General features: G+C 33.4%; 6 protein-coding genes across 8 annotated transcripts; 4 read left to right on the forward strand and 2 right to left on the reverse strand.

Annotated features, from left to right (window-relative positions):
- Positions 1 to 20,320: 20,320 nt before the first annotated feature.
- sim (bHLH transcription factor single-minded) lies at positions 20,321 to 29,168 on the forward strand. The gene is made up of 7 exons (XM_077427051.1): positions 20,321 to 20,495; positions 20,907 to 21,082; positions 21,165 to 21,422; positions 23,489 to 23,670; positions 27,231 to 27,337; positions 27,420 to 27,567; positions 28,565 to 29,168. Exons 1-7 carry the CDS (start codon positions 20,321 to 20,323, stop codon positions 29,166 to 29,168), a joined length of 1,650 nt encoding a protein of 549 aa, XP_077283177.1.
- A 10,976-nt stretch (positions 29,169 to 40,144) lies between these two features.
- On the forward strand, positions 40,145 to 43,213 carry Fdx2 (Adrenodoxin-like protein 2, mitochondrial Ferredoxin 2). Its single transcript, XM_077446661.1, has 3 exons — positions 40,145 to 40,485; positions 42,203 to 42,382; positions 42,453 to 43,213. The coding sequence occupies exons 1-3, from the start codon at positions 40,331 to 40,333 to the stop codon at positions 42,607 to 42,609; spliced, it is 492 nt and encodes a 163-aa protein (XP_077302787.1). The 5' UTR covers positions 40,145 to 40,330; the 3' UTR covers positions 42,610 to 43,213.
- A 1,364-nt stretch (positions 43,214 to 44,577) lies between these two features.
- Positions 44,578 to 51,094, reverse strand: DNAlig1 (DNA ligase 1). Of its 2 annotated transcripts, XM_077446514.1 has the most exons (14): positions 50,938 to 51,083; positions 50,692 to 50,863; positions 49,542 to 49,794; positions 49,005 to 49,445; positions 48,464 to 48,667; positions 48,084 to 48,168; positions 47,850 to 47,997; positions 47,590 to 47,780; positions 47,229 to 47,496; positions 46,987 to 47,149; positions 46,364 to 46,527; positions 45,914 to 46,155; positions 45,561 to 45,707; positions 44,578 to 45,486 (listed from the first exon to the last, which is right to left on the reverse strand). In XM_077446514.1, exons 2-14 carry the CDS (start codon positions 50,839 to 50,841, stop codon positions 45,351 to 45,353), a joined length of 2,592 nt encoding a protein of 863 aa, XP_077302640.1. In that variant the 5' UTR covers positions 50,842 to 50,863; positions 50,938 to 51,083; the 3' UTR covers positions 44,578 to 45,350. The 2 variants fall into 2 exon arrangements, with proteins under 2 accessions (XP_077302640.1, XP_077302639.1); XM_077446513.1 differs by having other exon boundaries at positions 49,005 to 49,794; positions 50,938 to 51,094.
- A 1,438-nt stretch (positions 51,095 to 52,532) lies between these two features.
- On the forward strand, positions 52,533 to 58,559 carry LOC143923137 (terminal nucleotidyltransferase 4B-like). Of its 2 annotated transcripts, XM_077446663.1 has the most exons (5): positions 52,609 to 52,960; positions 54,165 to 54,358; positions 54,430 to 55,280; positions 55,740 to 56,220; positions 56,290 to 58,558. In XM_077446663.1, exons 1-5 carry the CDS (start codon positions 52,734 to 52,736, stop codon positions 56,373 to 56,375), a joined length of 1,839 nt encoding a protein of 612 aa, XP_077302789.1. In that variant the 5' UTR covers positions 52,609 to 52,733; the 3' UTR covers positions 56,376 to 58,558. The 2 variants fall into 2 exon arrangements, with proteins under 2 accessions (XP_077302788.1, XP_077302789.1); XM_077446662.1 differs by having other exon boundaries at positions 52,533 to 52,960; positions 55,740 to 58,559.
- Positions 58,560 to 62,346: 3,787 nt separating this feature from the next.
- Positions 62,347 to 66,033, reverse strand: IntS14 (integrator complex subunit 14). Its single transcript, XM_077427174.1, has 10 exons — positions 65,717 to 66,033; positions 65,494 to 65,648; positions 65,295 to 65,409; positions 65,117 to 65,217; positions 64,810 to 65,008; positions 64,643 to 64,734; positions 63,782 to 63,877; positions 63,533 to 63,710; positions 63,188 to 63,354; positions 62,347 to 63,101 (listed from the first exon to the last, which is right to left on the reverse strand). Exons 1-10 carry the CDS (start codon positions 65,898 to 65,900, stop codon positions 62,919 to 62,921), a joined length of 1,470 nt encoding a protein of 489 aa, XP_077283300.1. The 5' UTR covers positions 65,901 to 66,033; the 3' UTR covers positions 62,347 to 62,918.
- A 2,991-nt stretch (positions 66,034 to 69,024) lies between these two features.
- SmD1 (small ribonucleoprotein particle protein SmD1) lies at positions 69,025 to 69,466 on the forward strand. Its single transcript, XM_077427052.1, has one exon. It carries the CDS (start codon positions 69,080 to 69,082, stop codon positions 69,464 to 69,466), a length of 387 nt encoding a protein of 128 aa, XP_077283178.1. The 5' UTR covers positions 69,025 to 69,079.
- Positions 69,467 to 72,089: the final 2,623 nt, after the last annotated feature.

Raw genomic sequence — 72,089 nt, forward strand, 5'->3', positions numbered from 1 at the left:
ATCACCGAGACTCTTCACAAGTATGTTAGTATGGTTATTAGTGATTCTCTCATAGAATCTACTGGCTTGTTTGTTATTAATGTCTGTAACAAACGGAATATTATTTATGGCATGCAGTTTTTTCAAGTTAGTATATATGGGTGTATTATAAATTATTTTTAAGGATTTATTTTGTATTACTTGGAGCTTGGAAAGGTTAGTATTCGAGGCGTTATTCCATACAGGTGAAGCATAGGTAATGGTAATATGAGCGCGCGATATAATTTTATTTTATTTTGAATTGATAAAGAACTATGACGATTAAATATTGGGTATATTGAGGATATGCCCCGCAATTGTCACAAAATAAAATGCGTCATGTATAGACAAGTATGCAAGTCGCACTTCAGTACGTAACGAAGAGTGTCGAGTCATCGATTTTGATTTTGATTTTTAAATGCTTTTTATTATTACGAAATTATGTTCACAATACATCTTATATCTATTTTAATAGCTACTGATCTACTGATCATTTTCTATTTTACAATTTAATTTAATTTGGTTATTAATCACAGTATTATGAAAATTTTCTTGGGATGACTTATCAAATCGAGATGAATTTTATGAAATAATCCTTTTAGAAGCCTCTGACTAATAAGGGAATGTACCCAATATTATTGTTTACGTTTTCTTCCGGTTTAAGCGCAACAAGAGCCACAAAAAAACACGTTTCTGTAAAATCCATTTTGAAACTGATAAAGTTGCGACTGTTTAGTCGCAAGTGCTTGCACCGTAATATTTTTGTGCGATGTTGCAGTCGCGCAAAATAACGATCGCGCGACAGAAAATTGCAATTATGTTTGGGGCCTTAGTTGTTAATAAAATGTTGAGCAGGATATCTAAAGCTTCGGTACATATTTTGAAATTATCTGAGTACTTGAAATCTTTTAAGATTGCCTTAACTTGTTGGGCTTTGGTTCATCAGAAACAAATGACATAGCATTTGACAATTTTTGCTGCAGTTTTGGACTTGATGAATTTTCACATATTTCTATGATTACTGAATCCTGAGAGGAATCTTGACTTGAAGCATCATCATATAAAAATATCCAAGCTTCGAGCTAAAAATAAAATTTACACTTAAAAATTTCACATTTATAAAATACTAGTTGTTTTACCCGGCTTCGCTCAGTATTTATAATATAAACAGCGCAAACATGGCGAATCTAATAGTAAATATTCATTTTTTTTTTATTAAATTTATTTGCATTGGAAAAAATATAATATTCAACCAATTGAATTATCGTCATAGACAATTTGTTTTGCTTACGAAGTTCCCAACCAAAGATACAAACTTACAAAGTTTCTTTCAAAATTATTTACATATTAGATTTTACACAAAATTTTCACGAATATTATTCGAATAATTGCTCAAATTTTCAAACAACGAATAGTTGTTTAATTGGAATATTTGATTACGCCACAATATGGTGGTTCCGCGACAAATCACTCATGGATTCTACACTCAACGGTTTATAGTTTTTGATCGATGCAATGAAACATGTATCAAATCATATAGAGTTCAAATTAACGTGTAAATTATGATCACTGCCATCGTTTGTAAAAGCAGATCATGTATCAAATCATATAGAGTTCAAATTAACGTGTAAATTATGATCACTGCAATCGTTTGTAAAAGTAGATCAATTATTTTGATAAATCTGCGGATTTTCAAAAGCTTTTATTTAGTTTATAGTACCGGTAGTACCAAAAACTTGTTTTCGGTCAAATACCGATACCACCGGTTTCGGTAATTTCGGCATTGTAATCCCTAGTGACGACAACAGAGTGTATTACCCATATTCGTTTTTTTGACAATGCTTTATATTGAAAATGTTTGACAATGCTTTATATTGAATGGAAAGTCCGTGAGTGATTTGTCGTGACACCCAATATAGTTACATGTAATGAAAAAATGGTTCAAACTTTATTTCAATAAAAAAAATTTATTTTAAGCTTCATTGTACTTATTTAGATATAAATTTACAAGTTATCCACCTCAAATATATTATTGAATTAGTTGAAGAATTTGCCGTTGCGTAAATGGTTGAACATATCTGATTTTGTTGAACAATTATACTGTCATGTTTTCGTGAACCTTTTACACCATTCTCTTTCACTCGTATTAGAATTGAGTGAGTGTAGGCGAGATAGAAGCATTAACCAATGGCGAAACAGAGGTGGAGCGACAATGTACTTTTGTAAAATCAGATTACTACTTTAATACTTTAGCTTCAGTCATATTATCTATTTAAATATTATATGGAATTATGATTTAATAGTATTATGTAATATTAAAATGTAGTTTTAGAGAATATTCATAAAAGGTGGAGCTTCAACTGTAAGGCGTGACCTGGATTGTGTGACTCCTCCCTGAAATGGTGGGGAGAACGTTCCAATCTCTGGAGAAGTCCCTCACAACAGGACTCCGAGATACTTTCCAGTTGCTTTGGTGTTGTGAGGGACTCTTGATCCTCTCTCTCTCATGTGCAGTGTTTCTCAAACGTTGACGACGGGAGTCGATGCAGATTCGTAGTGAGATAGAGCCCAAGTACAAAAACCATTATCTGGATGTAAACTGAACAGGTAGCTTTTTTGTGTTGCCCAATCTAAAATACATACACACATACAAAATATCTTTCTTATCCGTATTTAAAATTGATTTACTCGTGGCTGACTACGGTTTTACAGCCGCATCAAATACATGCAGAATTATAATCCATCCAATGATTTAACTAGGTAATATACATATCTTATGTGGTAATTGGACTATTCGTCACATTGGGGTGGTCACAAAGACAATTTTTGCCATGAAAACCGCGAATACACAATATTTGGCACTCAAGTTCTCGTTACTATGATAGTTATCGTTAGTATGATGGACTTTTCGGCTGCCAGATGTTCCGTTATAGAGATTTTAGTGACTTTGTGACGAGTAATTTGTGACCAGTAATCACCGAACCATCTTATGTATGATAATAATTGACTGTGAAAACTTCTTATGCTCGTTAAAAGTTTTCACAGTCGATACTTCAAACTAAACGATAATAAAAGGGATGCAATTCCCATCATCTTTAAAAATATATAAATCTTTAGTATCATTATACCAAGTATAAATTTATTCCTAATTTATATATCTATACATAACAGATTTATCATTTTGTTTTATACTTGACCTCTCAAAATATAAGTACATACATATGTGCCTTCCTAGGAATTGATTTAACAATGAATAAAGACAAAAATAAGAATATTGAAAACAATTTTATTTGTACAACGTACAAAATCTCATAGGATGTTTATAAACGATTTTTTTTTTCGAAATATTTTTCTCAGATCATTGAAAGTTATGTTTTTTGTTGATTTTGTTGTGCTGTAATTTAAAATCCGTTTTGCGCCTTTGGCTTTAAGAGATTATAAAATAGTTCCTGTAATTTTTTTAGTCGAGATAATTATAAGATGTTTACATTTATTTAAAAATTACAGATTACATACAAACATATGTATTAGTAATTCATGTGCAGTGTCTATTTCTTAATTTCATAATTCGCAGACTAATATATTTAGATAGATCATTAGTTAGTTTCAAAACATTGACTTAATTATTATTTGTGCTTATTCACTTATATATACAATTTGATGACTTACTGTAATATATCGTAAAATTTACAAATATTACAAATAGGTACAAGTCAAGTTAATACACATATGTAATCTTCCGACTATTGGACAAAAACGACATATTCACGCCTTATAATACCAAATTGATTGCTAGAATCATTTTCACATATAATATCGTATAGTTAAATAAAACGATTTAATAAAAATATAAAAGGTGATAAGTTAGTCAAGTAACAAGAACAAATAAATTTAATCTTCGTCATTATTTAATTTTTTATTCGATAATTTATTAATCGATTGAGTTAATTTTGATATTTACGAAAAGTGCCTACTTAGATAAGTATGCGTATCTATATGTATTTACATAGTTACAGTTTTTTCCCACTGTGTATTTTATCTCTATAACACAGGAAATTTCAAAACAAAAGGTCTCCTTTAACAAAAAATCAATGACACGTCTAAAAGACCCGCATTCTGTTATGGATACCAGCGAAATGCGATATAATCTTGCACTTCCTCCTTTACTACTAAATACACTATCCGTCGGTTATTATGCGTAATTTCACATTTAAAAATTAAGTTGTATAATCTGAAATTCTATAAAATTTGTGTGAATTACTCCTATTGTAAAATGGACATTAGTACTGGTTTTATCAGTACAGTATTGTTTTTTTGGGTATTTCCCCAGGTAATTTGTGAAGAAAACCAGTACATTTTTTTCATCAAATAGTAATTTTTTATCTAACGGATTGAAATATTCAAACCCATTAGCAAAAATCATGCCTCCTACCGAACGATTTGAACGAAAAAATGCACCTACCGAATGATTTCTTTCTTTGATGAACAATATATCGTCTAGTGATAAAACGCAATTGAATTTTGAAATAAAATTAAAATGTTTGCTAATCATTAAGTATAATTTTAACCATACATACTTGTATAGAATGTTGCAAGAGCATTAAGAAAATGTATTAATTTTTCATAAATGTGCGTCCACAATTCTCTTATATTTGTTAACATTTTTTTATAATTAAAGTAATTAGAAATAATTTTAGAAAAAATGTACTGAATTTGAATTTGAAAAAAATTTTCACATTACACCATTGCTACTCAAACTTGGACTATTTTTATTTGTATTGTGATTTGTGATTATTAGAGTACGAACCCAAAACGCGCTGCTCATTGTTCAATTGTTGTAAATGCTTTCTAAAAAAGGTTCGGGAAACCTTTAACAATGCATTTACAACATTTGAACAATGAATGGCACCCCGGTTATCCGGGCTTTAGTGATTATACGTATTACTATTCTTGTAACGAATTTTCGACTCACTTACACCGAGCCAATTGACTCATAATTTTGTTAAAACAAATATGTGTTTCTGATGATATTGTAATTTTCAATCAAAATTTTATTTGACTCCCTCTCAAAAAATGATACAGCTATACTATGTACATATGTTCGAAAAAAATGGTATGTGCTAATTTTAAAATGAAATAAATATAGTTTTCATCTATTAACTTTTATCCACCCGAGCAACGCCGAGTAATCCTGTTCGTATATTATAATATATATAAATTATATTATTTATTCCTTCGTCAATGGTCCGGTCCGCAAACTACGTATTTTCAGGTGATGTAAAAATATGTATTTTAAGTTGTCCTCAAGTGATGCTAAGTGTTGATAAATTATTTACATGTCTAATAGACATATTCTCATTCTTATGAGTAGTCACCGGAGCCTGAGGGGGCCGTGTATTGTTCAAAGGTTGTAAATGCATTGTTAAAGGTTTGCCGAACAATGGATAGCACTGTGACTATCCTACCTCTACTTATGACACACAAAATGTATATGCTACATTCAAAGTATATTAGTCTAGAGGTAGGATAGTCACAGTGCTATCCATTGTTCCATTGTTGTAAATCCTTTGTAAAAAAGGTTACGCAAACCTTTAACAATGCATTTACAACCTTTGAACAATACGCGGCACCTTCTGGGTCCGGTGATTAATATTACCAATTGTAATACAATTTATCTGGCGTTTTAGATAATTCATATTTGAATACAATTTCACTAGTAGATTTCAACAGGCGAAAATACAGTTTCACCGGTGCTCGTCAGTATATAATAGCTTTGACAATTGAGTTTCGATAATTCAGATTTTTTACAGAATTCTTTAGGATTCAACAATGCATTAATATTACTCACCATAACGAAATATGGAAAAGTGTTTCATATTACGATAGCCCTAATGATAATGTGTTCAAACCAAAAAGGGACTTTTCGACTCAAATTACTAGTCAAGTGACAAGCAGTACTGTGAATAAAATACGTCGCAATCAGGTCGCATTGAAAACCTAGGTTTTGTAATAGTGGATGAAAGACTAATAGAATACATATTGACTGATTCTGATCAGCCATATTGTAAATTCATTGTGTCATTTGAAATAACTACGTGGGATAGATGAAACAAATTTTAACTAGTCAAAATATATTACAACTGGTAATACACTTTAATTGTACCGTAAAAGTGTACATATTGTTTTTCTCAATCGAAGATTGTTCTAATTTGTATTTAAGGGTTAGAACCTTATTCGACATTAGAGATATTAAAGTGCCACTACGAGTATAGATGTAGTACTTGCATATTTTGACATTAAAGTGACACGAGTAATAATCGAGACATGTCTCTTGTTGTGGTCCAGTCTATTCGTAACGGTGGTTTTATTTTGTGGTGGCCCTCATCAGATTTATCATGTCCGCCAATCTGGTGGCCCTCGTCTGATCGAAGACACGAATCGTTCACAATCGACGCGTCGCATTGACGTGCGCACAATACGTCCGTGAATGTTTGTTTATTATTTGCAAGGACAATGATCAAATGGTCCGGAAGACGAGATTCTGGACGCGATATCATTTCAATGAACTGTTCGGTACTCGTCTGTCTATCAGGGAGGGCAAAATATTATATTCACCTTTTTTGTTCTCCGTAGATATAAAAGATTGACGGAGATAAGCGTAATTCTCAATGAGCGCAGGTATACATATTTAGTTCCCCAAATTCAACGTGCTTATGAATATGTGGGCAAAATTTACGACATAAATATTTGTTTTGGGTTTAAAGTTCACAGCGGGCGAGTCGACAGTTAAGAAAACTTTTTTTTTGTATTATTGCTTCCATGCTAACTAGAGCATTCATTTCCTACACATATTTCTTTTGCAAGGAAACAGCGATTCGAAACATTTTAATTATACCTATATCTTATTCCTTACAAGAGAAATTTTCACACTAGTATTACTGCCATGAAGACTCCGTACACAAAAAATAAATAGTAAAAGAAAAACAACATAAATGTAATTAAAACTAATAGAAAACCATAGGCAGCACTCGTGTGGGCACTCCTCTTGTGGGAAATAGTCCGTTCATCCGTTATACTCAGTTATATAATATTATAATGAACAGGCAAACAAATATTGAATGTTCTCATTATGGCACATTTTAAATGCGAATATCAATATGAGAATCGAGCGAGTGTACATATGTAGATTCGTTTTTTGCTGTCGGTTTTTAATTAATACTATTATTGTGCCCGTTGATATTTCAACGGGTGATTTCGGACAAATAATTGATGCGTGCATTAGTTATATGAGCCGTTATATTTGTAAGTGGCGGAAGTCAAAAACACTATTTCTGTTTGACTTAATTCACAAATTGCTATCATTTCTTTCACTTCGATATGTCCAGAGTCTCGGAAAAGAAGAATAAATGTATTACAGGACATCAGTATTTTTAAATATTATATATATTTAATGTTTTGCGAAATATTTCTCGGGATGAAGAAAAGTGGCCACTTTTAAATATAACGGCTCATATTATATATATAAAGACGGCAATCTGTGTGTGTGTGTGTTCTAACGCTAGCCGAACATAATGAATTAATTGATAAAAAGCCTAAACTTTGTATAAATTCATTCGTCGAGACTTTGCCGTGGTATTGAACCCGTTATCTCAAAATATCCTCTTATAGGTATACCTGAGTTCAACAGTCTCAACCACGACGCCAAAGTCGATTCTTCAATTGGTCTTTTTTTTTAAACATTAATTGAATTTTTCGTTCTCGCCATATAAAATACGTAATTATAATAATTTTGTTTAGCGAGGTTTTGAACCATTTTTTTTTGTTTTCATATTAAACAATTAAATATATATTTTTAATTGAAATTGAAATTAATTTATATTTTAACGATATTTGAAAAATAAAATCAACTACAGATAGCGGAGTCGAACCTGGGCCGACTGTTCTACATATTACTCCACTATGTAGACCAATGCTCCATGGGGGCGGACAAAGGAAATGTTCTAAATTTAATATATATGTATATGTAATTTATAATATTCAAGGTTGCGAGGTCAATGACCGGGGTTTATTTATACATAGTTGTAGGTATTAGGTTTTGTAAACTAAACGTACAAAGCTCATACACCTTTTTCCGATTCCGATTTCAACTTTGATTTTGAATTCGGATTTTATAATTTTATGATTATTTTTTCATGCATAATTTAATTGGCATGACCGATTCCCGATTTCTGTTTCGGTTCCGATTCCGATTAATTATTACTATTCATATTGTAACTTTATTTTAAATCATGTATCAATCCGTAAGCACCCGTTGAAATTTCAACAGGCATAAAACTAGTGTATAATAATAATAACGAACAACAACAATTGTCAATTGTCATCTGAATATGGAACTGAAATAGGAATCGGAAATCTGAACTGAAATAGGAATCGGGAATCGGAACCGAAACCGGAACCGGAACCGGAATCGGATTCGCAGTCAAAATCAATATAATAACTCTTAATAATTCTAAAATTTGTTTTTTGAAATTTCCATACTTGTCGATGCACTCGCCACGTACAAACATCTCGTCCGTTTTTATATATGTCTGTTAAGATTTTCTCCAGAATCGGGACACTTCAAATACCATGAGCCCTGGGAATCCCCCTACCCCTACTAAAATGTTTTAGTAATGTGATGAAAAATCAAATCAGGACCATCAAACAAAAACTCGAGTTCATTGTTTGATGGCCCGCCTAAATTTTGATTCAACGCTCACGGAAAAACACGGACTCTCAATTCGCTCACTGACGAACACGGTCAATCAATGCACTCACCGACAAACACGTTCATTCACGCAAACTCAAGACCCACGAACACGGATTTTGTTAGCATCAAATGAGAATAAAATACGCAACTAGACAGCTGAGTTTTTCGTTGTATTAGTAGGAATTATATAAAAATTTGAGATTGGCACACGTGTCGACGATCAACAGTCCCTGCATTTGTTTACCTACCGCACATGTGAAAGGGCGCAATGGATCAACGCTAATCCCACTTGAGCAGACTGCCCATGTTGTTTCCGATTCACTAATCCACGTGGCACAAACACGTGTGAACTGCATCCATCAAAAAAAAATCTCGAAAAATATAGAATGCGATTTCTTTACCGTGCTTGTTACTTAAAATTGAATTAACATTTAGGTGGCCATTTCGTTAAAAGAAACATTACCTACATATTAGTAACTTCCGTGTCCGAAATTGATGAATCGGCAAGACGGAAGAATTGTCGCTTCGGTATTAAACTATACATAATATCATATCAGTGTCATTATTTGTTATTATTATATGACATAAATTTAAACAAAACATTGCCTTGGTTTAACAAAGAGTTTTCCTTACTTATTTATGATTCAGTCAGTATTGCGGTACAGTATGTTGCAGACAGTGTGTCAGTAGAAAAATCTACACTGATGTATCCACTATAATTATTGGTTGATAGTGCCAAAGTTGTTGACTTATTGAAATCACCGATGAAAATCAATCGAAATAATCGAATCGTGATGAATCGTAAGTGCGTTAATTTATTTTGTACTGTAAGTAAGTCGAAATAGGTACGGCATTTTAAGATTTTTTTTCTGAATTTCTATATAAGTTACATATGTGTAGTGTCATATTAATACAACTATACAGTGTAGTCTAGTTGTCTTATTTTGAAATTGCAATCAAATGATTAAATCTCTTTGCGTATCATTTGAAACAGTATTAAAACCTTAACGAATGTTAAGGTTCGTTTATAATATTTGATGTTCATGATGTGATTTTTTTCTGAAACTTGTTTTCCAAAAAGATATTCTCAGTTTCTTTCAATTGTTAAAATTATGTGCAAGTGAAATTTTTTATTTATTTATTTGATAAGTAATACTATTTTAATCAACAAGTACATTTCTTTAAAAGTAGAAAATGAGACAAGAAAAAAAATTAAATAGAATATAATATTTTATTTTACAGTTATTTAAGAATAATTATGATGAAAATAATAGCACGAAGTGGCTTTTTTCAGAAACATGTAGAATGAATGAATCATGTTAGAAAATATTTGAATGTTACTTTAAAATTAATATGTTGTATGTATAGTTATATAATAATATGTGCTTTTGGAAAAAAACAAATTGATCTGGAAAACAATGATGAATATTGATTTGATTTTTAAGTGCTTTTTATTACTACGAAATTATGTTGACAATGCATCTTATATCTATTTTAATAGCTACTGATCTACTGATCATTTTCTTTTTTAAAATTTTAATTTAATTTTGTTAGTAATCATAATATTATATTATTCTAATGATAATGTACGGCATAATAGGAAAAAGAGCTCAAAAACCTATTTACAATTCTTATAAATGCTCATAATACATCTAATACATAATATTAATTAAAGACTCTAAAGTCGACGATCTAAAGCAGATTGTGTTTAGGTAATCTGTGTGTAATCACCGAGACTCTTCACAAGTGTGTGATGAATATGGAAATATTCATATGTATGTATGTTTTATAAAATTATTGTGTGCGTCAGTGGACGGATAAAACGGGACAATTCAAACAATTTTACAAAAACGACGGGACGAATGCAAAGTACGTAAAAAATGCGACTGTCCCGGTTAAAAAGGGACGTACATATGGTCATACTATTGATACCAGACAGCTCAAGCCGATAGCTATACGAAAAATATTCGTTAGTACATTATATATTCACATACTAAGTGCGCAAACACACACACAGAAGCGAACATCATTTTTTTTTTTTTTAGATAGTATTGCACGTGTAAGAAAATGGTAACACGCATAATCTGTGCTATGGCACCCAGGCCAAAAATCGTTGTAAGTAGAAAAGTACATAGGACTAAAAATTAGCGTAGATAAAACTACATATGTATATTAAGTATTACTACAACAATAGGGCAGTAAAATTAGTTAATATTATTTATATCAAGGTCAAATCATAGACATTTCCGGTAATAAAGAAGAGGAAATTAAAAGATGTATGCAATTTGGATGGAGTGGATTTGGTTGAATGAATGCCGTATTCAAATCTACAATAAAATGCCACTGTGCCTGAAGAAAATGATCTTCAATCAATAAGTGATAACATATGGATGCGAAACTTAGGCATTGAACTCCAAAATGCTGCATTAATTTCACTACACTCAAAAGTGTGGAATGCTGTATGCTTGGCATAACGAGGGTAGATAGAATACGGAATAGATACTTGGGTTCGAAGTCTGAGAAAGGTGGTGGATGTAATGGTAAGAGTAAATAAATTAAAATGGCAATGGGTGGTCACGTATCTAGAAGAACGGAGGACGGATGGACGAAAGAAGTGCTCGAATGATATCTGAGGTAATGTAAATTGGTAATGGAGATGGTTGAGAGTACCTCAAATTAGAGACGAATGGAAACGTGTTGAAGAAGACTTCATCCAGCAGTGGATTACGAATGGCTGTGAATGATGATGATGCTATGGACATTTATGTGACGTATCCGAAACAGCAGCAACCGCACGATCTGTTCATATTATAGAGCAGTACACATCGCCGAAACGGATGAAGCAGAACCGGCTTTATTTGACCACTGGAAATATTCACGCACGACATGACGTCATAGTAGCGAGTGCACATGTACTAACGAAAGTGCGCATGCGTGTATGAATATTTTGGGAAACAGCATATTTGGACAGTATTGAATCGGCGATACAACTCTAAATTTCGATTCCCATTGGTCGGCGAGCATTTTTAAAAACCTCTATCAATCATACGCAAGACAACCATCCGATCCGAACCATCAATAAAGCATCATCGAGAGTTGCAATAAAATAAGCGTGTTTACGAAGCTCGGTAGTAGCCCTTACTTATGTACATATGTACATTCATAGCCAGCGGTGTGGCTTAATGGTAACGTATTTAGCACCAATTGATTAGTGGGTTCGACCCGCTATACTGCTGGTTAGATTTGGAGGTATTTGTGACTCCAAATCTATCGTTTCTTACCAAAGTTTGCCAATTTTATCTCATCATTGTTGAAACAGTTCCTCAAAATGAGCAAAATGCACAAATCTTCTGTATTTATTGTGTGTATAATTTGTACAAAATCTAAATCCATAGATGTCTCAATGGATTAATTTTGTAATTAATTAATTAATTAATTGTTATTTTGTGTTCTTTGCTTCTGGAAATACAGTGATTTATGTAATAATTAGAGGTAGGACCGGAAGCGCGCCGTCTATTGTTCCATTATTGTAAATGCTTTGTAAAAAAGGTTCGGCAAACCTTTAACAATGCATTTACAATATGTGAACAATGAAGAGCGCGCTCTGGGTCCGCTCTTTAGTAATAATAAAATGCTGCATTGTTTGTATTTAATTGTCCAGGAAGGCACATTGGGGTCTTCCTGTCAAGCCTTTATGGTATATATCTATGTAAAAATAAAATAAAATAAAAACAGCTCGGGTTGAGGCAGCTCTATAAGCGGGAATCGGGGCTTTTGCAACCCAGTATATGTAGAAGTATGCCTCGCGAGGTGATCGCGCAAAGTCCCTATGTACTCAATATAATTTATTACCATATGTCAAATTGAATAAATCAATGGCATTTCAAAAGCATAAATGGAATACGATCAAAGTTACTTGTGGCTGTTGTGTGTACATACACATGTATTTTAAAACCTGATCATTCGAGCCGATAAAAATTCGAAGCAGTGCGCATTGCTCGTTTCAAATTGAGCATAATAGGTACGTACCTATATACAATTTACATGCATAAGTACATGGCGAAAATCGTAACGAGCCGTACAGAGGGAGAGTACGTGATGTTTTTCCGTTTCCCTGGGGCTACATTGTAGTCGAATGGCAACAATGTGTCGCCGATAAACGGAGAACAATGGTGAGAGCAGTCGTTCTAAACTTCCACGCATGAAAATAACTCATGTGGATATACATATGCATATGTATGAATGTATGCATGTATTTATGTACATTTACTGCGAAATGTCGCACGCAAGCAATGAAAATGAGGCGAGAGTTGAAAATACACTAAAAATGTTTGATGCATTGACTTTTGCTCTGCATTTTAGTACAGCATATGCCTATCCAAATTTAATTACTTAGTTCGTTTATACTAGTTCAGCTCAAGCCGGCAACTGGACATAAACATCAGTATGAAAATATTATTTTTCGTACGAAATTCATGTATAATCCTCGTATCAATGTGATGAAAATAAAAATAAATAATTAAATTTAAGTAACCGGAAGTGGGATTTTTTCCTCTTAGAAAATGCAAAAATGTTATGACCACACGATTTTTTCCACACCACTGAACTCATCAAGCTGAAAATTTATATTTATATTCTTTATGTAATAACTAGTCACCGGACCCAGAAGGTGCCGCGTGTTATTCAAAGGTTGTAAATGCATTGTTAAAGGTTTGCCGAACCTTTTTTACAAAGGATTTACAACAATGGAACAATGGATAGCACTGTGACTATCCGGTGTCTAGTAATAACTAGTGAGTGGACCGGAAGCGTGCTGTTCATTGTTAATTGTTGGCCGTAAAGTTGGCCGTTTTTTGCACTCTAGCTTTGTAAAAAAACCCAAAACGCCCGATTCCTGGAAAAAGCACGCTCCCTATCCGTCCTTTAGTAATAACCTAGAGTTGATAAGGTTTTGGCTAGAATTCGTAAACCGGAAGTAGTAATTTTTTTTTAAACAATTTTTCTTTATTTTATTTTGACCTTTAAAATTATTTTTATCTTCTTGATATTTTATGTTTATACTATTTATAGTATAATAAAAAGTAATTAAAAAATTTAAACAAAATCCGACTGTGAGAATTAGAATTTTTTCCTGTGTCAGTTTCGAATTTGTATCGAAAATGGTTTCATGGCCGGTACGTGTGAACGCACATACATATGTATAAGTACTCTAATTTTGTTTTTTCATTATCTATTTTTGTTTTTTATACTTCATATATTCCCCAAATACATGGATAAAGTCATGGGTTGGTCACATCCGATTTTTTTACATACCTCCTTTACGTTTCACTTACGATTATTTAATGGGCAGTGGCTGTAGGTAACGGTAGCCCATGATTATTACTAGACACCGGATAGTCACAGTGCTATCCATTGTTCCATTGTTGGAAATCCTTTGTAAAAAAGGTTCGGCAAACATTTAACAATGCATTTACAACCTTTGAACAATACGCGGCACCTTCTGGGTCCGGTGTCTAATTATTACATTATCCTTGATTTTAACAAGCTTTTTACCATTAAAAAATCGGTTATAATTGCGAATAATCGACTAATAAGGACTACCTGCAATGCTGAATAATATAAACAGACCAATCATTTCGTGGCCGATTTCTGGGTAACGCGTGTGTGACTTGCTGGATTTAATTTTTATTTACGTTGAATTTACATAAAATATTCCTTTTTAACACAGTAACGACACATTTTTCACTCTTACCCATTTAATGATCATTTGTCAGTATTATAAATTCTCCCTAAAGTGGAAGTGTGAGCACATAAAAAATTTAATATACGGTAAATAGTGTTACACATACTTACGTGTACATATAACAACTCTCAATCGTTTATAAATGTACATATAATTTATATAATAATTATAGACTCGCGAAAATGCGAGTCATGTGTTAAGAATTCGTATATTTTCGAAACGTTTCGCGTCCATTTTAGAAGACAATTGTTTTTGCCGCGCCTTTTTAAATATTTGTCTGGCTTTTCGGTCGATCGTAAAAGCTCGTTCGCCGACCAAGAACGTCACGAACGCGCCTGTTTGGACTATCCATCAAGGGCTATATACGAAAAGCACTTTATAGGACCTATAAACGAATACCTGTGTCGGAGGAAGCACCTCACATAAACACACGTCCAAAAATAACTCAAATACTTTTAGTACCTAAAGGAATTTTAATTTCTCTAAATTACAAGAAAGAAGCCATGTCGAATAAGTTATATTGATTAAGTAAACGAAAATGTATTATCTTATCTCATTATTAAATCTTCATCCCTTTCTTTGGACATCGAATATGCACGATCCTCAATAATAATTAATTGATTGCACTTTTTATGAATACGTGTATTTTATTTTATTTTGTACTTTTGACAATATTTTAATCATAATAAGGGACTTGAATTCTAATTGTCAACAGTTTGAGTCTCAAGCTTCAGCTCCAGGCTGCTCGATTCGTGCCTGTGAATAATTCATATTTTTTTTGTCATCCACTTCTCTTTGTTTGTTTATTCTGCCGTACATCACGGCAAGTTACCACGTCGAGGAGTATCTCCTTTCGAACACCTACATATGTATGTAAGGCTTAAAATAACGAACAGGTTAAACTTTTATCGTTATTTATCTTTTTTATGTAAATAGTTTTAGCTAGACTACTAGCCGCCGCTTTTGCCTTCGGTAAAGCTTTAAAAGCTTTCCTAAATTCGTAATCTTCTTGGGAAAGACCTATTTCGTGATTCTCAGGTGTATCTACTGGGAAAATTCCCGATTTTATCGGAGAGGGTATTAAAAAAGATTTAGACGGTGCAAAGTAACTCGGAAGACATTTTTGGCCTTTTTAAATAATTAGGAAATGGATTTGTCAAAAGAACGGATATAACCAATGACGATCGTGGGAGAACGTCCAGTACATGATAATTGTCAACTCCGAGGGATTATGAATAAACTTACCTGGAAATTATTTTTCAATGCTAGCACATAAACGAACTACAGATCTTTACCGAAAGACAATTTAACGTGGATTATAAACATCACAATAATACATATTTTTATTACCGAAGCAAAAGTTACCCAGGTCAAAATCGACAATTAAATATTGCACCCTTTCAACATACCTAGAGTGATATTATATTTCTATATACATAATACATATGTATGTTTTTAAAATATATAACTGATACAAAATTGTTTTAAGGATTTGAAAAGTTTGATACTTTTATACAGTACAATGATTTATTTAAAATTTACTGAATACTTTGTATTTTCTCAATCATCCATCATCAGGGTTGGCAGCGGCGGATCAGGGTTGGACAAGGGGGTGGTGGGGGTTGCAATGATATTTATTGCAGGCGCGTGCTTCCGATAAGGTGTCAGAGCTTAAACGAGCCGAACAGAAGGTATCCTAGGTATGAAAATACAAATTACCCTTACAGGGCTGCAATAAAATATGAACAATGAATACCAAAGATTCAATGGGTGCGACAAACCGCTTCTCAAACTATTTTCAAAAAGTGTATCAACGCATTTATTCTCCTCCCTCTAAAATAAATCTATTCACAAGTAAATATAATTCACTTTTTATTTAAAAATATTTTGTAAATAAAAAAAATTTATTTACAAAATATTAAGCCAAATCAATAAAACACATATTTTAATTATAGTTTAAAATAGTGAGAAATTAAATTCATTGCAATGCAATGGGAGCTTTAATTATTTGCTCTTGAGATTCGATGTACATATGAATGTGTACAATTTGTGAAATCATATAGCGCCCCACAGTTTAATGTTCGTTTACAACGTTCATTCATGGCATGGAAGTATAGTATGCTTATAGTAATATTGAAAATTTCGCATATTTTCACGTAGTGACTCCAATAAATACACCTGGGTTTCAAGAAATGCCAGCAAAAAATAGAAAGAAAAATAAATAAAACGTGATTATTTATTTTCTTTTCTCATTCAAACAAACAAAGTAAGCCATTGATACCCAAAAGCTGTATGTCCACTGTACATAGTGGGACGTCGTACGATTTTCTTTACTATGTACCTATGCAAAAAATCATTCAGAAGGGGAGGGGGGGGTGAGGGGTGCAAGGATGTAGTACTATTAATATAGTTACTACATATGTAGTAGTAATATATTTTTATAGATACGAGATGATTAAAGGTACTACATATAGTAGTATTCAAATTGTCCATTAAAATATAGATAAAAATAAGAAAAACGAATATATTGTATGTACATATGTATGAATACATATAATAGTAAAAATAATAAACAGAAATCAGTAATACGTTTTACGTATACGTACATATGTATACGTAATGTTCAATTGTACATACATACATACAATATATCATTATTATTAAATTTAGCTGTGGGCTAATGGGGAAAAATGAATGATTATTTATATCATTCTAGCTCTTTGAATGCTAATGGCTGTGTATGTATTGTACATACATATTGTATATTAATTATATATTTGTACATATATAATTAATCTATAATAACAGTTTGGAATAAAGCATTAAATCAAAATTTTGAAATAAAGTAATTTTACCGACTTCCACTATACATAATTATAAAATAACCTGCTGATATTATTGATGATTTTGGAAGAAAAAATGCATCCAAACATTTTTAAAATAATAGACTCAATCTAAAAATAATCTCGAAATGAAATCAGTTACCTATAATATACCTTTACATAATGACATTATATAACAATAAGATACTTCTTAATTATGCATATACAGTAAAATTGATGAAAGAGACCAAATTTAAGCAAAATATTACTTGTACCACATAGAAGTCCGTACATAGGTACATATGTATATATGTGAATAATATTTTAGTTAGAATTTGAGTTGTTATATATGTATATGTACATATATGTATGCCAAACGTTTGGCATGGTTGCAACATCACGTATGCAGAACTGTGTGAGTGTATTTGATTGTCCAACACTTCAAATATTCAAAAACAAAATTACTTACCTGTAAATAGATAGACCGAATGGTTGTCGAATGCGAGGGGACTTGGGTCGGAAAGAGAAAGAAAATAAATCTTTTGAAGATAACAATCATTTTTTGGCAGTAGGGATTAAACTTTCGGTGTGCTAACATCTCTCGTTTCGCGTATTCTTACGAAAAATGAAGTTACCTATCCATAGGAAACAAACAGTTTATTCTGAATTATATGGTAATTTTTGCATTTGTTTTAAGTGTTTTAATTTTAAAAACTTCAACTGGTTTTATAATCAAGTGACCTTTTCATAATTTTCACTTGATATACATATATGTATGTATGATGTGTATCATACATATGTACATTATGGGCTTTACGACCTGTAATTCAAATCGTAAGTACGCATATTTTGATTAATTCGTCAGATAGACTCAACATCAATTAATTAGATGACAATATGTGGAGGACAAGGATTTTTGCAATCAATTTTTAACTTCTTACATGGAACTAATTTTCTAGAAATTTTGCTCACACATACTTCCGATGGCAACATACATTTTGAGTTGAGCTTTCCCCCTAAAATATATTATTTACTTTATCTGGTACGTAGTAACAATAGATAAAGTTTTATGATCATGCGAAAATTCGAACTCGAGATTTTGACTGATTCGATTTCAGAATCGATTACTGATTACCTTTTCGTGATCTAGAAAATGTGTGTTAATATGTGTGTCTGTGTATTTTGGGGATTTTTTGAACACCGTTAGTTCTATCGAACTGAAACTTAGTATCGGTTACTGGAATGCTTATCAATACGACGTAAATTTTCTTCAAATTTTTAAGTTGACCGGAAATTGTACCTCCCCTTATAGGTATCCTCTTTTTTTTTAATTATCTCCCAAACCACTCAACGAATCGGACTGATTGTTTTTTACATGTAATAGAAATTATAAATTGTATACACTAATATTTTTTAAATATTTGAAGTAGTACTTTTACTTGTTTTTTTTTTTTTTACTTTGTCTTTGGAATTGTTAGCGAGAGTTGATAAAAGATATTTTGTATAAATGGTATCTGATTGTTTGTTTACCATATCAATTGATATGGTAAACAAACTTGAATTTTGAATAATTATTCAAAATTCACGCCTTAGATTATACTGTATTACATTATTGTATATTGTACTACATACGTGAAGATGTTGTATTTGTGTTGAGGAAAAAAAACTTTATAATGTACACATGTAAATATGTAAGTATGTTTATAATATGAACATACATATATGAACGTATACATTTATTTAAATGAATCTTTTTTACATGAAATTATAGTTACAACGCAACAAATACGCGACATAAATATTTCATGATATGGGTTTAATTTTTCACATTGATTTTCTATAATCAATGTGAAAAATTATATACACGTTTTTCAATTGCTCCCAAAGGCTTTTATTTCAATCAGAATCTAACAAGAATAAACTGGGTAAATCCAAATGGACCAATCCCGTTGTATCGTGAGGTTCCGCCCCCCTAATAGAGATATTCGATGGGCGTGACGTCACAGGATTTGAGTTAGAAAGGGATGCAAATGTGCACCAGCATTTGTTCCAGAACGAGATACCGCATACATTTAATACGATTGAATTTTAATTATTTAATTATGTTTTCCCTCCTCATCAAAAATGGCATTGCAAGTGGTTTTTCTACATTGAATCGATATTTTTTATCATATGGATTTATCCCTTTGAAAATCAGTCAACATTATCTCCCTTGTTATGCTTGAATCATTAGAACGACATCTTGTGACGTATAAATTAACAAAAACTCTTATTTTAATTCTACGTATATTGTGCATAAATTCTTAATTTAAAATAAATGATTTTATTTAAATTACATTACACAATATTTTTTGCAATATTGAACTTTGCAATGTGACACATACGACTGCAAATGGCACGTATCAAATGTTCTCCTTTTTTGTACTATCTACAATAATGAGATCATTCGTGACCAGAGCGTACTATTCTTCAAAATCCAATGTCATTTTCCGATATCGGAAAAGTCATTTGTCGCAGTGTAACACACTTCGTTGCTCTCAAACGTCCTCTGCGAGTTTTCTGAGCGGATGAAGATGAAAACTACAACTGCTTGCGTCGAACGATCGGCGAAAGGTGATATCGATTTTCGATTTTTATCTAAAGCGTTTCAGATATAGGGGAGTATTTGTTTGTATGAGTTTTGGCATCGAAGTGAACATAAATCTGGGTCTTTTCATCAATTCAATCGTTCGCCCTTCTGTCGTTCGGATGAACGTGATTTGCATTATTCATGAATTTTGTTTCGATGCCATTTTGTTTCTTCTCCTCTAAATACCATAACAATCTGGGGTAGATTTTACGACTGTACCGAATTTTGGCTGAATGCTTTATATAAATATTTCTTTATAGGCATAATAATATAATCAATACTTACTACCAAACGTTATTTCTACCAAATAATATGTACTTTTTCGCTTTTCAGGTCGAGATAAGATCGACGTTGAGGTGATGAAGGAGAAAAGTAAAAATGCTGCTCGTTCTCGAAGGGAAAAGGAGAATGCTGAATTTGTTGAACTTGGTCGCTTGTTGCCGTTGCCGGCAGCCATTACAGCGCAACTGGACAAAGCATCGGTCATCAGATTGTCAACAAGTTATCTCCGTCTTCGACAACTCTTCCCAGATGGTACTTATGCTCATTTGGTTTTTAACACAATAATACATTATGACACGTAAAATAAATCATAATGAAACAAAACATAAAAGCGATATATACGACCGGAAATGGTACCTCCCCTTAATTATCTTCATAACATCTCTTTTCATCTTCTAAGCCGTTCTATAGATTGATTTGAACCTTTTTCACAATATAATAATGAATTTTTAGACAGTGACAATGTTTTTAAATATTTTTTCCCAACGGAATACAGTACTTTTACTCTTGATTTTCGAAGCTTTTTATGTTTTTTTTCCGAAAGCGTTCATTAAATGTGTGATTAATTTACATTTACACTTTTAATAAGATGCTAGATCAATATTTTTGTAACATTGGAATAAGTACATAGTTTGCGTTCTATTCAAATTTGTATGTTCACAGGTTTGGGAGATGCGTGGGGCGCTGCTCCACCCCCCAGAGGCCCCAGAGATTTAGCCATTAGAGAACTAGGTTCACATCTACTTCAAACTTTAGACGGTTTTATATTTGTGGTAGCACCCGACGGTAAGATCATGTACATTTCAGAAACGGCGAGCGTTCATCTTGGACTCAGTCAGGTAATAGCATCACATGTAACATATTGCTTATGAAATGCATATTTAGATTAAACACACTTAATTTTAAATTCGACTGTTTTAGGTTGAGTTGACCGGAAATTCCATATATGAATACATACATCCATCTGATCACGACGAGATGTCAGCGGTTCTTTCTGGCGATCCAGCTAGCTTAGATGGAGTCAGAAGTGTTCACGTACCTCCTCAGAATCTTCACGTTCAACACAATCCTCATTCGACGCCTAGATGTTTCGACTTTGAATATGAGAGAGCATTTTTCGTTAGGATGAAGTGTGTTTTGGCGAAGAGAAATGCTGGCCTCACAACGTCCGGATATAAGGTGAGTTGAAAACAGTTTCAAAACCACTGAATTCGGGATGTGTCGAAAACTAATGCGAGTGCATAATCCAGGGGATACGTTCTTGAGCACACGCGCTACTGTGGGTTAAAAAAGCTATCGAATTTCTGCGCGTGTACGCAAGTTGAGTAAGCCAGAGATGTTCGACCGTTTTTTTTTTTTGATTTACACATATTTGTATATAATGTTGCTAAATATGTTTATTAAAGTCGAAGATTGAAAACAATAGTTCTAAAGTCTAATATTATTCGTATTAAAACTGACTTTAATGTTACAAAATCAGTGAGTAATAAAATTTTTACTAAATCTGTCACTTTAATTTCAGCATTCAATTTTACCGTGGAATATTTTATACTGTAATTTATTTTTTTAAATGAATGCGAATAATATTATTTTTAATTAACTGTATCGTTACATGAAAAAACGTAGATAAAGTAATTATGCAACTGCACGGATCTAGTGTGATAAAAGTGCATAGGCATTAAAATTGTATGCCCGAACTAGGGATTGCAATTTGCCCTCAAATTTCATTTAGCGGTAAACGGTAAACAATTCATGTATTAGAAACTGTGTGTGTTTACTAAAAACGTTTAAATCAAATCATAAATAATTAAAAATAAATTTCAGGTGAATAAAGTCCATTCATAATAGTTTTACTTTATATATGTACGTAGTAACAATAGATGAAGTTTTGTGATCATACGAAAATTCGAACTCGAGATTTTGACTGATTCGAACTCAGAATCGATCACTGACCTCTTTTTCATGATCTAGAAAAAATTGTGTGTGTGTGTGTGTGTATGTGTATTTTGGGATTTATTGAACACCATTAGTCCTATCGAACTGAATCTTAGTATCGGTTACTGAAATTTTTATCGACAAGACGTAAATTTTTTTCAGATTTTTAAGTTGACCGGAAATGGTACCTCCCCTTATAGTTGTCCTCTTTTTTGATGTTTTGACCAATCATATTCATTTATTTAAATTTTGGATCATAATTGAAACAACCGTCTGGTCGCATTAACTACGATTTAGTTAGTATGTGTTGCTACTTTTTAGTAAGCATCAGCGTAGCCACTCTTACATACGTATGTATCTTTTTGGACATTTAATTAATAAAATGAAATTTTATTTTTTAGTATTTCTTAAGCCAAAATAAGATATCACACACATAATACTTAAGTGAGGGCTTAGTCTTGATTTAATTGGGGGCTGAAAATTTTTCGGATGTTTGAGAAAGCCTAATTTATAATATGAGCTCGATGGGTCACTGTTCGAAGAAGAGAATCTTGAAAAGTTTTCATATGTAGATAAATATATATTCATAATAGATTGACATTTTTGCTTGTGAGGAGTCAGGGTTTTTCAAATTGATCTTTATTGATTTTTTCATCTGAAAAATTTTTAAATTTTGGTTCCTTATTTATTTGAATCGAAACCTTTTGCTCAAAGCCGACATGGAATCTTAAAACCCTTGAGTTTAATAGAATTTAGAATTCGTTATGTTCAATTAGCATTAGCGCATGTTAAAAACACAATAATAGTTTAAATGGTTCTCGGCTAGATATATGCCTTTGACGGAATTGTAATGTAAAGCATTATACTTGCTGTCAACAATTGTGATTCAATATTGCAATATTGAATAATCAATTAATTAAAAAAAAATTCAAAACTTATGGAAGGGTACGAAAATTTTGGATTTTTCACGAGAGGGAGCGCTACGTTTTTGGTTTTCACGAAAGGGAGCGGTGCTCCCGTCCATTTTGAGCCCTGCATATGGGTAGTTTTCAAGTGAGTCGGTTTCAAGTGTTATTCTTTTGATTAGTGAACCAGTACACTTTCTACATAATGCATATTCTATGAAGTCAATTTGCATAGTTGCACTTTGTGAATGAATTAATTTAATAGTTAATTAACAGTGCCGAGTGAGCCGTTGTAGTTCAAGGGCTCACGACTCATGCGATATGACTATACATATGTGAATATTCCACTTTGTATATTGAATCGATGGTACCAAAATATAAAGTATTTGTTTCATTTTGTTGCAGGTGATTCACTGTTCGGGATACTTGAAAGCTCGTCACGGTGGTGGAGGTGGTCTTCGGCTCTTGGGCTTGGTGGCCGTGGGGCACTCTTTGCCTCCATCCGCCGTCACCGAATTGAAGCTGCATCAGAACATGTTCATGTTCAGAGCTAGTTTAGACATGAGACTGATATTTTTGGATGCCAGGTGAATATACATATCATATTTTCGGATGAAGAATTGTGTCACAGACCAATGTTAACAACTTAACATCCACTGTTTCCATCGATCATTGTTCAATTTTAAAAAGCTTATTTGTTCATAATTTACATATGTCACCATTATCAGTTTTCAATGTTTCATATGTTACGGGGCCAAGTTTTTGCAATGGATTATCTTTATTTAAATACCTTGAAATTCTGCCACTGTACGTACATACATAATTATAATGAGTCATGTAATATTCAATTTATTAGTATGTATGTATCTACATATATATCAGGTCAGTCCATAAGTTCGTGCGCATTTTCAACATGCACGGGACTCGCGATGACTCATTACTAAACCAAAAAGATTTCGAACCTGTCAAAATTCGTCATCGCTTGACTAATGTATTAGTCAGTCTGTCACCAATTTTCGTAGACATCGGACGCATATTAGTATCCATAAAAATGAATATCGATAATAATCAATACAAATGTGCTGTTTTATACTTTTTATTTTCGTGTGGCGAATCTGCCAGATCTGCAGCGATAAAAATTAATAGTGTACATGGTGAAAATACTATCAGTGTAAGGACTGCCCAGAAATAGTTTAAAAAGTTGGTAAAAGCAGAATTTATGATGAATCCCGTTCAGGACGTCCTGTTAATTTTGATAACGATTTCTTAAAAATCTTGTGGAGTCAGAGCCACAATTAACAGTGGATCAGAGAAAGGATGGATTCATCTCATGGAACAGTCTTTCGTCATTTTTCATTTAAACATTTCCTGTCCGTCATTTCACTATTTAAAAAAAAATCCTGAAAATGCGCTCGAACTCATGGACTGACCTGATAGATATGTAAAAATCAATGTTTGTCTGTCACGTATGCGTTCCTATACCATTCAACCGATTGCGATGAAACTTACAGGAGTTATTGCGTGTATGTCCGTGATGGTTTCTGTAAAAAAATCGCCCAAAAACCGGAACAGGAACGGGAAAAACGGGAATGAGTGGCATTGCAACTCAATAATTTCAAATGCTTTCGCGTCGCCACCTGGGTTGTTAGGGTAAAATAAACAAACAATTGCATAATTTCAAATGTGTTCGCCACCTGCGTCTTTCAGACAAACGGGAACAGGAACAGGACCGGGAACGGGAATTGCATGCGTTATTGTGGCTGCAATGCAACGCATGTCGGGTTCAGCTAGTTACATATAATATTTCGAATGTATGTATGTAGTTTTTTAGTATATTATATGTACATACTTATTGCATTAGTGTTGGTACAACAGTGTCAAATCTCCAGAGAAGAAGTATGTAACATGAGCTGGGGGTCAAAGGTATTCACTCTGAGGGCAAACTCATAAAAACGAAACAATAATAAATAAAAAAATAAAAAAAGGTACGCGTCTGGGCGAGACAAGCCGTGAAACAAACTGAAATAAAAAAATGCGCCAAAAAGCGTTAAATAGTGAACAGCTGGTTTCTTGGAAAAGAAATCCGAGACACAACTCAATTCAATGGCAATACATTACTAGAAACAAATTAATATTATCTTATTACATAGATTAAGTTCTGTGATTCAATTTCTTTTAAAAAAATGTTTCTTTTAATAGTTTTAAATGTTACAGTAATAAAATCATTTTTTTCGATAATAAAATTTTCAGCATGACATGCTTTGCTACTATAATTCTCCCCTTTATGTACACTCATAATCATAACAAGTTCTAAGAAAATTAATTAGAAATATGTATTTTGAAATAAAGATTTAGTATGACATAAAATTTATATGTCGCTGTCTTAATTTAAATTGTTTTGTTTTTTGTTTTTTTTTTACACTTTAAAAATCACCTTACATGTTCCGGTCGTCCTGCTTTCATGCTTGACTAAAATTCACTATTTATACCGTAATAAAAGGAACCTTTTGTTCACTATACAGAGACCGACAGGCACTCGGGATTGACTTTTATCGCTATTCGATGTGACGAGCGCAGAATACATTTTCATATTCATAATTAGACGCGTCCAAATGCTATAGAAAATACAACTAGTATAAGCTTTAGTATGTAATTGAAAAGAGACTATTCAACTACATGATATGTACTCGTACATATGTATCTACCATCATACATATATACCCTCGATTATCCGGGCTAATGCTGGGAAGTACGGGACCGGATAATTAAAAAATACGAATAATCCGAACTATCAAATTTTAATATCGTTTCTATTGTTTGAGTGACTATATAAACGACATCTGCATCGAAATCCCGGATCATTTGAATCGCGATCAAATCACTCGGATGTTTTCCCGATCCATAATTTTCAAATCATTTAAAATTTTCCATTAATTTCCACATTTCCAATATATTACTTGCCTCAATCTCTTCATAATTCGATAAAAATCTTTCTCCATGATCAAACCAGTGCTATTGGTTTTACTTTCTACCAAGCTTTCGCTATTCCGTATTTATCACCCAATATACTCATTTTTTTCCAGAAGTTGATCAAGTCATCATCTTCCTCAGTAAAAGTTTTGAGACGATGAGCACGGCACAGCCGTTTCATTGATGATATGAAATCTCGCTCCATATGTTGAATTGGACTTGTAACCTAAGGCTGTAAAAATTAGCTATCATAAGACTGAAAATCAAAATTTTTTGCGTGTTTATAAGAAATTATAAAACTAAATGAACATATGTATCTAACGAAAAAATCCTACCGATCAACGAATTATCCAAATATACTCATCATTACGAATTCTCATTCAAAAATAATTAAATTTAAAGAAAAAAATTAATTAATTTCAAGCACGGATAATCCGCACCCGGATAATCGAGATAACACTGTACTCATGTATACATATTTAAATACATAAGTACATGATTAATTTAAAATATGTTAAGAGAATCCATGGAAAAGAATACCCCATAAATGTAAAGATTTCTGTATCTATCGAGCTTATTTAATTTTCTACTTGTTTAAAATGTATTTTATTTATTTTATAGTTTCATCATTACGAAAATTCAAGCGCAAAGATTTATTAATAGTTTTGAGAATGTGTGATATTCACTCAGGCTAGTTGATTTTTTATAACGAATACCAATATTGAACACGTGCTACGAAGGTTCAAATTACCAAAAAAAAAAGACTAACGTGTCACATTGCAATATTTATATGTTATGAAGTATGCATTTCAATTTGGAATGGAATAATCAAGAAATTTTGATTGCTTACCTGTATAATTGAACAAAAATATCAGTTTTGTGAAAATTTATTTGAAAACCTGTAAAATATGAAATATTAGTGTACCCAAATATTACTGTGAATAACAGAAATACTCATTGGAACTGGGCAAGTTTGTTTATATAATAAAATCATTCGGTAATTCGATATAAGGGGTGGTTCGGCGTTTTATGCCGGTGGTATACAAAATATTTTTTTACAAGAAAAACATTTAGTGTCCTCCGTCACCCTCAATAAATTTGAACCCCTCAAGTGTTTCGTGACAGATTAGGCACGCGCGCTCAACTTCAAACATTTTTAACCCCTTGTCGGTTGCAGGGTGGCTGCGCTGACTGGCTACGAACCTCAGGATCTTATCGAAAAAACCCTGTACCACTACATCCACGGTATGGACATTCTTCACATGCGCTACGCACACTGTATCCGTAAGTGCAATCCTTCCAGTATTATATTTATGCATGCGCAATACCTGGGTCGATGTCCGTTCACATTTTTTTTTCTTTCCAGTACTTTCCAAAGGTCAAGTCACCTCTAAATACTATCGATTCCTGACAAAAGGTGGCGGCTGGGTGTGGATGCAGAGCTACGCAACCATCGTTCACAATTCGCGCAGTTCTAGACCGCACTGCATCGTTTCTGTCAATTATGTCCTTAGGTATGCAAATTTGGTATTTTATATTAAACATAGTACATATCGTCGGTATACTGGCAGAAAACTTTAAGTCTAAAGTTGGATGTTTTGATATTGTTAAGTCAAAAAATTAATAATGATTTGGGTCACAAAATAAAAAGCTTCAAACTTTTTTTTTCCTCAAAACAATGATTAAACTTTTCCACTTTGGCTTTTTTTCCCAAAACCAACCAGCAGTTTTGGTTAAAAATTTGGACGTATTAAATGAGATAAAAATAAGAATTTTGGTTCGTTTTCTCTGGAAAATAGTACCTGACCATTCGTGTGACAACTAACGACGGAATTTATTTTGGTACAATTCGCTTAAAAATATTTACTTTATTGCTCTTTATCAATAAATTAATAGGAATACGTATGCTCTTAATATGTTTTATATCCATAATTTCTATCTATTTCATACAGCTTTCTCCCAATATACCAACGATATATTCATATCTAAGCAATAAAGGCAACTTTATAAGTTACATACGTGTATTTCGAGCATGTTCTAGCGGTATAGTGACCTTGGGCATTCATGGCTGCTTATTAGTCTATCAACATTAAAAATGAACTATTGTCTCATTCTTAGATACCATTTGAAATAGAATAGCCATCTCCTAGTCACATAACTATTGTATTCATTTACAGACCACAAAGACTACTTATATATTTGTGTAAAAAGACTTCAGACTTATTTTGCTCTCATATCAAGTTATAAACCGATTATGCCTTAATGGTTTTAGATTTTTTTTTACTTTCACCAGTCCACAGGTGTTAAAAGGTTGAAACCCACTTGCATATAAAGCAATTTTAATACCTATCCGAGATCATGAAAAACCTATTAATACATTTACAATATATACTTACATATGTTGGGATTGAAATTACCATGATTAAACACAAAAAGTGTTTAATCATGATCACAGATTAAACACTTTTTCAATTTTATACAATCATATATAGATTTTGTCGGTTATTGCAGTGAAATAGAATCTAAAGGCTTAGTCCTGGCTGCCGAGCAAGGATCTGCCACAAGTAGTCCACCGGAAGTTGTTCAGGATGTGCAGACTTCCGGGACATGCGAACAGCCTTCGAGACCGAATCATAATCACCATATTCACACGCCATCGCACGTGGACAACTATGCCGATGGAGGAAACGATAATTATCAACACCAACATCATCATTCCGTGTACCCGGAGTACATCGGTGTAGATCTACTGCAAGATTTAGCTAATCCCGGAAATCCAGAAGGAGGTTACGATCTGTTCTATGGCGGAAGTTATGGGGCTGGTGAAGGTGGCGAACAACACAGCATTGCCAGCGTGGGTCAGCGTCCTTTTTCTGCTGGATCTTCGTCTTGCAGTTCGGCTGAAAGTGGCGACGGCTCCAGGCAGTATATGCCTACTTCCGGTGGACAGATGTATTGTCATGAAGACGGTGGTCAGTTTCAACCTCTTCAATGCTATGCACAACAGTCAGCTCCGCCACCACCACCACCACCACCGGCCTACACGAGTGTTATCGTCGCTACAACTCAGCAATACCAGCATCCTCATGCCATTAATGATGAATTTGTCCATTGAGCATGTCATATCAGTTTCGCGATGGTAAGCCATAAGGTGGATTTAGGCGTAAACGGTAATAATAGATTATCAAGCTATCGGAATCCTACCAATTTATGTATAATGCATAAAGGTGACCATTCGTACTGGTTTTACCAGTACAGTACTAGTATTTTCGGTATCTGCCTGTTAAGTCGTGAGACAAAACCAGAAGACTTTTTTATCTAATAGAACTTTAATTTATCAAATAGTACCTAATAAATTAATTGAATGATATCGTACAAAAAATATTGGAAAATTAGTCGAATAATTTCTCTGTTCACCAGGAACAAATGCATCTACCGAATGACTTTTTTATTTGATAAATAATATGTAGTCCAGTGATAAAACGTAATTGAATGATGGAAATGTTTGCCAAATCACAAGTATAATTTTAACCAGGCTCGTGTAAAATTTTATTAGAGCATTAAATTAAATGAATTCATTTTAATTTTCATCATAGTTTTCATCATAATATAAAAAAAAATCTAAATGGGGCGGCATCGACAGATTCGCACGTAGAACTGACGAACTCTTCGGGACGGGTCGATGACTTTTTTATCTTCATAAATGTGCATCTATGATTTTCTACTGTTCGTTTAAGTTCTAAATAATTGAAATATTAAAAAAAATATATATATATATATATATATATATATATATATATATATATATATATATATATATATATATATATATATATATATATATATATATATATAAACGTCATGTTTTTGAGTTTGAAAAATTGGTCACCTCAAATTAATGCAAAAGTAATATGCATCTGTTCTGATGAATATGGGCGTTTCATAAAATGACGTCAATATTATGATAAATGATTTTAAAACATACTCAATGATATTTACAATTATGAAATGTGTAATCTACACATTATGTACATACATATACATATAATATGTAGATTAAAATCACTTTCAATTTTATTGACATATTTTTTATACAGATATAATATATTATTAATACAAATATAATATATTAAGTATTCGATATTTTTTGTGAGAAAAATTTGAACAGGTTAATGTTATATTGGTCAGTATTTATTTAATTAAAATTATGAACTTTTCATTTCCTTCATCACAAACGTGCTTATTAAATGATTAAATGACACAAAACTTCAATGACACATATTTATTGTATGGAGGAGTATATATTATGTATGTACGTACATACATATATGTATATATTTACCTCTCGTCTCACTAATTTAAATATCAAAATTATAGCTCCAGTATGGCATGTAAAATCACAAATTTTTATTTGAAGTTAATACGAAAACAAAAATTTCGAATCTACATTTGAGATTCAATTGTTTTGTGTGTGTGTGTTTTTTTTAATATAATTTAATGAAAAATGGATTTGGCTTATATTTGAATCAGTATGAAATAACTGTTAACAATGAAATTAAAATTTTTAAATAAAAAAAACTATCAATTATGATAGATCATCAATAGGCATTATGTTCCCTACCATCTACGGTAAAACAAATTAACTGCTTTGAATATTGTTAAATTTTTTGAAAGCTTTCAAAATACCTTACTAATACATAAGTAATTAGACTGATTATTATTATAATTTTGTACAAAATTATCTTTACAGTCAGTATTATTTTATTTTAGATATAGTGTGTAAATATGTAATTTGTAAATATATTCACTGATGTGTTGTCATGTGAAGAATGAATAAATATTTTTAGAATACATGATTTAAGCATTGCATATCGTCGTCATACAAGTAATAGTGTCCAACTGCATTTTTCGCGAAAATTTGCTAAATAATCATCTGACATATGTATGTATCTGCTTTTAAGATGATTATTTAGCGCATTTTAACGATAAATACAATTGGACACTTTTACTCGTATGACGACGATGTTATTTTAAGAATATATTTTTACCATATTATACACATCTGTTGACTTTTAAGTTTGTTGTATTTAGGGATATGTCATGTTAATGTATGGCATGGATTTTAATATATTTTTATTTTTATTAATATTAGGTTCAAAATTTCAAATTGTTGGAATCAATAATTTTTTTACGTAATTGATTATTTAAATATTGATATAAATATATTTATTTTTTAATATTATCTTTATACATATTTCAATAGGTATTTATTATAATTTGATTTCTTACAAAATATCGTTTAGAAACGATTTTAAAAGTACACAATTATTCTTCTTGAACCGATTTTATAATTATAAAACGTATTTAATTTGACTCTCATGGTAACCAAAGATGTATCTATTATCTTAATGGACTGTACGTATGAACAAATATGTAACAATTAAATTATGCCTACTTTCATATTAATAAATTATGATTTTTAATTAATAATATTATTGACTTTTATTATATTTATGATAATTGACATACTCATACCATATATGTACATATATTATACACAAAACTTTTTAGGGTATCCTTGCATTTCAACGCTCAAATAATAATAAAGCATATAAATTGAAATTCAGCATGCTTCATCCAAAGGTGAGTGTGAATCAAATTTCAGATATTGTCAATCTTTTGTTTAAAAACACTCATCTACTTAGTATTAATTATGAAAAATCAAAATATAAAAAGTTATTTACAATATGTAACTGCAATATCAAAAATTATTTACCCACACTTTGATTTATTTTTCATCAAATTTATATTTACAAATTTGGACATATCTGTGTAGAAGTAATATGTAAACTCAAATTAATGTACCTGTATTTTTGTTTTTCATAATATATATTTGCAGGGGTGTAATTTTTATTAATAATGATTAAATAAATATGGAAATAATAGCGGATACTGAAATAAGGATGTTATTTATTATTATAGTGTTTTGGTTTGTCAATTATAGATTTAGTTTTGAGCCCCTGTCGGGGGGAGGGGGGGGGGGGTATCGAATCTCGGTTCCGCGAACAAAGAGCGAGAGGTCGTTCCGCGGATCGGAAACATTTTATTTTATGGTTTCAGCCCTTTTATCACCATTCTACGAATCGGACGACATTCAACACGTCAAACTGTCTCATTGACAATATGATCCGTAAACTTTACGACCATCCGTCGATTCTCAAAACTCACGTTTTAAAAAAATCGAAAATAATTGAGGGGTAGGACATGATGCATGAACGACAGTTAGTCAACGAGTCAGTGACAAAAGACGGCACGTGTCCAAAATGAATTTTATACAATGCGGAAGATTTTGCGCCAATTAAAGTATACTGATGTCCGGAAACAGATTGGGGTCACACACAATGGTTCAAGATTGCTTTGGCGTTCAATATGAGTAACTTCGCGTATATGAAGGGTAACTACGTGTACATTATTGGATGTATGACATTATCTTGTTTTTTTTTCTCACTTTAAACTAATGTCTATTTAATTTTATTATTTTAACAAATGCGTCAATGATCTTTGTTGTTTGGTTGGGCTAATAATATTCATGGTTTTAAACAAGAATTTCAAAAAAAATGTGATGGTAACGATAGCTTTGGTGATATGTTCTAAAAAAATATAAACAATCGCAAATTACTAAGCTTCGGAAAATGGTTTTATTTGTATTTACCTCTTACAATGATATCTTAAATCATAAAAAGTACAAATCAGATCCCCTACGAAACATCAATTCTCGTTAAATGAACTCTTTATTTTTATACTTGTCATAGGATCATCATAGTAATCATTCCAGAAACATTTTCCAATATCTCTACTATGTTTCGACAAATCAAAACTTTTGATTCAATATTTATTTACTGATTATTAATCTTATTCTAAAACTATTATAAAACTTTTCATGTTATTCAAAATTGATGACAAATTATATTCAAGTATAGAAACAAAGAGTTCATTTAACGAGAATTGATGAAACTAGGCCCACCGAAACACATATATACATATCATAATTATTCTAAATTTGGGTTCAGAAGAAAACATCATTAGAGAAAACGAATGAATACAATAGTCAATAATAAATAACTGTTCAACGGTCAATTGAATTTTTTTCACTATATTAATTTTAATATCGATCATTAATTAAATTCGGCCTGCTTGGTCACCCTTAAAACAAAGCTCTCGCCAACTCTGCGGGGGCTTGAGAAAAGCTCTTATTAAAGGATTTGTCGCTTGTTAGTTCCTGTAGTGGTACCTTCCCTTGACAAGGGGAACTGTATTGCAAAGCAGGGGGTTGAAGGACACGTGGCGCCAACTAAAAAAGGAATCCCGGTGCGTTTGCCCTTATTATTTTTATAATTGTTGACTCAGAGATATAAAAAATAAAATGAAATATTTGTTTATCTGCATAAGTATGTAACCTCGCCTACAATTTATTCTAATATACAAGAATTTTGTTAAAATGTGTCATGTGACCGCAATATGAATTAATCAGGATCGTGGTAACAAATAGTAGCGCTTGAGTGAAAGTCGTAAAATAAATTACTTTAACATATGACGCCAGTCGGCGTGAAAAGGATACTTTTGTAGGGTGACGAGAAACGATCAAAGGGCGCAGATGATCTTTATTGCGGTTGGCTAACCCAGCTTTTCATTCTACTTGGTCAGTTACAACAAGTTCTACCAAATTAATGGTTATTAAATTTGAATCAAAAACTTGAAACACCCTAATTTAAGGAAAATTTAAACTAAGAATAAAATTTCTAAAATGGAAGTTATTATATGTATGTATGTAGTAGTTGATTTATAACTTACTAGTAGTTTCATTCAGCTTCACTCGGTATTTATATGTAATATAAACCGATTAAATATGACAATCTAATAGTTAACATTCGTTTGTTTTTTTTTTTATATTTATTTGAATATTTAGCGACAGCCAATCAGAAAGGATTTCAACGACAGAAACGAATTACACACATAAAGGCCTTTGTTTTAATTTATACATAAGATTTAATTTCTTGAAATATTTTTATGATCACGATGTCTAGGTATGACAAATTGATGATGCTAATGTAATCAATTTTCAAGCAACGTGAAGTTTTAAATACATTAGACAAGTGTATTCGAATAATTTTATTAACACAAAGCTTATATGTAATATGTGTATGCGATGCATGCCCATTTTCGGCATGTGCTCTTCGTCTGGTTATAATCTGCAGCAATGATCATTATAAATAAATCCCCAATAACGGCAACAAAGACCAAAGAATAGCAATAGGGTGATTTTGGAGGTTCGAAATGCGTGCATAAAACAAACACTTTCACAAAATTATAGCTGCATATTGTGTGGGATTATGTTACTTGACCAAATATACTTAGGGCTTAATAAATCTGGTTCTATTGTCTTTGTCTGTTTTATTTATCTTCTTTCGATTAGGAAAAAAAAAACGGAAGACAAAGGGTTGGGTTGAATATAACTGGAGTGGTGATTAAAAGAGGATGTCGCTTCTTCGATTTTTATTGTCTCGGCGACAAAATGTGCATTATACCTATTATTACAAGAACGACAACGGAAGAGAACCTTTGTTGTGTAAAGTACACTTCAATTTGTGTTTACTAAGCGATTCAAAACCAATTATAAACCCTAGTATAATATAAGCGAAAAATAGACAAATTTGCAGTTTTGAGACAATAGTAAAAACAGTATTTAAAATTTAATTATGTAAGTATATATTTCCATGTATAATATTGTAATTTAAAATATATTTTTAGTATAGTGTGAATTCAATTGATTTATCGAAAAACATAACCATTCATCGAAGTGTAAATAAGTATAATATGTACACGTAATTGCTGAACTTTTTCAACCGACACCCATAAACAGGGGTAATCAATCTGCACGGTAGCGTTCCATTGTACAGTAAATGCTTGCACAAACAACCACTTTGCAACGAGGGGACGAACGATGCTAAAAGGGGCCAGTCCATAACTAGTGATAGAGTGCATTCTCTGTAGACAAGTATCATTACGCTATATTCACCATTTTATATATCTAATCCTTAATTTGTAGGATACACACTTATGTGTACGTACACTAGTGTTGTACCCGATGACATATCATCGCATTGGTGTTGGCATATTAAGTTATTAAATAATTAAAAATAAATAAAAGAAATGTGTCCGTCGGTCATGTGTTCGATCCGCACGCGGTCGAATTTTTTTTTCAAATACCTTTTAAATATATTTAATTTAATATTTATATTTAATTATTTAATCCAAATAGACCTACCGTCCTTTTAAATGGACAGTAGGTAATCTGTTACAAATTAAAATATTTTATCATATGAGAACGTTAGTATTGATACAATTTTTGATTTTGGCAACATTAGATGGTATGGCAATAACAATGCATATTTTTTTTATTAGTTGCCCTTAGGCTTTTGTGCCGATAACACTTTTGAAAGTTTGTCCACATATTTTTTATAACAATACTTCCATCATGGATAATTCAAGGTATTTATTTAATTTTATTGGTGATCGATATGAAATTTTTTTGTGAGATATATAAACTTCTTCAGACATAGCTTTTAACATATATATTATAGAGTTTTATCTTTGTATTGAAGTAGATACAACTGTCCTTTATAAAGGACGGTAGGACAATGAGCTACTTAGAGAGTGTGCGCTACATAGTTATTATATTATTATATTTTATATTTTTAGCATTCGAAAAGGGACCCCCAAATTATATATGTTATTAGAAGAATTGGAGACAAACGATCAGCTTGAGGTTCCTGATAAAATTTTTATATTACCACCAGAGAATGCCAATGACTGTTACTGATGAAGATTCTGGGGAAGAAGATAATGTTATTTTGGATAATTTGGTAAAAAATACCTACATACCTACAGACATATAAACAATATAAAACAAGGATAGAAAAATCAATTAATTAATTAATTAAATAAATTTTCAATAAATGGTGGTTAGTTTGATCAGTTAAGAATTTTTATGTCATGTTTATATATTTTTCTTTTCTTCTATTTATGTATTTTTCCTTGTATTTCATGTACTTTTTTCCTTTCTTAATGTTTTTAGTATAAACACTCGTCGCTTTGGAGCAATCTGTTAGACGAGTGTGCTTGATTAATTGATGTATAATAAAATAAAATATTATTTCTAAATGACTTCGGTCTATTTTCCTAGGGGAAACATTCGCTTCGAATAGTATATATAGAACTTTTTTTCTTTTATTATTATTCGTATTACATTGTACGTCATTATGTTGGAAGCACGTATAGGTGTATGTCGAATCTAAGCGACAGACAGACACACAGACACACATAACAGCGAAATTATATATATGATATACGTTTTGGAAGTGGTTTAACTGTGACGTACATATGTATGTCGAATCGAAACGACTATTATAATACAGCGAGCTTTATCTCAGACAGACAGACAGACATACAGAATAGCGATATTATGTGTATATAATATTTTCAATATAGATTTTTACTTTATTTAAATTAGTGTATTTTTACATTTTTTTGTGTAACTAAAAGTGAACAAATATACGTCACGCGTTTACATGCGTCACCACTCAAAGACAAGACAATTAGGGCGAAATCAGACAGAAAGGAACGCGGCACATGGTTTTTTTAGATACTTTTAAACATGTGAAAAAAATGTGGCACGCCTAGCAATTATTCAAGGCACGCCTAGCACACAACGTCCCAAAATCACCCCTTGTAGTATTTTTGGTAAATTCGGTAAAAATGCAACTATGGTCTATGACAAAGAAGATTTTAAACATAAAAGGTTTTTTGCTAACATTATTGAACGTACCTACATATGTACATACTATTTATGTCATTATTATTTCGTACGATTTTATGTCTTCGACAAGTTCACTTACATTTCTTCAAATATGGGATACACGCACCTTTATCGATTACTGTCCAGCAAGGATAAACACAAGGATAAAATTTTACCGAAAACATTCCAGGGGGTGATTTTGGGACGGTGTGTGCTAAGCGTACCTTGAATATGTGGTAGGCGTGCCAAATGTCTTTCACATGTTTAAAAGTATCTAAAAAAAAAACATATCTCGCGTTTCTTTCTGTGTGATTTCGTATATGGGTTTTACACCCGTCTTGCTCATTTGATGATATCCGTATGATGTGTAGCTAAGTGAAGATTGTGAATTTTAATGGTAAAACAAGATATGCTTCACAAGGTTTAGAGTTAGTTACCTTCTACAGTGATTCATTTTCTGGGGATGTTTCACTTTGTGGCTTTCCCGACTTTTATTTCAATTGATATTTGACAGTATAAAACAATACCTAAATGGTATAATGTAGAAAACAGTATATTGACATGGTTTTTAAAACGAGTGAACATATCATTCGATTCGCTTGCAAGATTTCGAATTATTCTAATTTTTTCAGGGCGCAACTCTATTGTTTAGTTCGTAAAAAAATATATCCATCCCGTTACTTTCACACCCTTTATTAGAATACTTCAAATATAGTCTACATTTATGTATGAGGGTGTTTATAGGGAGACACGTGGTGTTCGGAAGAGGAGATGCTGGTGGCCATGGAAACGTCACACTCCAGCCGCCTGAACAAACAGGCACCGATAGCGCCTTTACTACCAAAAGTCAGGGTGCTTCAATTTCTGCTATCATATCGCCATTTTATTATTTACTATCATATCGCCATTCAATTATTTTAAATTTTGAACTTGTAATATAATACCTGGCGATATTTACTCGTATTTATCGATTAGGTAAATTTATTTGTGTCGATATTTAATACACACCACAAAAATATGAAAGTAATTAGAATTGTTCATAATTACCAAATACAGATTTGAAATAATGGTTGATTTATTTATTAAAGAGAATTATAAAATATGTATATGGTTTCAAGAAATATTTGGGCTCACCTGTCACGAAAGAGCGAAATATCAATACAAGTTTATAAAGATAACATCGCTGAATAAATTTCTTTCGGATGCTTCAGGTTTAACGCCTTCTAATTACAAATTATGAATAAATATTAAAGTACATCAAAAGTTTTCCAAGATTAAGCTAGCTCAAAAACCTAGTTATTATATAAAGTTGGAGTAGTATAAAATTTTTCTATATCTGTGTAGTTTACTGTAAAAAAACACGTTTACTTTTTGTAATCACTACTGTCCTTTGATTTCAGTAATTACGGATTTCAAAAAATCTTGAAGTTTTTGGTGAATCATCACAAATTATTTGTCGAGTTTTTCATGGGTTCTGGTTTTATTTTTACAAGCACTCTATTTTTTTTAGAAAAATAATATAATAAATGCATATATGTACATATCAGTACATCACCATAATATTGTATTTGTATCGATATTATCTTAAATCAAAATTTTGGAAAGGTTGTACAATACACAGATAACTTAAAAATCATAAAATACAAATATAAATTTTATTCAAATAAACAAAATAATTAGGTCGATGGTTATCGCATATGCATAATACATACTTTGAATTGAAATAATATATTAACGCCAATTGGTAGTACATATTTTAATATATTGCTATCATTCAGCAGTGAACAGAATCATCGAGAGCATAAAACATACTCAGATAGGGTCCTTAATTTTTATTAACTTTAAAATCCATGTGGCCAATGACTCCAGACAAGCGTTCTCCCTAAATTAGTAAAAGAAAAATTAAGATTGATAAAATAAATTACCATGCAATATAAACTTACATATACAAATATACATTTTTAAAACTTGTTTTTAAGTTGCACATCTGTTTATAATAAAAAATCAAAGCACAAAGAAACAAAGATCAATTGTTGTACTGCCTTGTATTTAAGGTTGTCAACGAATGTCAATAAAATTATGTTCGCGAATTTTACCATGTAATGTATTTTCAGTATTGCAATACCGGATATGAATGGTGGACGCTTTTGATATCAAACATGAGCAGGATAGATTATTTTGAAACGTGGTTTTCTCGTAGATGTGTAGTTCCAGTAGAACGCGTGAGGAACAAAACTATCTTCCAGCTACTTCAAAAACAAAGTGAAACTAATAAAAATCTTCTAAAAACAATAAATATCGGACAAAACGAGTGGCAAAGAGTTAGCTGTCACCATCTCCAAAATATTCGAATTTTTAAACATATCTATGTATAAAGATTATATTTCACTATGGACTAAGCGGAAACAATCGAAATATCTATCGGGGGCCAAACCTCGCAAAATGGAAAAGTTTCAAAGCGATCGGAAGAGTTTTAGGAGTTTTACAATTTGCAAAGTGACACTAATAAAAAACCTTGTAATAATAATAATAAATAAAAAAAACCTTGTAAAAATAATAGAGAGCTTATTATTACCGCAAAGCGACGAAAACTTGAATATTTTTGCCACGTAATTCGTAATCTCAATTATCGCCTTCTACAAAAAGTAACGGAGAGGAATGTAGAGCACAAACAGTGGCTTGAAAGAAAGAGGCTTCTTGGCTCTATAATATCAGAAAATGCAGTGGCGTACCTACTGACGCGAGAGTATACAGTGCATGCGGGCCCTTGAGATCGGGGGACCCCCGAGGGGATCTCCAAATACACTGTCTGACAAATGACGCCTTTTTTTTTGGTTCAGAGACGAGATATAATTTTTCTTATAGATCTATGCCCAGTGAACACGAATCTGATAATAAAAAATGTTGATTGGCTCGAGATTCGGAGATATATGAGTTTTTTAAATCGCGCGATTTTCTATATCTTGGTGTTGTTCGGTCGATGTCTCAAAATCTGTCAAGTTTCTGTTCAAAATGAATATTGGAATCTATAGTCTGGTATTTTATCTTTCATTTGTAATACTTTTCAGCTTTCAAATCTCTCTAAGTAGTCGTCCAGTTCAAATCAAAAGTCAAAAGTACGTATTTTTACTTGGATTTTTTTCCCACTGTTAATACTGTTTTATATTGAGTATTTTCTATTGAAACATGTTTATTGGGATAGTTTTCACATTTCTAGTGTGTGATTATACATACGTGCACAAGTTAAAAGATCGAAGTCGAAGATGGTCGTGTAAAGAGGTGCTAGGAGCAATGTCAGATTGCGTGACGTTTGGGCGTTGAAGAGGTGGGCGCCGGAGTGAGAGCGGCTCGTCAGTGCCGTCGGGACGGGGAGCGCGTTCGGTGACGTCAGATTCTGATTCGGATTCAGATACTAAGGAAATATGCAAACAGCGAGGGCTCGATTGGTGACGCGACTGTTGACGGGTGCGGCGCGATCTCTGGAAATCACCCACAAAGCCTCTCCATCTCCATCTCAATCGCTCTTCATCTCCAGACGACATCTGCAGGCGGCCAGCGCAACGCTCAGCAAACCACAGTCAGTATCCATACATACCTATCTCGCAATCGTCAGCTATCTATTCCTATTTAAAAACTTCATTATACTAAAAAGAAACTTGCTTTATTGAGTTTTTTTTTTGGTATAGGTACTCACCTCACTAATGAGTAAATGTTACATTGTTGGTTTTCTGATAAGTGATTTTTAACTAAATGTTTATTTATTTCTTCTATATAATTAAGATGAATGTTTGTTTGTCCACTACACAAATCGACAGTTTCAATGTTGAACTATCAAATTTGTTATGTTACTACCTACCTGGGCAATTCAGCTAGTAGAAAAATGGGTCTACCTCACGGACCGGAATGTGAAATTACCGAAAACGCAAATATCGGAAGGCAAAGATCGAAAATCGAAAGATCTTAAGTCGAAAGATCAAAAAAAAAGGGTGCATGGTAAACGGTCCATACTCACTTAATTTGCGCGAGCAGGATACAACAGGAACAAGAGGAACAGGCTTTTCCTCCCGTATTCTGCGCGCGCACATTAATACGGGAGGAAAAGCCTGTTCCTCTTGTTCCTGTTGTATCCTGCTCGCGCAAATTAAGTGAGTATGAACCGTTTACCATGCACCCTTTTTTTTTGATCTTTCGGCTTAAGATCTTTCGATTTTCGATCTTTGCCTTCCGATATTTAGCTTTTCGGTAATTTCACATATCGGCCCGTCACGGAGACCGTAGAAAAATATATAATATGTACATAAAAAAACTTTTTAAGTAATACATAATCGATACGCTAAACTCTATTTATTATTAAAAACTTTGCAATATCAAACGCAGATTACAAAAAATCAGATAAAGGCTTTATCTTTTTTTCTTACGAATTATATACATTTCAATGTAGTAAATACCGTTCCTAAATTTAAGAATCAGCATATATAGTGTATTCAGACCGGAGAGGTACAATGGCTTCATGAATGTATTTTTATTTAATCGTTTATCATATTCAGACTGACCGCAATTTAAATCGACACATCGATTATAATTATTATATTTACATACAAACCTTGCACAAACAAAAATAGTATTTTCAAAGTTCATCAACAATTAAATCGCTAGAAATTGAAGGGCAGGAACTTCTATTGCATAATGCAACATTCTTCTTGAAATACGACACGTTTAGAATTCACGATCATCAATCTCCGATCGTAATGTAAGCGACTACGAATCGAATTATAATAAATTTGAAATTGAATGAATTATTAATGTTGCTACGAATACATACATACATAGACGGAATGTATTTTTTTACAAGGCTATTCTTAGTTTCACTTCTTATTATTTTCATCTGCAGCATATCTCAATGTATGAAGTCACGTTTTCTCTTATCTTTGTACTTAAAGTTACAGTTTTTACAAACTTGTGTATTCTATTCATATAGATTAATTTTACATAAGAAAAAACTGGTCGTATTGGTTTTATGGGCTTCGTTTATAGCCTCAGTTCGACTTTATACGTTGTTTATATTATACTTACTGACCTTCGAAGATTAGCATTTTAAACATCATTGACTTCTTCAATGGTTCTTAAGTATGTACATGTATATTTGAAAAACTGGATTGTATTGGAGGATTCCTTCAACCACAAAAATATATACTGGAACGCCATTCCAATGTGTGTGTGTGTGTGTGTGTGTGTGTTCAAATATAATATAAAACCGGCACAAAATTTGAAAATAACATCGTAGTCTTTTTTAGGGTGACTGTAACATTTGTACGAGCGAATGGTGAACGTATACCAGTCAAAGCGAAAATTGGTGACACTCTTCTCGATGTAGTGGTAGACTCAGGAATAGATTTGGAAGGATATGGTGCATGCGAAGGTACACTTACGTGTTCGACGTGTCACGTCATATTGAAAAAAGAAGATTTCGATAGGTGGGAATATACATTTCTTAATAATACAATCGAATTTACTATAAAATTTATCATGTGATGCTAATTTCAGATTACCGGAGCGGCCCGGTGACGAAGAGATGGATATGCTGGACCTCGCTCACGGTTTGACGGACACCTCTAGATTGGGTTGTCAAATTACGCTTACGCAAGAGTTAGATGGTCTCGAAATACAAGTACCGGCCACTATAAACGACGCCCGCAAATGATGATTCAATATGAACATGTTTATAGCTAAAAAAAAACCGCACGAATTCGTTCGTGTTAGCGCAAATATGATTATTTTTTATTCCATTAAGGGTAATAATTGAAAATTAGACATCTCTGATATGATATGTATTGTTATTACAGTCTGTTTTTGTTATTTAATTTTTAATTGAAGCAAATTGTACACGTGCTTCTTTCTGTGCATGTGTAGTATTTTTGATAAATGAGCAAATGATATTATGAAATGTTAATTTTAAAATAATTTTTATCCCTTTGTTTAGTGAACTTACAAGGTCAATAACAAAATTTAATATGAACACTTATTTTACGTGTGCTAATTTTTTTAAATGTTTTATATATACCATGTGTAAAATAAAGTGTTCCATTTTATAATACTTACTAATATGTATTCTTTACAATCCCCCCCCACCTTATAACCTTATTTACTTATTTACTGTGCTAAAAAAATCTGCTAGCCACTGTGCGTCCAGTTAAAAATGTGAGTATTAAGTTAAAATAATGCAAAATCTGCGAGGTTAATTATTGTAATTAGCTATAATAATCATTTTATCGTGTATTAAACTTTGAATAATATAAAATAATTGCAAGAAATGAAAAAAATGATTCGTCATTCCATGGTGGATATCATTCTCACACTGACCGTTGAGCACGGCGTGTACTTTATTCCCCATCTCTCTCTCGCATCTGTGAAGCATGTGTAAAAGGTGCTTCTTGCGAAAATAATTATTTCTGTTGATATTGATTAATGTAAAGGCATAATCCGAAAAGGCATAAGACATAAAACATTTTTCATGCTGCCGAAAGCATTTCTTGCTATTTCGATCTTTCTTATCTCCATTTCGGAACTGACGTCCGTATTGATCATTGCTCCTACGTATTTGTATTGTTCGACCTGTTCAATCATTTGTCCGCGCACACTCAGGTTTAATGGATCCGTCTTTTCTTTACATATTACCATTGATTTTGTCTTGTTGATATTAATAGACAGACCCCATTTTTGACATGAATGATCAATTGCGATCAATAACGATTGTAGGTCTTCGGCACTCTCAGTCAATGTTGCCGTATCATCAGCGAAACGGATATTATTTATAATTTCGCCACCTATTTCTACTCCTATTGGACTATCGACTACCTGGTTGAATACCATTTCCGAATACAGATTGAAGAGCATGGGCGACAATACACATCCCTGCCGTACCCCTCGACTAATTTCTACTTTTTCGGTTTCCAAGTCTTCAACCTTCACGACAGCAGATTGGTTCCAATATAGGTTCTTCAAAAGGGCGATATCCTTTGCATCTATCCCGGTTTGGTTTAGTGCATGGATTCATTTATCATGTTCCACTCTATCAAATGCTTTTTCAAAGTCGATGAAACAGATGTATATCCTCTTTTTGAAATCCCTACACTTTTGTAGGAGTATGTTCATGCAGAACAACGCTTCCCTTGTTCCTAATCCTCCTCTGAATCCAAATTGCGAATCGCTTATCATACTTTCGCACTTACGCCTTATTCTCTCTTGGATGATTTTGAGAAGTATTTTAAGGGTGTGGCTCATTTAACTTATCAATTGCATTGCAGCCGGTTGGCTTATCTTTTTTTGGTAAGGGAATAAATGTTGACTGCAACCATTCTTGAAGAATTTACCAGTTTCATATATTTGATTGAAAAGTTTCGTCAGTATTCGAATGCCTTCTACATCCAATAATTTTAATTATTCTACAGGAATAGAATCCTTTCCTGGAGCTTTTTTATTTTTGGCCTTTTTGATTGCATATTCAACCTCAGATTGTAATATACTCAGACTTGATGTTTGAAATCCTTCCCCTATTTCTGGTTCAGTACAGCTCTGGTTAATTGTAATCTGCGGTTCGGCAATTAAAAAAAAATATATATATGAGGAAAAAGATGAATGGGGTAGTTGTCATACATAAGAAAACTTCATTGTATCATAATATTATATAAATATATTCAATAATATGAACATAAATTTTGTTACAGAATAGTCAGCGTTACATAAAAACTCATTAGAATGTAAAGTAATTTGAATATGTTGTATATTTTAGGGCGAGGTTGAACAAAATCTAGAAAATATATTTTTCTTTAAATATTTTAACATTTGTACATATGTATATAGTTAAATAATACTTTATTTATGACATCTAATGACAAACATATATTTAGATATATATACATATGTACATTAGGCTGGAGCGAAAAACGCGAACTTAAATAATTTCCTGTGCCTCTAACCAATCGATTAATCTCCACTAAAATTTCGAAAAAGCGGATCTTTTTCATATATCTTTGTTTTAAGAACCGTTTAGATTTTTTTGCTATTTAAAAATAAATAAATTGTTAATATTGCAGTTTAATTGGGTCGATAATGATAAGTTTTGACTGATTAACGAGAATTCAAAGTCACCGTTTTACCAGAAACTTTCATACAAAGAGTGTAACACTCACAGCGTCCATTTCTATGGAAGAAGCGTTATTTTTAGAAAATCGTCATTTTTATGCCAAAATTTTTTAATATAAGCAAGTTAAATTAAAAATATAAGAAAGCCAAAATGTGATATAATATTTTGACGCTAAAATTCATGTTTTACATCGTAACAGTCATAATAAAGAATTTTGTTAAATGCATCTAGAAAAAAAGGCATTTTTATACGACAAACACCAAAAAATGTCGAAACCTCTCTGAACTACGAGATTTAAATTAATAAAAGTCTTCTTCAACGATTTTCACGTTCGCAGACTGATTATTTATTTGATCTTGTTTTAAATATAATTCAGCAATCTGACGAGCAGATGTAGCCTCTTCTGCTGTTTTGTCTTCTCTCAAACGTATAAACCTGCAAGATTACAAAATTAAAATGATATTTTACCGCTTGCCACTATACATTAAAATAGCACAAATTCAACATACCTTGGGAACCGCAGTGATATTCCTTTTTCTGGATCCACTAAACCAACGGCAGCTTTGTGAACTGGCGACAGTGATAAGTCGCCACACTTCACTTCCCACACTAGATTTGGCACAAACCAATGATCAGGTTCTAATGCTTTGTCAAATCTGTGAAAACAGTGAAATGGAAAATGTAGGACTGCATTAACAAAGGCTTCATTTATAAATAGCTGATAGTCTAATAGTGACAATAAAAATAACGAAATAAATTTATTTCTCTGGGCGAAGAGCATAAAGCCTCCCGCAAACCGACGTCAAAAAATGCACAAATAAAACACAAGCCAATGTAAGATAAACTCATATTAATTAATCACCTATAATAGTTTTTAGGTGCATCTATTACGTGTTCTTTTAATAAGTTTGAATATTTTTGTAAATCTTCATCAGAAAAGCCTGTGCCTATTTTACACAGAGTTTGATATTCATCAGTATCCCTATCGTGGCAAGCCAACAAAAATCCTCCGTAAACGCCTGCACGCTTTCCTCTACCAAGGTAACCACCCAGAACCACAGCATCAATAGTGTCACCGATGCCCTCAATGTAGTCTTTTTTTAACTGAAATAAAGGAAGTAAATATAACATATAAAGATTCATGAAATACACAAATTGTAATAGTCAATTGTAAGTCAAAATAAATATGTAATAATTTATATGCACGAATGTGTACATTTGCCAAGTTTTTACATATACATATCGTTGAATTGCCTTAATTTTTTCACTATATTAAATTTTAATTTAAGTGAGCAAGGTTTTCTTATTTTACTTTTAGCCAATTCCTCGACCTTCTGGCAATTTCATATGTAGCATCTTTTCCCATCAATGTTTTGATCATAAGTCCTTCACAATTACCGCGTATACTTTCTTCTAAAAATTCTTGAATTTCTTCAGTGGCACTGCAATCAAGACTTGTAGCAAAATGCCACTCACCTATAACAGAGTACAAAACAATTCGATTTCAACTTGTTTCTAAGTATTAATAACACTGAGCAACAAAACATGACCAGAACAGACACTAATCAATCTTTACTAAGTTTGACCCACTGAATGTTGGTTTTTATGATGTAAATGATAATTATTTTTGTTGGTTTCTTCTCATTTACGAGATAAGAGCGTTTAAAAAATCTTTAAACTCAAAATTTAGTATTGCTGTGTCAAAAGTGAGTATTGGAATCGATAGTCAGATACTTTTTCTATTTTATGATTTTTTTATTGCTTTAAAATAGTCATAATTAATTATATAGCGAATTTTTAAAGTGGAAATATCCCTTTTTTATATTTCCAAAAGCCAAAAATCTGTAAAAATTGCGCATTTTTTAAACACCTTTTAATGTTGGAATTTAGTGAACTTAGTATAGATTGAGTGTCATCGGCGCAAAATTTTAATACCTTCAGTTTCAATAAAATTTTCTTTGAGAAGCTGTCTTCTCTCTTCTAAAGGTTTTCGAACCAATGATTCCCCATTGAGATATAGTAAATCGAACATAAAAATGCAAACTTCAACTTTTATCTCAGAGTTTTTTGCTTCTTTGCGTTTCCTTGTCGATAATATCTAAAATACACACATGTAATTAATAATCTTCATACGAAAACAATTACATACATCTACTAAAAAAACAAAGAAAACTCACTTGGAATGGTAGAATTTGTTTTTTTTCTTTATCCCAAGCTACAGCTTCACAATCAAGTACACAACTTGTAACAGTCGGCTTGAGTGCTTTGCCAAGTCGCGACAAAATATCCGGATATTTAGTAGTATTGTTTTCCAAGTTACGACTGTAGATTGAAGCTCCAGGAATATCCACTGTATTAACGTCACCATTTTTGGTGCATGGAATATGAATTTGAGCTCTCTCCCCATCATACTTCCATTCACAAGTAAACTTCAAATTTTCGAACCTGCAAGAATTAAATAATTACCAATATATTTGCCTGAGAGGTGGAGAAAAGTATACACAAGTAATGTTAGTAAAGGGATATGTGGACAAAAACCTGTGGAGAACTTCACTGATGCCTTTTGTGGGGTGTGCCAACATTGGTTTTAGAGGAATACCCGGTGTGAGTTTGCAATGAAGTGGAAGCTCCATCACACCATGTTTCAATATTACAGGTACGACGAGATTATAATTTGGACATTCACAATATGCAGTTTTGAGTGTAAGAGCTTGCTCATCTATAATCCCCTAATATTTCAAGGTGTAATAATTATTTTATAATTAGTATAAACTTAATTAACTATAGACAAGTCGTACTTTGAACTTCTCGGCAGTCAGGCCTTTCGAAGCATTTAGAAGTTGATCATTGGAAGATTTACATGGAGGAGTAAATGAACACGCTTGAGCTAGAGCTTGCAAAACAGATTGCTCAGCCAATCCAATACGTAGTTTTCCAGCAAGAGATCTAAAACAAAATTTGTTTTCTTTCATAAATGCTTTTTTTTTTTAATATATATTATATTATATTGTAATATATTTATATATACATACCGTATTATATATTTGCTCTCACAATCTTTGCAAGCGACAAATATGGACTGAATTTTATCAAGTTTTTTTGACATCGTCGAGTGACCTTAAAATTATTTTTTTTAATAATATAATGCCTTAAATTCGATAAAATAATACACAAAGAAAGGCTATAATTTATTGTGAAAATTTCAGAATTAATCAATATGGACCTTTATCCTCTCAATAAAATTGAAAGTTTGTTTCGTATAAAATCTATAATATCTAAAATATTAAGATAAGATAATCTCTTTATATTGCGGATACTCGCTGATTCCTGCAGCAATAATTATTTGATGTTTTTATGGATCTATCTATAATATTATTTTTACAAGATTTCCTTAGTTTTTTGTATAAATTACCTGTCATCAAAGCAATTTCCTTGAATTTTTCGAAGACCTTAATTACAGTCAATGGTGGAGGACGGTGCATTATTCGTTGGTCGCATCGGGACCGCTCTGCAACTATACCGAGATCACCAAAACTGTTACTGTCAGTCTTTATCTGGGCTACAGACCTTCCAGTACTTTGGGCTATTGCTTTTATCAAAGTAGTTTCAGCGACACCTGAAAGCATTATGACAATAGTTTAAATACTGAATAAAAAATTAGTCTATCACTTATTTATTATACTACATATAAAGATAATGAATATGAAACATTGTGGAGATATAAAATATTTAAAAGGCAAAAACGAGACTGTATCTGTATATCAATACTTTGTTTACACATAAATATTAAATAATAATCAAACCAAATATTGTTGTCAATTTAATCACATTTTTTATCTATGAATGTCAACAAATAAAGCAATAACTATGTAAATCGTGTAATCTTGATTGATTCGTCACATTATCATAGGAATTTGAGATACTCGAAGCTAATAAAAAGGAAAAAAGATTACCTAGTTCCAAACTTTCATATGCAGGTGCGAGTTTGTTTAATGTTAAATAAACACAAGGCAAAAGATCATTGGGAGACAAAACGATCACGGACCTAAAAAAATTGCACAAAGTCTCGACAATCTTCAATCGAGCTGATGTCTTTTCGATTTCTTCCAAAGTTCTAGCCAGTGCTATGTATGGAACTTTTTCATTTATCTTCCAAATCGCATCATTTATTGGATGATATGATGAACTTGCTTGGCAAGGATTGTAATTTTGTGTCTTTCCCGTTTCAGTTATTCCAAACCATTTTTTAGTATTTGATTGGGTTGAAGATACATCATTTTCAATCTTCAGTTTAGTATCTGGAGAATTATTAGAATCGGAATGTTGCTTTTTTTTCAAATTTTGTTTCTTATTGGAAGGTGTATGATTCTCTTTTTTTATATTTTCTTTAGTACCTGGAGAATTATCAGAATCAGAATGTTGCCTTTTTTTTAAATTTTGTTTCTTATTAGAAGGTGAATGATTATCATTCTCTATATTTTCTTTAGTACCCGGAGAATTATCAGAATCGGAATGTTGCCTTTTTTTTAAATTTTGTTTCTTATTAGAAGGTGAATGATTCTCATTCTCTATATTTTCTTTGGTATCGAGTACATCTACAGTTTTTATCTCAGTTGAATCATTGATAGTTTTTATATCGGTCAATGCAGTAGTAGCTGGATGCGTTATTACATCTTTTTGTTTACTCGGCGAAGACGATTGAGAATCGCCATCACTATTAACTCTTAGTCGTTTTTTCTTCCTCTGAAAATATACATCAAATATTTAATGCAAAGTATCGATTTAACTCTCCTGCTCTAAATGTCTTAGTAGTATCAAATAGTCAACTTGAAATTGATTAGGATTTCAATTCAAACGTTAATACATCTACATATGTACTGTTTATTTAGGGAGAAAGTTCATCAAGCCTTTTCTAATTATTGTTACCATTCAAACTCATGTTTACATTTTACACATACTTGTGTTAAATTGTTATGTAATTACTATAACTATGCCTCAATTTTAAAACAATATTAGAGTATAAAAAGAAAGAATTGATTGACAATGCCAAATATGAGGAATTTCGTTTGAATTCGATTTATTCAAGACAAAAGCTTTTAAAAATAATTTAATTAAGTTTCAGTAAATATATATATATGTACATATATTATATTATCAACATAAAAAATACATTTATTTGTGAAAACTTAGTTATAACAGTGATTTAAAAAGCGCAGTTTAAATAATATATGCACACCATCGAAATAGAATGTAAAGATAGCCCTCTTCCGTAGTAATTTGTAGATCTAAAACGTGTCATACAGCAGGGGGATTTACGGGTCTAGGAGGGTTGAAAGTGGAAGGAAAAAGAATTTTGCAAAATGGCGTCAACAGACAACTGTTGCAACTAATACATTTTTTTTGCGGATTTTGAAACATTTTCACGGTAACACTTTTGGCGAGCATCTATACATTATATATCGATGATGCGCACACATATGTAGCAAATATTGTTACGAATTTTAGTCGAACACACTCACAGATGTGGGTATTCATATTAAAGTTTAGGGAGGTAACTATTTTGTCGGCGGGTAGGGATAAAGTGTGCATATATAACGACGGCTTTCACAGCAAATATGAGTTGTTTTATACTATAAACACCTGTGTCTTGACAGGAAATATCTCATCTTCACTGGAAGCGCTCTGTGACGAGGGTCTGCGCGGCACGAGAGCAGGTGGAGGCACGGTCGGAGAAGTGCTGGAAGGCGGTGATATCTTCGTGAAAAAAGATTTGATATTCCTCTGAGACATGATGCTGCGATTGGGAAGTCGTCTGGAATAGAAACGATAAAATATCATATATGTATAGATAACACGTAATTAACGTGCGAGTGAAAGTAAAAGTACCTGGAGAGCGCCTGCGCCCCCGAGAGCCTCAAAAATGACAACAGCGCACCGAATCTGACGCCCCTGCAGCTGTCAAAGCTGGTTTGCGCGCCAAATTTCACCCCTCCCCTCCACCCCCTTCCCCGCTGCCATCTGCGTTTCTGTCATTTCCCCTTCCGCTTATTCCATGTCATGTACACTTTGCACCGATATGATTTTCTCGTAATTGCATCTATGTATTTACATATATACATATCTATCTAGTTAGATATTTAGTTAGCCTGAAAATAAATTGTCTCGATCTGGTGCAATTCTTTTTGATATCGTCAAATTCGGTATATAATAGCATTATACTCGAGCTAGAGAGATGTAATAACAATAGAAGGGCTCTTACGAATAAATAATTGTTGTCAATATTACGCGGTACGTCTCTATAAATACGCTACAACGTATGGAATACAATCGGATCAATTTACTTATACAAATGTATCCCATGATGTTTATTGTGTGTTTTTGAATGCATTGTGCAATTTTTACCGATGCTTGCCCATCTTGCGAGTTATATAAACAAACAGAGAAGTTTTTATCGGATATACGTCGAGCACTGAGGATCAAATATGACTGATGCTAAAATTATTTAGGATTGTCTGTGGACAATCGTCACTTGACAACAATATGACGCCTGAAGCCACTTCTATTAATATAACATTTCTTTGACTCAAGCGGTCAAGGAATTAGAGGTTCTAGAGGCTTGGGGGAAATGACGTATATTTGTGTGTATTTTCTAAATCGAAATCTGAGATTGAATCCCTAAAAATTTTCTGAAAAATCATAATTATAAATATATAATTTTTTTACACCTTTTTTCAATTTTCATCTGCTAGGAAAACGGTTAATTTTCAATAAATAGCAGGAGATGTTATAAATGGGTTCCTTAAAGTTAATCTATAGATAGATTATCCAGCATGAAAATAACGTTCCACCTTCAGTTTGCGAATCTGATTGAACGTTTAATTTAAAATGAAAATGTTTATTTTTGTTTTTTTAGATGTACAAATAAACATTATTTAAATAAGAACATGTGGGGGATGAACGAATGAGACGACTGGCATGTTAATGCACGTGTTTATTATATGACAGCTAAAGGCAGAGTGAGTAGCGGCTCTCCGAACCCAGCCGAGTTGGTCCCCACTCGCAGGAAGGCAACCAAACTCGACCATGTCGTATAAGCGAGCCGCCACAAACATATTTCTACCTTTAAATTTAGCGTTTGTCGATAATAGGATGCCATTATGATGAACAATATTTTTTTTAGTTTTTTTATGATTCAACTTTTTTTTTCCATGGTGTATATAACAATAGAACAGTCGAAATTCCCGTTCGCTGGCTCCAGACGAAATTTTACAGATTTATTATTTCTCGCTTTGGTTACAGACTTGACTCGGAAGCTCAGATTTTAAGGTCGAATTTTATTTTGGGTGGGCCGAAGGGAAGTTAGGCTAAATGAAATAAAACGTGAATTAGGCACGTTTAACGCTTAACCTCAATGCTTAGGAAACATTCTTGTGTTGCGCTATCGCTCTCACTGAGGGAACAGTCTGGTGGTTTGAACAGCTGATCTCCGGCCCGAGATCGGTCCGAGAAAGGAGAAGAAAATACGGACGGGGAGGAAAAGAGTGCGGAAAGGCGACGGGCTGTGCAGCGAGAGGGGCGGAGGGGATAGAGTGTGGGGGCGGCGGGGGGCGAGGGGTCAAAGGGGGGCGAGGAGTGCGGTGCGGTGAGGTGCGGTGAGGTGCGGTGCGGTGCGGTGCGGTGTGATGGACCCTTGCGTGGCGTGGTTCCAGCCCGAGCAGGAGGGCCCCGCTCAACGGGTGTGGCTGCGCGTGTGGGACGGCGGCTGGGAGCCCGACGAGGAGCGCCGCCGCCCCCCCGACAACCGCGCCTCCACCTACAACATGAACGAGAACCGCTCGCAGCTCATCGGAGAGTTCGGCGGCTGTCCCTGGCGGAGGCACGACTTCCGCTACAGCCGAGGCGTCATCGGGTACCACCACCTCCACCACCTCCACCAACACCACTTCCCCTCACTCTTCATCCCCTACCCCCTACCCTTACCCCCATCCCATATCCCCCTCACACACTCGCACACCTTGCACCATCACATAACCTCAAAAACTAGTCGCCCGCCCCTCTCAAACGTAAACAATCTTTCGGCGCGGCTGTTCACCCCCATCCGAACGTCAAACGTCAAAACCATGCGACTCTTATCACATTCCCCGTCTTGACTTGTATTCTGAAAAGAAAGATTTACTTGAACATAACGCTAACGAGGCTGAAACAGTGCTCTCCCTTTTTGTCGAATCGAATCCATACACTATTTAGGAAATGTAATACAATCCTATGAAAAACAAGTTAGATATATTCTATACGTCTAAGTTTGATATATTTTATTAATAAGTGTGAGATGTTCAGCTTTGCACATATCAACGCCGAGTTAATTCTTCAGTCGCGTCTTAACCTGTATGTGATACTTTTCTTCTTTTCTTAGCCTTATCCCATTTATTTAGGGTTGGCTTTCCTAGTGTGGCATCGCCACGATCGTCTGTTCTGTGGTAGTTTAAAATCTTGGATATTTTTCATGACAAGCTCCATCCACATGAGTTTTGGCCTACCATGTCTTCTCGGGTATTTTGTCTCAAATGCTATTTTTCAGCAACGTTTCATAAATCGTGTCGATTCCACCTATCGCTCGGTTAGATGGCTCAATTTATGTTTCATCTTTATCTGAAAAAGGTCTTTCAGCTGAAAACACGCAAACCGATGACAACCACTAAAATTCCACCAAGCTATTTAAGTAACTGTTCTTCAGAACGAGCCAACATAAAAAATGCTCAGATGTCAACGGGAGACTAACTATCGTGACCGATTTGTTGTGAACGAAACGTCCGTGAGCGATATATCGGTGACCGAAGTGTCAGTGAGCAAGATGGCGGTGTATGAAATGTCGTGAGCGAATTGTCAGTGAACGAGATGTCATGTACATATATATCGAAAAATAATTTAATATACATTTTGAGTTGCAATAAAATGTTATCAGTTTCTGATGAAATGATACCTAAAATATGACCCTCACATATGTACGTACATATATATTGCTAATTAAGTAATTTTATTTATGTCTCATCGTTGGACTCGAAAATTATTTAATATAATTATTTTATTATTTACAAACTGCGTTATAATTTCAGGCTGCACGAGGAAATCGAACAGTTCTACGCATACATGTCTCCGACACCTGTAGAACATAAAGTTAGGGCACACGCCGTTCGTCGAATTACAGATGCCGTACGCCGATTGTGGCCGCATGCGCGAGTGGAAGTCTTCGGTTCGTATCGTACGGGTCTCTATCTTCCTACAAGTGACATTGATCTAGTCGTAATAGGTAAAATTACAAATTTCAATTCATATCGAATGCTTTGGTGTACGTTCTGACTTAACGAATTGTGATTTCAGGCAATTGGGAAAAGTTACCTCTTCGTACGTTGGAGCGGGAATTAGTCGATCAAGATATCGCCGAAGCGAACTCGATCAAAGTGCTCGAGAAGGCGACGGTACCCATAGTCAAAATGACAGACAAATTTTCAGACGTCAAAGTGGATATTTCCTTCAACATGTCGAGCGGTGTGAGAAGTGCTGAACTCATTAAAGAATACAAACAAAAATATCCTGTTCTATCGAAACTTGTTATGGTTTTAAAACAATTTCTTCTTCAGAGAGATTTGAACGAAGTGTTTACGGGCGGAATCTCTAGTTACTCGTTAATTCTCATGTGTATAAGTTTTTTACAGTTACATCCTAGACCTGAAAAGTTCAACGATCGTGCTAATTTAGGTGTTTTATTAATAGAGTTTTTTGAACTATACGGACGAAAATTCAATTATTTTAAAGCCGCCATTCGAGTTAAAAATGGCGGGTGCTACGTTTCCAAAGATGAGATTCAAAAAGAGATGCATGAAGGACATCGACCTAGTCTATTGTGTATAGAAGATCCGTTAACTCCCGGTAATGACATTGGACGATCCAGCTATGGTGCTCTACAAGTAAAATCAGCTTTTGACTATGGCTACATTGTTTTGCAACAAGCAGTGACACCTGCCCTCGACAATTCCATATTGGATTGCAACAAACATTCCATCCTGGGTAGGATAGTAAGAATTACTGATAATGTTTTGCAGTATAGAAGGTGGGTGAAAGAAAATTTCAAAGCTAAGTTCTTCGAACAACAACAACATCCAGTAGTACAAATGCCTACAAACTGTTTCACACCGTCTGGCAGTGAATCTAGTCACACTGATAGTGACTTGGTATATATTTCATTTGAATATCAATATTTAACTTTAAAAGCTAAGACGAAAATGAAAGGAGTGTAATGCAATTTTTTTTAAACTGATTATTCGTATTTCCTGTCTATTCTGTATCAAGATATACATATATCACACCACATAACATGTTCTTAACGATAATTTCAATCCAGTAATTTTTCCTGTCTAATAAATGTTTTGAATAATTAGAAATATTTTCCACTGTCGTGATCAAAAAAAATCAACAGACATGTAGCAACAACTCATAACCGTCACCGATATTGTTGTGAATTTAAATAGATAAGTAATTTGTTTATTGTATTCTGTTATAATGCCTACAAATATACAGAGCAGGTAGTGCATTATACTCTGTTCAAAAAGTCTTCAAACTTTTACTATAAGTATTTTAATTGTTGGATTGTAAAATGAATGCAAGTTAACAAAAATATTTTATTATTTTAGGATCTGGAAGAGCAATCAAATAGTCGTATACCATCTCCAAACAACAACACTATGAACACACCAAGTTTTCCACCTCCAGCTCAAATACTTTCGAACATAGTACCTCTGTCTTCCGAGCATCGGAGAGCTTCTCAGCAAAATGTCATCATACAGCATATAACATCAAACCCTGATTTCAATACTGTAACATCGACGGGTGTTATACCTCTACATTACCATCATAACCCCCATATCCCTGAGTACTATTCAATGTCGAACGGTTTGAAGGGCATTAGAACAAATAATAGTGCTACTGTCCAGTTGCCCCATTCATCTAGTGTCAGTGAACCTGGTGGTCGGTCGAATTCCAATCGCGTGATAGCTTCGAGTAATACGAAACAGAGACGTTATAATAGTTCACAAAACGTAGCCGTGCCAAAGCAAATGAAGTCCAATAATGAAAATCAGTTGACAATTCATAATAATGGCAGATATTCTCCGGGTAGGTACAATCAAATTATTCCTCACAATATGACAACGGGACGGCTGAATAAAAAACGGAAACCTTCAGGAAATCCTCACACTACTCAACAACAACAACCCGGAGGCAACATGCCTGCCAAGAGACCGCAAGAATACTCAAGCTTGGGCCGATGATGTGAACTTTTTTTGCCTGCTAAATTCAAGCATGCGTGTGAAAATCGTGACATTACGAACTTACTTTCGAAATTTTAATTTTATTTCAGATGAGTTCATATGTGCTAGTGTGAAATGTGATTGAAATTTGTATTTGATATTTAAAATCTTTAAATTTTATAGTTAAATTTCACAGTTTCTTTTGTAAATATTTTTATTTCATTTGTCTAGTTCGATATATATATTTATTTTAATACTCGGATATGAAAATATTGAAAAGTTAGCCATATATTATTTTAATTTTGTCATGTACAGAAATTGTTTTTATCGAGACTAAGAATATTGCTTAGGTATTTATTTTGATCAGTTACGCGCACACATTGTTGTGAATTTTTTCACATTCGCTAGTTAAGTCAAGCGTAGTATATAAATGGCATGTCACTAATATTAGTTGTATAGTGTACATTTTTTTTTTTTTTTTGATTTATTTTTATTGTTAAATGTTGCAAGTATGAGTTTTATTGTTTATTTGCTTTTTCTGATCTATTTGTAATAATATACCTGCATATATAATGCATGTTACGTAATAATTTCATTCATAATTTTATTTTTTACTGAATTTGAAAAATAAATTTTGTATCTGAATTTTTTGTAAGAATAACTTAACTTTTAACATCTCAGAATACCTTTTTTATGTTACTGTGCTGATGAATTTTCCACCATGTTTAATTTTTTTTTTTTGTAAATCAATAATGTTGCTTTTGTAATTCATCACGTATGGTGCAATCAATTCGCATAATTTTTTAAAAAAATATTGACACTCATTGCTCCAGTGATAATGTAAATTAAAATATACATTTAATAAAAACTATTTTGTTAACGATTTTCTTTATTATTTAATCTTAAAAGCAAATCCTATCCTGTGGAGACTTGAATGGGAACTTTTATTATATTACATTGAAATCTTTGATCAATTAAAACTGTTTTAAAATAACAATTTAACATTGGGTTTCAATTAATTTAACAGCTTTACTGTAAATATTACTATTAATTTTGTTAATTATAAAATTTAACGCATATTCTACCACAAGCAATTAAATCTACATTACATGTATGGACCATTAATAAATGTAACGCAACTTCTGATTCTGTTGTACAGTTTTAGGTGGAGTTGCCGAAATGACAATATTAAGTTTGAGTAGGTTTGTTTGGGTATCAATTGGACTGAAAATCAGATGATTAACTGGAGTTGTGAGTTAACGTATGATCGACAATCATTCGATCTAATGAGCCAAGATGTGACTTGTAATTTGTGATTTGACTATATACACATTTTGAAATTTTTTTTCATTGGTCATAATATATAACGTCCATGAATGGTTCACTATTTTATATGTACCTATACATTGATGTTATTTTTCAATGTAACAGCTCATTAAAATTATGTCTACAATTTTGATATGTTATTGTCGCTTAGGTTATCAGACATACTGCAATAATATGTTTAGGTGTTTACTGTTGTCAAATCTCTAATTATGTACATACATGTTTCTAAAGGTAATTGGATTATTACGCACATTGCGATCGCCCAAAAGACAATTTTTGCTAGTAAAATCGCAAATACGGAATATTTGGCACTCGAGTTCTCGTTAATATGATAGTTAATATGACTTTTCGGCTGCCAGATGTTCCGTTATAGAAATTTTAGTGACAATAATCACCGAACTACATACTAAGGGCGAAAACATACCGAGAGGCACGCGGTACGTGAAAAAATAAACAATCACGTATAACATTTCCTGCGACACGCAATCCCAAAAATCATCCCCTGGAATGTTTTCGGTGATATTTTATCCTTGTATTGACACAGGTTTGACGGTGATCGATAACGGTTATTTCATTATTTGAAAAAAGGTAGGAGAAACTTATCGAAATACTAAGATCGTATGAATTAGCAATGAACTGGGAATGCCCTTTCTTGGCTGGAAGCCACGAAGGCGTGCCATGCCATTCCCTTCAGTGTGTTTTCGCATTAATACATTTCTAACGGAAACATTAAGGGCATAAGCAGTCAGTAATGCATTTAGAGGGTGAGACGAGGCTTTGCCCTCTTCCAAATAAAAAAAAAGAATAAATAATGAAATACTAGCTATTTTCAAATAGCGGCGTACGAGGTTATTAAAAGGTTTGGAATAAATATTTTATTACTGTTTCATGCGTTTTATTTAATTTTGATATTTTTATCCATTTAACCCAAAAATGTCCGCGGAAATAATGTTCAAGCGACAAAATGTTCAAAAATCCTAAATTTTCCTATTTTAATGGAAAAAGTAACTTTTTATTGTATTATATGTTATATATCTATCGATGTATATGGTACTTTTTATCGTATAGATCGCTGATGTTATTAAATTAGTATAAATTACAGGTATTCTCAACCGCACCAACATATTCTTATTTAAATTGAACAATTACATTTTAAGCGAATGTCATTGTGACTCATTGAATATTATTTTAAGATGTCATTGAATTAGTTTAAATGTAAGGGGTTCTTAGCCGTATCCAATATTTACTTATTTAAATTGAAAAAAAAAAACTTTCTAAGCATATGAATTGCAGATTACATTGAATTAGTTTATATGGCAGGGCTTCTCAACCGTCTTCAAAATTGTCTTTATTTCAAATGAATAATTTACTTTTTATCGTATACATCGCGGGCGTAACATCCGCGATCTATAAGATAAAAAGTACCATATACATCGATAGATATATAACACTAGTGTTGGACCCGTTGATTTCAACGGGTGGTTTCGAAAAGGAATTGAAACTCGAATAAAAATAAAGTTAAAGATATTGAATCGACTGGTTTCGGAAAGAAATTGATGCACGAATTACGAATGACAAATTACGAAGTGATTACGAATTACGAATTACATTTTGAGCATCGCGACGCCTCCGGCACCCCGGCGCTTCCGTCGCTCCGGGGCCTTCGGCACCCCGGGGGCTTCGCTCCCAGCGCCGCCGACGCCTCCGGCGGCCGCACCGCACCCAGCGCCCCCGATGCCTTCGGCACCCCGGGGGCTTCGCCCCCAGCGCCGCCGACGCCCCCAGCGCCCCCAATGCTTTCGGCACCCCGGGGGCTTCGCCCCCAGCGCCCCCAATGCTTTCGGCACCCCGGGGGCTTCGCCCCCAGCGCCCCCGATGCCTCCGGCACCCCGGGGGCTTCGCCCCCAGCGCCCCCGATGCCTCTGGCACCCCGGGGCCTGAAAAAACTGGGAAACTGAAAAAACTGAAAAAATGAAAAAAAAAAATTTGTTCCCCATACTGGTGCAATTGGTGCAAGTCCAAAAGGTTCAACGACAAAACGTACCCGAAAATTAGTGCACTGACAAAATGTACCCGCGACAAAATGTTCACGAGACAAAATGTCCACGGAAATAATGTTCAATCGACAAAATGTTCAAAAATCCTAAATTTTTAATGGCAAAAGTAACTTTTTATTGAATTATATTTATCGATGTATATGGTACTTTTTATCGTATACATCGCGGATGTTATTAAATTAGTATAAATTACAGGTGTTCTCAACCGTACCAACATATTCTTATTTAAATTGAACAATTACATTTGAAGCGAATGTCATTGTGACTCATTGAATATCATTTTAAGATGTCATTGAATTAATTTAAATGTTAGGGGTTCTTTGCCGTATCCAATATTTACTTATTTAAATTGAAAAAAAAAAAACTTTCTAAGCGTATGAACTGCAGATTACATTGAATTAGTTTATATGGTAGGCAGTAAATTATTTATTTGAAATAAAGAAAATTTTGGAGACGGTTGAGAAGCCCTGCCATAAAAACTAATTCAATGTAATCTGCAGTTCATACGCTTAGAAAGTTTTTTTTTTTCAATTTAAATAAGTAAATATTGGATACGGTTGAGAACACCTGTCATTTATACAAATTTAATAATGCCCGCGATGTATACGATAAAAAGTACCAGTACAAGATACCATATACATCGATAAATATAATACAATAAAAAGTTACTTTTTCGACTAAAATAGGAAAAATTAGGATTTTTGAACATTTTGTCGCTTGAACATTATTTCCGTGGACATTTTGTCGCGTGAACATTTTGTTGCGGGTACATTTTGTCGCGTGAACATTTTGTCGCGGGTACATTTTGTCAGTGCACTAATTTTCGGGTATATTTTGTCGTTGAACCTTTTGGACCAATTGTCGCGTCCCCATTTGTATGGGAGCCGACTGTCATCTGAGTAAAACGGATTTCTTCTTTAATTTGATTACCCACTGCGGTTATATTGTATATTTGGGTTAAGGATAGATGTCACTACAACACTAAATGAAAATATCATAATTTTTTTTAATAAATTTAATAGATATCGTTCGTCAAAGAGCTCGCGACTAAAGGCGCGCGTGGCGTATGGCAGATACACCTGTTTGCGCCTTAAGGCGCTTGTGGCGTTCAAACGGCTAGTAATCACCGAACCAGTGAAACAGTAGTTGCAACACTACATGAGACTACTGGCAACATTGGAACTTGACGTCTGTTTGAATGTTACTAGTGACGGTTTCGATTCGATGCTATGTCGGAAGATATGAATAATGGTAAATATTACGTTGAAAAATAAAGTTGATTATCTATAAATATATATTTAATAGCAATTAACTCGTAAATAACTGATAACACCCAACTATTATTACGCACCTGACAATTCATTTGAGAGGTTATGTTTTTGTGATCATTTTCATATATTTGGATTATAAAAGTGACGCATGTGCTTAGTATGTTTGTTATTTTGAATTCATTATTATATTATGAAAGCATAACATTGAAAATCGTTACTTTTCTCAAAAACAGTCACTTCCCCATTCATTGACACGTAAAATAAAATAGCTCGCCACATAAAAAAAAGTAAATAAGAAAATCAAATTGTGCGCATTTATAACGAAGTATCTTAAAGTTTGTGGAGACTTTTCCTGGCATTGAGACAGTGAAGAGTTGGCGAACATGAAAATTTTTTATTAAACGAACGTGGTATATTACTACTGAATTGACACGAATATAAAGTGACCACCCATTTAAAATAATTTTCCAGCAGCATAGCTCGGACGTTAAGCTTCTGCTTACCGTCAAGAAGGTGCCGGGTTCTATCCCTGAATGAAAATGAATTTTTCAGAGTATGCTGTTGGTCAGACCTGGATTTGTGACTCCAGGTTGATCGTTTCCTATCAGAGTTTGCCAATTTTCTCTGATTTCATTGTTGAAACGGTTCCCGGAAAAAAAAAATTGGCTAAAAATCCTTCCTACCTACTATGTCACCACTATTTGAAAAATTTGATTGATGTACAATAAAAATTTATGTACAATTCATAGATGTCTCGTTAATTTGCGAGTTTTTTCAGTGTCTCGCAATTCAACGACTTATGATAAAAATGCTGTATTTGTATTTGTAATTGGCCAGGAAGGCGCATTGGGATTTACCTGTAAGGCCTTCCTGGTATATATGTAAAATAAAATATAAAATAACGTGTCAATTTCTTTAGTTGCAAAGGAAAACTCGGAGGTGCCGATAGAGGAGCAATGTAGGCGAAAAATGGAATCAGTTGTAAACATGAGAGTTAGGTATGTGGAGCATTTGAAGAAAGAAGATAAGAAAAGGGCCAATAGAGAGATTGCAATACTAAATAATGAAATGCGAAGAAAAATTACTCCAGGAAGAGAAAGAGTCTTGGATTCAACAACTAGAGTTTTGCTGGAGAAAACACCGGTCACTCTTCTTGCATTTAATATTAGCGAACAAGAAGAGCTGTTGACAAATATTCAAACTCTCGACTGTATTCTAAAGCAGATCAGAAGCGATAGTAAGGGCGCTCTGCTACGTGTACCAATTTTGTCTAAGGTTAAAGAAAAATCATAATTTTGACCAGTTAAAACTCATTATCATTAATTTATATTTTTTATTATAATAATTTTAATATTACATATTGTTATTAGAACTAGCAAGTTTATGTAAAATATTCAGAAAATACAATTACATTATATAACGTGAAAACTCATTTTTAATAATCGAATCCGATTATCCATTAAATATACATATGTATGTACATATAGGTGGATACAAAGATATATTGTATTAGTGTTAACATTGAATATACAGATCATTCGCCCAAAAGTGATCTGTTTGAATGCATTATTACTAAGTACTGCATATATGAATTCGAAAGAAGGGACAAAAACTACTTTCCTAAGGCGAATGCTTTGTACATCTTCATGTATGTTGATGCAGGTATCTTGTATTATAAAACTAATAAAGATACTGTTTAAACATTATGAAAACCGGTTTGATTTTTTGGATACAGACATATTAAATGCGTTATTATTATTTCTATCTCAATATTTTGTTAAGAGGTTCCAAATATGTTGGTGTAGAGAACATTCTGAAACATTTGTTAGGGAAATTTTTAACTTAAACTTAAAATTATTGGTGCCACTGCCAAAATAGGAAGGTTTCAAAATAGAAGATTGGATAAAGAATTAGGTTAGTGGTAATTGTATTTTGGGATCTGTGGTATTCCGAAGGTGGTGTGCAGCTAGAGATAATGGCACCGAGGCTGCCGGTGGAAGAACTGTGGCTTCCCGTTCCAAAACACTTGCAGCTGCTTCGAGAGCTTCCACCCAACCCAACGCCAATGCTGCTCTACGGACTCGGTTTACTTCCTAGAAAATATATTTAAATTTTAAAATACATATAATACGCACTTGTTTTAATATATGTATTTTTATATTGAAAAAAAAAAACATACTTTATAGAAATGGTGTGTTTTTTCTGGCAATTTTCGAGCATGTCTCAATAATTTATGAAGGTCAGTCTGTAAACCAGCTGGATGAACCCAAGCAACGCCAGCGCCAGTTCCACCACCAGCAATGGAGTAACTTCTTCTTTCGGTTACTCTCACTGGAAATGCTTCACCTGCAATTAATGAAATAATCGACATCCATTGATGATTATTATTGTGATATTCAATATCCAAATTTTTTAATACTAAATTACAAGATTAAAAAAAGTTAAAATTTGTTATTTATACCAACAATCACGTAATGAGAGTCAAATTGTATATTTTTTACTAATACAGTAGATATATATGTACCAATTTCTGCTGGATCTACCAGTCCGAGTTGAGACAGTGGGCCAAGCCATGGCACAGCATCGTCGCCTGGTGGTAGTACACTTAGCATTAGATTGGATTTTTTTTTGGAATCTGCCCACGAATGTACAAATCCATACCAGTCATCTCCAAGTTGCACCAAGCCTGCCATATTTTCGACCTGGATATAAAATATCAATTAAAACATTATGTAATAAAGAAGAACAAATTTACCTAATTAAGATGACTAACCTTTAATGAGCCGTGGAGCAATACACAGAAATTTGCGATTTTACCATTGTCACAAAGGTCTTCTTCTGGTGTATTAGGAGGTTCAGATGAATCACTCTAAAATATTTAAGAAATAAAATCTTATATTTTGGATTAAAATACAGAAGCGAAACTTCCTTACGCAAAACGTATATAAACATCAAGTAAGGAATAGGTTGAGTTTGTAAGGTAATTCTCAAGGAGGGGGGAGGAATAAGAAGAGAGCTGTCCCACAACTTAACCCTTTGCCCGCGGCAATAAATATAGCGAACAAGCCCTGTACGCGGCACCTTTTTCGCGAATTTGGCAATCGAGTTTTCGACCTTAAATACAGATTTTAATATTTACTTAAGTAACCAGATATAGTAATTAACACAAAGTATTGTTTTAAACAATAAAATACATAATATATCTCGTAGTTTTGGCTTAATTGTCAAATAATCATTCTTCATACGATTGAGACGTATTTTCTCAATTGTATAAAGACGTGACGTCACATAAACGAGGTTTCATTATGGTTCCACAAAAAACTAATTTTGACTGGTATATATTCATTTTAAGCAAATTGAATAGATGGCATTCAACTCTCAGTAATATATTCAACCAATTTTGAACCTTAAACAGTTGGAATAGGCGCATATAAGCCTCAAAATCCCGTGCAAAGTTCAGAAATTCTATGGAAGACAGCCGCGCTACAGACTTGTCGCCCAAAGCTTCCATAGAAGACGGCCGCAGGAAAACGGTTAATGGAACAAGAGTGGGTTTCGTAATATATTCAGCTGTGTAAATCCAATTTATTCTACTGTGCGTAAAGAAGTTTTCACTAAAAAACAAGATCAATACCTTAGAATTGGGTGTTGGGGTTTTTGGAGCCTGTGGTGAAGTAGCGGGCGCGAGGGGAAGAACTAGATGACGACTGAGTGCCATTGGTGATCCTAAATAAGTTAGGTTTGTTATGTATTTTTGTTGTAAAAGTTAATTTGATATATTTTATGAGTAGAAAACAATACCAATATCTTGCATTGCCACGAAACCGCATATTTCGAGGGTATTAGTCATGGTGAGTCTTACTGAATCGAAATCGGTAACATACATATGGGGAAGGGGTGACGGAGCTAAAGTTATACGAGATTCTAATGCTCCGCATCGGATAACTCCACGCCACGCAGCAAACTGTTCGTTACAAAGTCGACGAAACATTGCATTTACCTAGTGAAAAAATTAGACAAAATTATATATGTAAATAATAAACCTTCGTAAATAATAAACATAATAAAATTGTATGTGAAAAATAGCCGACTATTAGTAGATTTTTACCGTAGACGTGTTTAATGATTGTTCTGGAATGTATAATGTGCCTGGAGGTGCTCCACTCGCACCACCCACCCTTTCGATTAATTTCCGATAAATAGGCGTAGCTGAAACAATTATTATAGTATATTATATTGTTTCATTCGGCTAACTTTTAAAATAAGCTTGTGTAGAAAATAATCACATGTTATAAGAGATGGCTCATTAGGCGATGCAATACACACTGTATGAAGGGTGCATGGAAATGCTGCGGGCAATAGTGAAGTAGATGTTGTCGTACCGGCACATCCATCCGTCACCTTTAATTTAAATATGAATATAATATTAGGTCTGAAGTACCTAAGAATCAATTTCGACGGTAGATATTTTTCATCGATACCTACCATTATAATATGAGTGTGTGTTTGATGCCCCCATTCCGATAAGACTAAGTGATATGCTCCTTTGATGGCTCCCTCGAGGCATGTCTTATCAAAATCTTCCAGCAGTCGTAATTTTTGTTTGATCGCATCGTACTCACGAGTGAAACTGCATACGACTGTAAACAATAATGAAGTTAGTACGTCGATTGGATCATTAATCAAATACCAATATGAGAATGATGACCTTCGTACAGAGACGAAAATACGATTAAAGCGACAAATTCTAGTCTGGAATGAGCCGCCAAATGATCCAAAAGCGTGATGATGCCGTTGATTGATAGGGAAGTTCTGGTGGTATTTCTACCATTGTCTTGGGTCACCGGTCTCGTCATGGATAACGAAACGTCGAGCAGTATTACGATCGGCATTTTCAGTAATGGATTAGTTAAGGTTTGAAGTTCAACTCGAATCCAAAGCACATTGAGTGTTGCGATAGTAAATCGACAGAGAATCGCCGACCCGCACACTTAACCTGAACACTGCAAATGACAACAGTGGTAGAAAGCAACGAGTGTTGCAAGCGTGAAAAATTTGCGTATAGATCGGTGTGGCCGTTCGGTGATTACTGGTCACAAAGTCATTAAAATCTCTATAACGGAACATCTGGCAGCCGAAAAGTCCATCATACTAACAAGAACTTGAGTGCCAAATATTGCGTATTCGCGATTTTAATAGCGAAAATTGTTTTTGTGACCACCGCAATGTGACGAATAATACAATTACCCGGTGTGGCATATGTAGAGATGGGAAAAAATGGGAATTTTTTTTACATAAAACTGTATTTTTTTAACACATTCAGCCCGGCGCATGATTTCATACATTTGCCCATGTGGCGGCACTGTCATGCGTATCGGCACCCAATTACGCGTCACGGCATTAAATCACTTTATATAATGAGTTGTCCCTAAATCTTTAGAATTTTATAGGAATTTTAATGTTGGGGTGCTCAATGGAGTAGAACCGTAAAATTATAGTCTGCTATAGCACTATCCGCGTGGCCACCGGTGGTACACGCCGGGTTAAACGTGTTAATTGAGATTGACCAAAATAATACAACATATTTTAGTACATATGTAATAATTAATGAAAGGTCACATTAATTTAAACATAAAAGTTTTTATAAAATTATTTGGATGTCAAATATAATATTTATTTAAAATTTATTCATACAATACATTTAATATAATACAAAATCCACTTTAACATTGAAAATTTGATGTATTTATATTTCAACAATAGATAAATGAAAATTTGATGCATATATTGCTTTAGCAAATGCTTTAACAAGTTGATGACATTCAGAACCAGTAATATTGTCAAAATATTATTCTATTTGTCTTATGCTAGGTAAACGTGCAGTAGATGCAAGGCATGAAGATTGAGAAGTAGTGGGCTGATCTATTGCATCTATATAAGACAATAATATCGGTTTCCATTAAAAGTGATGTCGCAACTAAGTGATTTTTTTTCTATTTTCTTGATATTAAGCGCACGTAGATATATGATTTGTCATTTTTGTAGCATTTGGAAAGCTATATTTTGCTTCACAATATCTACATATAGCTGCAAACTTTTTACTTGTTTCGGATTCTTGTTGAATTTTTTTAAAGTGATTCCAAACTGTTGATTTTGGTCGTTCCATTTTCTAGTGGGATGAAAATATGAATAAATAATAGAATTGTGGGTCTCGGGGGAACAGGGTAGTTCCTCCCCCACGAGTTAGGGCCGAATGGTCGAATGACAGCTCCACTGCCGTAACCATGGCGACCGGTGTTGCCACCTTCTTCTATGGGGTCGCCACAGAATTATATTATTGAACGAACGAAACCAAATGATATTGAAAATAATTTGTTATCTTGGATGAAAACTCTTTATATCCAATATTCCAAATTCCGAAACCGTCGTAGTTGCCATTTGTAAACCGCGTATTTCGAACAAGCGATAATAATTAATAGGTTATTTACGTTAAGCATCCGACTCAAACACAAACTGGAAATTTACAGTACCGCCACTACATGAAAACGATTATATTCATTCAAGTGTTGAATTTGTCAATAGCATTGACTCAATGCGAGTATATAAAAATGTGTCGATTTGTAAATCTGATTGATATACATTTTTTTCAATTTTCCCCGGGAAAAAACCCGGTTTATTCCCGAGAATAAAGGTCTGTTCATACCTATCAAGCACGACCCGTATCCTGCAGGTGTCATGCAAGTGCGGATAGTATTCTTTGGTACATTCTATATGGACGCGCATGAAGGTCTGTTCATAATTAACAGCACTGCACGACTCCGTCTCAAATATGTTATTTTATTACATGTATATTCATATCTACCTACACGTCGCGGTCACGTCACGTTTACAGCAATTTGGCCGAGTGCAAGGCAAAATCGGCTTACTTATACATTAGAGACCATAACGATACGGCGCAATATTGCTTACGTCGTATTGTCGAGTACTTGCAATATGAATGCATACACGTGCATTCGTAGCTACGCGTCAGAATACAAGTCAGCAAAAATGTTTCGACGTTTATCGAACGAAAAATTATGTATAATCGGGTTGTTGTTGAAAGAAGAAGCTCAAGAAGGCAATAAAAAAGCACGGAGGTGTTTTGATGTGCATCCCATGTTAAAAAATAGAAAAACCGAAGGAGAGTTTTGGACACTGTATAAGGAGCTTGTGGATGATGGACAAATTTTTTTTAAATATTTCCGTAAAAACTTAAATTTTTTTTTAAATATTTGCGCCAAAACCATGTCGAAAGATTGAACAGCTGTCAACTGTCACTATCGATAATTGGTCCAAAACAGCAAAGCGGCAGACTCATGGCACGTAATTCGCGTGTATATTTCCACGATGGCCAAAAAAACGGATACGATACGTTGACGGATGTTGCTGTAAGGTCGGAAATGTCGGGTACTGCTGTAAGCCTGCCGTGGCGTAAACGTGACGGCTGGTATGAATATACCCATACAAAATGTACCAAATAATACTTTTCGTACGGCCGGATACCTGCTGAAGTCGGTACGCGCTGACTAGGTATGAACAGACCTTGAATGGGCAAATGCGCATGCGCGAATGGAGCATGAATACGTCCATATAATGTACCAAAGAATACTATCCTCACTTGCATGACACCTGCAGGATACGGTTCGTGCTGGATAGGTATGAACAGACCTTAAAGCGGGTTTTGTCCCGCCGGTACATCTCTAGGCATATGTAGCCCGTGAACTAATTTTGTAGTGCCTACAGCTTGTGAGTTGTGACTTTTACTGGAGAATAAATAACAATAATTTGAATCAAACTTTAATAATCTCAAGCTTCATCATTGTTATTTGGTATATGGTGCAAGAAGAACAAGTAAAAACAATGAGTTGAATATTCTTATCGATAAATAAAGCTTCGAAGGGCATGGCCGCGAGCGAAATCGTTAAGAGCAACCGGCGCGGCGCGGCGCGGCGCGGTTGAGGTTAGATCGGCGTTCGTTCGAGTACGCGCTCGGCTGTCAAAGGCGAGAGATTCGAGAGAGTCCGTTGTAGAGATGAAGTTGGTGCGGTTCCTGATGAAGCTGAGTCACGAGACGGTGACTGTGGAGCTGAAGAACGGGGCGCAGGTGCACGGAACGGTGGCGGGCGTAGACGTGGCCATGAACACCCACCTGAAGGGCGTGCGGCTGACGGCGCCGCGCCGCGAGCCGCTGCACCTCGAGTCGCTGTCGGTGCGCGGCAACAACGTGCGCTACTTCATTCTGCCCGACTCGCTGCTGCTGGAGGTGCTGCTGCAGGACGCCGGCCCGCGCCCCCGCAAGAACAAGCGCGACGCCCCCCGCGCCCCCGCGCGCCCCGCTCGTGGCCGCGGCCGCGCCGGCCGCGGGGCGCGCGCCCCTCGCCCCACCGCCAGGCCCCACCGGCCCCACACTCGCAGATAGATTACTTTCACTCTCTACCCATACATGTAACTCTAATTTTAATTATAATTACAAATATATTCTTTTAAATATTGACACTTCTTCTTATTCTTAATTATATTATTATATTATGTACTCGCATTGACGTTTCTAACCGTTTGAATGTTTCAGTATCGTTTGTGCAACTATTATTCATAACGCAATGAAATATATTTTCCCATTCCAAATATTACTACTCGATATGAATCACTATTTCAAATTTTGAAATGCATCAAATGAATCAAACGAGTCGGCCATCTTGTACTGACTTTTTTGCTCTTTTTTTCTATCAATTGACTACATATTTGCAGGATATTATATCGTTCTATGAAGATTGAAGAATGTACATATATCCTGGATATAATATCCTTCTTTTTTTTTGTATTATTTTTTGGTCTATGAAGAGTATTATTTATTTATTTATTTTTTTAAGACTTCTTTGGAAAGGCAGCAAAGCTGATGGACCCAAAGGGTTTAATAATACATTAACACAGTAATAATAATACAGTAGTACAGAAATACAAATATCAAATAAGATGATAAAAATAAAAAACAAAAAATATTAACAACTGAAAATAAAGTAAAGAGAAAAAACAAAAGACAAAAACCCATTTATTTTAAGAAAATCATCAAGTTTATTTTCATAAGTTAATGTTACTAGAAGTAAGTAATTCATTAGATGGACTAAACCAAACTAACCATTATTTAAAAAGAAAGATTCTCTAATTATTTTTTATTAAATATCTTTTTACAGTCTGAAAGAAAGACCTCTCCGATGAATGTTATTGTTAAACGTTACAAAGTTTATTATAAAACAATTGTAATGGTTATTTATGACTTTGTAGACTTCAATTAGATCACCTCTCATTTTTATTATAATTCAAATAATTCTATTCATCATATACATACATAGTTGCATTTAAGAAATTCTAGCAAATTACTATATTTGGTCTCATAATTTTCATCATTTAACTACATGCATATGTATTATATGTTTGCACATATTTTATTTCACATAAAATAATTGTACATTGTTACAGCGTAATTCAAATCCAATACATACTAAGAACCTGAGCCTTTCACGGCGTTTAAAATATATTACTGTCTAATTGCATACTCAATATTGTACAACACATTGTTGATTAATATGTTGTAAATCTTGTATCTATCTAATATATAATTTCGAAAGAGACTTTGTATGTAACATTGTAAGGTTGTATGTAACATATGTAAGTAACATATGTAATATATAACATACGTTTGTATGTAACATATGTTGTATGTTACATACAAAGTATGTAACATATGTAATGTTGGTTGGGTGGGAACAACATTTAAAAATTTTTTTCAACTATTTTTTTTTTCGATTCCTTGGCGCCGATTCGATTTTTTTTCGATTCGAAGGATTTGAAGTCCGCAGCGGCAGGGGGCGAAGCCCTACTCGATTTCTCTTCGGATTCTGGTATACATATAATTTCGAAAGATTATATGTTTGTTTGTTCGTGAGAGTCAATTTGATAAAAAAAAACATGAGTATTCAAATAAATTTATATAAAATAAAACTTCAAATAAATTTAATAAAATTTTTACTATTAGATTAGTCATGTTAAATACCGAGCGAAGCCGGGTAAAACCACTAGTTTTATTATAATGATATCAGTTTTACTCACTTATTTTGTTCAATAATAAATAAAAAGGGAGTTACATACACATATACATGTGTATGTACATGTAATATATTTTTAGAAATTGAAAATACTGTTGCGTAGGGGTGGGTGGAGAATCCAAATAAAAGGCCAAAGTGGCTTCACAACATTTATTGGGTGATTAAGGAGATCCATGCACTGCCAGTGCTCCGTCCAGATTGCCTTGGTATGGCCTAAGCACTAGCGGATCCAGGAAATGGTGGAGATTGGGGCCATTTTGGAATTGATATTGGCCTAATTTAGGGTTGCCATATTTTCCCGATACCCCGTCAGGACATTTTGGTGGAGGAAATTTTTTTTCGATTTATTTAATTAGATAACTGTTATCAGTGCTGTAATATATAAAATAAGCGCCGCAGGCGAAATTTTTTTACGAATAACTAAAATAAAATTTCTAATGTAAAAATTAAAATTCTATATTAATTCTTCGATTAATCCAAATTCAAATACTTCAATGAGATGTTGAAACAATTGAAACGTTGTAAAAATATTATAAATAAGTGAAAGTTCCCTAAACGAATCATTAAATTACTTTAAATAATTTTTTTTTAATAAAAAAAAAAAAATTAACTGATTTTAACACGAAAATTAAAGAATTTTTAAAAATAGGAAACCAAATATTCAAACGATATTGAATTGATACGACAACTGTTTACAACTTTCGACCGATTGCTTACAAAGTCGTATCGAGACTAGCTATGAAGAGATTAATTTTTGTCAGACTTTGTAGAAAGCTAAGTAACACGTGTAATGTTTTTTGTTGTTTTCCAAGTAAAATATACCAATAGCAATAGCGGCACAGATTTCAAAAAAACCTTTTTTTTTGCTAAAAGCCATAAATTATGAGAATTTGTATAGCAATTAGCAGGAAGGATACTCTTATCGTGTGCGCCTAGGCA

The sequence above is a fragment of the Arctopsyche grandis genome, chromosome 3 (genome assembly GCF_051622035.1).
Source record: "Arctopsyche grandis isolate Sample6627 chromosome 3, ASM5162203v2, whole genome shotgun sequence".
NCBI classification, from domain to species: Eukaryota; Metazoa; Arthropoda; class Insecta; order Trichoptera; family Hydropsychidae; genus Arctopsyche; species Arctopsyche grandis.

Excerpts from the sequence above, each read along its gene's own strand:
- sim (XM_077427051.1), top strand. The coding sequence starts at position 20,321 with ATGAAGGAGAAAAGTAAAAATGCTGCTCGTTCTCGAAGGGAAAAGGAG. Across the intron at positions 21,423-23,488 it reads TCACAACGTCCGGATATAAG|GTGATTCACTGTTCGGGATA; the intron begins GTGAGTTGAAAA and ends ATTTTGTTGCAG. Across the intron at positions 27,568-28,564 it reads TCTGTCAATTATGTCCTTAG|TGAAATAGAATCTAAAGGCT; the intron begins GTATGCAAATTT and ends CGGTTATTGCAG.
- Fdx2 (XM_077446661.1), top strand. The coding sequence starts at position 40,331 with ATGCAAACAGCGAGGGCTCGATTGGTGACGCGACTGTTGACGGGTGCG. Across the intron at positions 40,486-42,202 it reads GCAACGCTCAGCAAACCACA|GGTGACTGTAACATTTGTAC; the intron begins GTCAGTATCCAT and ends AGTCTTTTTTAG. Across the intron at positions 42,383-42,452 it reads AAAAAAGAAGATTTCGATAG|ATTACCGGAGCGGCCCGGTG; the intron begins GTGGGAATATAC and ends TGCTAATTTCAG.
- DNAlig1 (XM_077446513.1), bottom strand. The coding sequence starts at position 50,841 with ATGTCTCAGAGGAATATCAAATCTTTTTTCACGAAGATATCACCGCCT. Across the intron at positions 47,998-48,083 it reads GAGAGCAAATATATAATACG|ATCTCTTGCTGGAAAACTAC; the intron begins GTATGTATATAT and ends ATTTTGTTTTAG. Across the intron at positions 47,150-47,228 it reads AACAAATTCTACCATTCCAA|ATATTATCGACAAGGAAACG; the intron begins GTGAGTTTTCTT and ends TGTGTATTTTAG.
- LOC143923137 (XM_077446662.1), top strand. The coding sequence starts at position 52,734 with ATGGACCCTTGCGTGGCGTGGTTCCAGCCCGAGCAGGAGGGCCCCGCT. Across the intron at positions 54,359-54,429 it reads CATTGATCTAGTCGTAATAG|GCAATTGGGAAAAGTTACCT; the intron begins GTAAAATTACAA and ends TTGTGATTTCAG. Across the intron at positions 55,281-55,739 it reads GTCACACTGATAGTGACTTG|GATCTGGAAGAGCAATCAAA; the intron begins GTATATATTTCA and ends TTATTATTTTAG.
- IntS14 (XM_077427174.1), bottom strand. The coding sequence starts at position 65,900 with ATGCCGATCGTAATACTGCTCGACGTTTCGTTATCCATGACGAGACCG. Across the intron at positions 65,649-65,716 it reads ATTTTCGTCTCTGTACGAAG|TCGTATGCAGTTTCACTCGT; the intron begins GTCATCATTCTC and ends TATTGTTTACAG. Across the intron at positions 63,102-63,187 it reads AAACACACCATTTCTATAAA|GAAGTAAACCGAGTCCGTAG; the intron begins GTATGTTTTTTT and ends TATATTTTCTAG.
- SmD1 (XM_077427052.1), top strand. The coding sequence starts at position 69,080 with ATGAAGTTGGTGCGGTTCCTGATGAAGCTGAGTCACGAGACGGTGACT.